The following is a 60,948-nucleotide window of genomic DNA, read 5'->3' on the forward strand; positions in this document are numbered from 1 at the left end:
GCCCACACTCCCGCAGCCTTGCTCCTCGGAAACCGCTCCACCAATCCCCGCCCACGTTCCCCTGACCCCTCTTTAAGTCCTTTATTGGGCTGAGGGGGTCCAGGACTTAAGCAGTTTCCGAGGGAAATTTCCTTTGTTTGGGGGGTGGCGGTCTGTCTGTTTCGACGAAATGTAGTATACTTTCACTGGTCTTTCGTCAACCGTCCCCTCCCCTACACACACTCATCCTCCTCCATCCTCCCCAAACCGTCCTCGAGAATGTGGGTTAAACAATTTTTAATGTACGTTAGAATGCATTTGAAAATACTTTGTACAGCGGGTCTGTGTCATATACTACGATGATATCTTTCTCATCAGACTTTTTCTTTTCCCTGCGGTTAATCATTGTCTGGATTCTTTGTAAGCTTTCTATGTATCTGTCACTAATTTTTTTTTCCCCGGTGCTGTACCATAACTGTAAATTTCCATTCATTCAAACTCTTCAGGTAATACGTCTGTTTTTGTTTGTGTGTGTGTGTGTTTGTTGTGTTTTCCCCCCTTGGAACTATTCCTCCCATTCCAATCTTAAGTGTTGCTCTCTAGGCCAACTGCACAGCTGTTGTTTGGGGATTTCCCTTCATCATCATCCTGGGAATTTTCCTTGCTTCATTTTGGGAGCCCTGTGTCCTTGGATCCCGAGTTTTGTTTTTCTCTGTCATTTGGTACAGCCAGTCCACCGGTAGCTTCCTGAGAAAGGGTGAAAAGGAGATTTTTTTGTTGAGATTTTGCAAATCTGAACATATGTTTATATGACCTCCTCACTTGACTGATGTGATCATTTGTTTGGGTATATAATTCTAGGTTGGAATTCATTTTTTCTTAGAACCGTGAATTGTCTTCTACCTTCCAATTTTACTGCTGACAATTCTAATGAAATTCTTACTTTTGTACATGACCCATATACCTTTGTGTATTACTCTATTATTATTACTATTTCTGGAAGCTTTATCTTCTATCTTTGATGTTTTGAAAATACACAATGATATGCCTTGATATGGATATTTTCATTCATTTTGGTAGACACTCACAGACCCTTTTAATTTAGAAACTTTTGCCCTTCAGTTCTGGAAAATTTCTTGCATTACTTTATTTTTCCTTTGCATTCTTCATGAGATCTCTCCCCTCTACACATCTGTGCTCTATCCTATTCTATTGCACACCCATCTTTTCCATTCTCACTTTCTCAATGTTTATTTTATTTTTGAGGGAGAGTCACAGAGTGCGAGCAGGGAAGGGGCAGAGACAGAGGGAGACACAGAATCCGAAGCAGGCTCCAGGCTCTGAGCAGTCAGCACAGAGCCCGACACGGGGCTTAACCCCACCAACCATGAGATCATGACCTGAGCCGAAGTCCAATGTTTAACTGACTGAGCCACCCAGGTGCCTCTGTTCTCACTTTCACAAATTCCTGTTATTTGTATCCTGGGATCTGTAAATAATTCTAATCCTCTCAATCGTTTTTTCTTTCACTTCTCCTTGCTCTTTTTATTGTCTGCAAATTTTCTCAACTCTATTTCTAAACTCTTCATCTTCTATTTTCCATTTTGTCTTCTAAATAATGGTGTGCTAGTAAATGTCTAACAACCAGCTCTTAGAAGGGGAGGAAAAAGCCTTGTTTGCCCATTTCCATAGTGTAAATACTTCCACCATGGCTGATTTGCAAGCTACCAAATGACATCACTGAATGCAGACTTGGAAGTGAGGCATGGTAGTGTATTAGTGTTTCTACCATATACATACCACAGACAAATAATCTCAAGAACATAGATAATATATGTAGGAGAGTAATTTGGAAGTGAGAAGTTTTTAGTACTTATTACTTTTGTTTTTAATATATTTAATTGTAGCTTTATATAATTGAACTTTTAATAATGACTGTGTTTAACAAATGGCTTGCAAAATTCCTGAAAAATCAACAATTGGTTTTTCCCAACTGGTAGGAGCCAGTTCCTGCAAACTACTGCTTCAAAGTAAAAAATCATGGTCCCTAACATAGTAAAATCAAATCAGCGTAATTTAAACACAGTTCTGATCACATTACTTCCCTAAGTGAAACTCTTTGTTGTTTCTCTGCCTACTGAAAACCTCAACAGTCAACCCTCAATTCACATTCCACCTTTCCTACTTGTCTATTAAACAAATATTGATCAGGCATCTGCTATAAGCAAGGTTTTAACCAAGAGAGTGAGGATACAAGGATGAATAATACACATTTCCTTTCTTTGAGATACTCCCAGTGTAGGAGAAGAAAAACTTACATACTATTGAATGTGATAAGTACCGTGAAACACACACACACACACACACACACACACACACCATGCACAAGTACTATAGGAATGCCTAGCAAATGACTAATTCAGCATGGGGGATCTGCCAAGGAAAAACTCAGTTTGTCTTTCCTTGTGTTTTAGGTCTACTAGTGGGTTGGGATTTTTGTTTTGTTAAGCATTATATGCTTTCTCATCACAAGCCCTAAAGGTAAAAAAAAGAGTTCATTTTGAAGACTGCTAATCTCTCTTTTTAAAAAAAATTTTTTTAAATGTTTATTTATTTTTGAGAGAGACAGAGACAGAATGTGACTGGGTTAGGGGCTGAGAGAGAGGGAGACACAGAATGTGAAGCAGGCTCCAGGCTCTGAGCTGTCAGCACAGAGCCCGACACGGGGCTCGAACTCTCCAGCCATGAGATCATGACCTGAGCTGAAGTGGGACACTTAACCGACTGAGCCACCCAGGCACCCCTCTCTCTCTCTCTCTTTTTTTTTTTTAAGTGAAAAGAGATGTCCTCAGAACAAACTGCTGGTTTATTCGGTTAAGGACAAAAATCTCAGAGTGAACCAACAAAGGATTTCTTTAAGCTATCAGTGTATGGGAAAGGTGGAAATATTAAAGTATATGCTGCTAAGTTTGTGAAGTATTTACAAATGTGAATGGAAGAAATGTCATGGAAATAATATGAAAAATAAATGGAAGTATTAGAGTATAAGGCAGTGGAAAAATATACTTCAAAGATGTAATGAGCTATAGGCTAGACAGAAATCATGTATTTCATGATTTCATAGGGTTGGTAATCATCAGAAGATCACAAAGATTTTTCTTTTTTCTTTTCTTTTCTTCAGGCCTCTAGAACCTATTATATTCAGGAGAGTATTTCAGAGCCAAGGAGTCATATGTATAATCTCCAGTTATCTTCACAAATTGGATTCCTGGACCTTGCTCACTAATAAACTTAGTCTCCTTCGAAGTATAAAATAGTTTCTTTACCATTCAGTTCACTTAACACAGCATTGGCTTTGTCCTACTTTTTACTTGTGCTTTCTGATTTGCTGCCAGATTTTCAAAAATAAGTGATTTCTAGATCTGCAAATGTATACAAACAATTTATAGTTTCTGAGAATTTTTTAAATTTAAATCTAAGTTAACAAGATTTTTCTGACCCAAAATATTTTAGGCGATGATCCTATTTCAGAAGTGAGAATAAACGATCTAGTAGAATCTTTGAATTGTGCAGGGGCACCTGGGTGGCTCAGTCGCTTGAACATTTGACTTGGGCTGAGGTCATGATTTCATAGTCTGTGAGTTCCAGCCCCGAATCAGGCTCTCTGCTGTCAGCACAGAGCTCGCTTCAGATCCCCTGTCCCCCTCTCACTCTGCCCCTCCCCCAGCTCATGCTCTCTCACTCTCTCTCCCTCTCTCTCATTCTCAAAATTAAACATTAAAAAAAATTCTTCGAATTGTGTAGAGAAATAGGCCTGAAAAGTTGAAGTGACTTTTCTAAGGCTACATAGATGTTGGCTGAGCTAGGATTAGAGGACCTAGGTATCCTGGCTCATACTTTAGTGTGTCTTTTCCTCAAAATACTTAAAATATTCACCTAGGGGCAAGCTCTGATGTCCACCAAGCAGTAGAGAAACAACTTTATGTCCATATGTTCATTCCTTTGTTGACTAGTTCAACCAAGATTTGTTGCACGCCTATTCAATAACAGGCTGTAGAGATGCACAGATGAAATAGACATTAGCTAATAGGGTAGACAAGCACATATGCACTATTGGTAACTTATTCTATCTGGGAATATTGGGGGATATTTTCATGCGCAGAGATGACATCTGAGTTAAAGTGATGAATGTGTAGAACTTTGGTGAGGGAATGGTGGGGGGAGAGGTATTCCAAGCATATTAAGAAAGTACAAAAATGTTCATGGAATAATCCTGAACCTAGTATGACCCAGAGCAGGCAGTATGGGCAGGAATAGAAAGAAATGAGGTAAGAGGGTGGGAAGATTCTTATTTGCAAGGCCTTTACCTAAGAAATTGAGGATATTGATTAACTTTGCAAAAGGCGCTATCATGGTATTGTTTCAGTCAGGAATCAGTAGCTTAGGCATTCAAAAAAGTCTTCATGGCTTTCCAAACTACTTGTTATGTGCCATATTTTCTTCTGAAATACTCCTGAATTCACAGTGTCAGGAAACATCTAGCCCAGAATAAAACAAGTTCCCCACCTTTATTTGGGAGTTTTATGGTGAACTCATTCTTTCTGTTCATGTTATATTCTGCTTTCCTTCTTCTACTCCAACACTTCAATAAAATTTCAAGATTTCTAAGTAATGAAAAGTAGCATCTTTTTTTTTTTTTTTTTTTTTTTTTTTTTTTTGGAGAGAGAGAGAGGGAGAGAGAGAGAGTAGGGTGGGAGGGGCAGTGGGAGAGGGAGAGAGAAACTTGAGCAGGCTCCATGCTCAGCACGGAGCCCATGCAGGGCTCCATCCCACAACCCGGAGATCATGATCCGGGCCAATTCGAGAGTGGCACGCTTAATCAACTGAGCCACCCAGGCGCCCCTGCAAAGTAGCTTCTAATGAGAAACAAACAAACAAAAACCTCTGCTTTAATCGAGTATATAAGCAACATAATCACAACCATTAAAATATAGTTGCTAATACAATTTTCCGGGAGCCCTTAAAGACAGAAACCCAAAACATGCCTCTTATGATGGGGATTCATGTTTAAGTGAAGAGTAAGCCCCCAGTCTAGAGAGTGAGCTCTGCCAGTGAAGAAGAGACATCACTTTTAAGTAGACCTTCAACTCATTCGCTACCCCCCTTGCCTCTTTCCCTCACCAGAGTTTGCTGGGAAGAGCTAGGAGCAATGCTGTGTTTCCTATAACTCAAGAATTTGGTTGTCATATATTTCTTCCCTGACATTTCAAGCTTCCTGGGAAAATGAAATTAGTTCTCACTAAAATATGGTAAACGCGTATGTAATTGTATTAACAACAACAACTGGGCCCCCTTGGAATAAGTGCTCAGGAAAGAGAGAGATTGAAAAGAATAGGACTACTCTCATTAACAACAGAGAAACAATGGGCACCTGGGTGGCTCAGTTGGTTTAGCATCCGACTCATGATTTCAGCTCAGGTCATGATTTTCACAGTGCAGGAGTTCGAGCCCCACGTCAGGCTCCACGCTGATTATGTAGAGCCTGCTTGGGATTCTTTCTCTCCCCCTTTGCTGCTCCTCCCCTGCACTCTCACACGTGAGCTCTCTCTCTGTCACAATAAACTTAAAAAAGAAATAACAAAGAAACAAGAAAGGATTAGAGTCAGAGACAGCAGTATGAACTCATGTTTATCAATTTAGAGATGGATAGATACAGAAATAATTATAAATTTGTATGCATATAAGTATTAATTTACATACACATATTTCCTAGTTCTGTCCACTGAGAGCCTAGAAGCAATGACACCGCACAGGCAATAAACACACTTAACACCCACATCTTGGTTTCTGTATCATTTTATCATAATGAAAGGAACCAGGGCTCCTTGGAGAAATGGCTGATCTAGAACTGGGGTAGGGAATATATAAAATGAGACACGCTTCTCATAGTACAAGAAAGTAAGGAATTGCTAAAGGCAAAAAGACACCCACAATGATAGGGTCATGTCAAAGGGACAGAGGAATCAACTAAAAGATTTCCCAATGGCCAAAGAAAGAACATTATGAATAACAAAACAAATAATGTAGTATTAGATACATCAAATATCCAAGAACTCATACTGATACAAATAAATGATTGAATAAAGAAAGAAATGAAGGAAAAGAGGAAAATCTCCTTACAAAAGAATTGGAAATAATTTACATAGATACTCCCCAAATAAGAAGGTGGAGCTTAATTCACCACCCAATCACTATCACCACACTTGAGTGTGGGCTACACTTGGGGACTTGCTTCCAGAATGCAAGGGAGCAAGGGAGACAAAGTAACTTTACAGTGGAAAAGCCTGTCAACTACTAAGTTGGTGGTGATTAAGGTTAACATTATCAATGACAGTCATGTTGATAGGATGTACCCTGGATATGATGTGATGAGAATGGTACTTCACATCTGTCATTTTCCTCCCCCAAACCCATAACCCCACTCTTAGAAGAACACCAGACAAGCCCAAACTGAGGAACAGTCTACAAAATACCTGGGACCAGAACTCTTTAAAACTGTCAAGGTCATTAAAAACAAGGGAAGTCTGAGAAAGTGTCACAGGTCACAGACCAGAGCGGACTAAGGAGATATGAGGATTAAAAGTAGTGTGGTATCCTGGATGATAGATGGAGAGATAGGTAGATAGACATAAACAGTAAACTTTTGCCCAACAGAAAATATGCATATTATTTTACAGCCATGAAACATTTAAAGTAATTGACCATTTTAGGCCTTGAAAAAAAATTCAGCAAATTCTCAAAAACAGATATTATACAGCATTTTCCCCCTTACTATACTGCAACACAGAATAAAAGATTGGTTAAAGAAATTATGGAACATTAAAAAAAAAAAAGAAAGAAAAAGAAAAATAGGCCTAACTTCTTTATTTTGTGATACACCTATCAGAATGCCCCTATCTTTTTGTACTTTCAGTATTTTTCAGGTATTTCTGCCATTTGTGAAAGAGGATTTTGAGATTCTTGCATGATGAGTGTGATACAAACTCTCCCTTTTATTTCCAATTCTAAATGTTGTGCAGTTCACTTCTTACTGGGCACTCTTCGACATCATTTGACATGTTTTGAGCTGAATTTGTAATCCCCTTCTGTTATATTAGAGAAAGGATGACACGATTTTCCTTTTGTTTATTGATCATTCAGGAACCAAAAAGGGAATCCAAGCTACATAATTTTATAGAAAAGGGACAATAGTATGAATTTAACTTTGGTATAGCACAATGAAATTTCAGTGACTTTCTTAGAATTAAAGAACTATGATAATTTTAACAATAAGCTACATCATTGTTTCTTGGTTTTTCTCAATGTCTAAATTGATTTTTTAAAAATTCCTATCCCCCACTTCTGAAATTATCTCTTTAGAGCAATGTGTCTTACAAACACTGTATATCCTAACATCCAATGATGAAGAATTTTGTTTTCAGTGATTACAGTGAAAAACTACAAATGGACTTTGTTTTTGCTTGCGAAAAATAAAATTATAATGTTGAATATGATTTTCCAAATTACACATGACCCATCCTCAATTTTCAGAGATCATGGCCAAAAATCACTGACCTAAATCAAACCTTAATTTTCTATTTGAGGAAACTAGGATCAGAGAAGTTAAATAACTTTCTCAAACTCACACTGTGAATTAATGATTAAGTCAAGTCTTGATTATAGTACAATACAATGTTCTTTCTCCTAAGATTGTTGCAAAGGGGAACTTGAGGATAAAATAGGTTTTAAAAATAGAAATAGAGCCAGAAGCGTTTCTCTCCTGTTAAGAGAATTCTCTTCAAAGAGAACTCTTCTTTCTTTCTGAAGAAAGCCCAACCAAATAAAAATTCCTTGGCCTCTGTATGTTAATTTGATCCTTATAAACTGAAAGTTAATTTAGAAACTTAATTTATCTCGATATAAAGTAAAAGTCCTAGAAGTCCTACTCCTCCAACCGTTCCTCCTCTTTGAGTGCCTGTATGATAGAAAGTGGTTACAGAATTCTGAATTCTGTTGTTGAATGCTTTTGTACTCTCAAGGAATTTCTTCCAAGCACATAGAGTACAAACTCTCCTACTAGTGACAACATATAAGCCCTTGTTCTATCAAAAACAGCTGCTAAATCATTCTGTGGCCTCGTCAGTACATCTCTTATTCAGCTCAGTCACGAAGGTGGCAACCTTCTAAAACTAGTCACATGAGTAAGTTGTCAGAATCTTCCGTGCCAAAAATTTTTGCGAGTGCTAATAAGTACAGGCAGTGTGGAATGACAATGCCTTTCAATGGATTCATAGCAAATTTCAAATGCTACAGGGTCCTAGGAAAAATCTTCCTGCAGACTGAAATTAAGAGATAGGAAGAAAAAATTAGTAGTTCGACCAGGAATAACAGCAACATTTCACCAGAAACTAGTTCCACTGAGAAGTGTAAGCAGAAGTAAAATCTTGCATAGAGTAAGGTGGGTAAAAGCATTTCTCGTGTGAGGTACGTGAAACATCTCAAAGAACACGGAATTTCTAGGCTAGGAGACAACTCTTCCACAAATAGATTCTCTCTCAACATGTACTTAACCTCTGGTATGATCTTGGCAAATTACTTTAAATTCTGGGATTCCATTTCCTTAGGTGTAGGAAGAGGCTTAAACTAGATACTAAGTTTCCTCTAGCTATAAGTGTGTCTTCATATAACTAAATTTCTAAACAGAACTGCTAAATAATATCCTTCAAACAAAAATCACATCACGGAAATAAGAACGATATTTGCAATAAAAAACTAACTAAAAATTAAGGCTCCCTTTTATCTTGTAATTTGTTCTGATTAACAGTAATTAGTAATGGTGAAAAGATGAGTTTATACTTTCAATGGAAATGCAGACTACAGTAGTATTACGGAAGTGGTTATAATACCTGGTTATACTGACCTGATTTATCAAGGACAGCTACACAGCAATGCTCTTTTTTCCTCAGAAAATAAAGAAAACATTTTGGAAACAATAAGCTCACACACAGATTAAAAGGGAACAACAGCAAGACTAATTTTTTTTTTTCCTGAGCAGAGCATGCCTAAGAGATATACAGATTGATTCTTTCATGTGTATTTCATGACTATGAAATGAAATAGTCTTCATTATTCTTATCATAGGTGTGTTTTTAGTGCTGTTGATTTTGGAGATGAGTATAGCCCAGGATATATTATTAGTGCCACTTTAACTCATTGTCTCTCATCACCAGACTTGGGAAGGTAAAAAACACATCGTGTGGTGTTTTCAAAACAAATTTGTTTAGTAACTACAACCACTTATCTTCAAACAAATTTTCAAACAGATAAAATCAGAGTAGCTGCCTGCGGGTGCAGACCCCACCATTTTGCAGCCTTGTCTTTTCCCTGGGGTAGCTTTTGAAACCCTGGGGCTTTCAACATGACAGCCTAGATACCTTTGTTGTACTGGAAAACACGTGGGGTTTTGAGTCTCCTGTAACTGGGCTCAAATCTCAGCTGACCCTCTTACAAGCTGTGGGAGGATGAGTTAATCTCTTTGAGATTGAGTTACGTGTATGTGAGGTCACCGATAGCAACTAAAATTACAGTTTATGATTGTTGTATGGATAGGACGTCCAATAAATATCAGTTCGCTTGTGCTTTTGTTTAAAATTAAACATGAAACACTGATCCCACAGTTAAACACACACACACACACACACACACACACACACACACACACACAGGGGTAATAGCTGTCTCCAGATGTAGGCCTCCCAAAAATTCAGGTTTAGATATTTCCAATTTGTCTCAGGTGTTTTTTCATCCCTCAGGTTATTAGTATCAAGTTTCTTCTTGTCCCAGGGGTTCTAACCATGGCCTACTACCATCCTTATTATATCTAGTTAACTCCAGATAAACACACACATTCAAATCAGCGGTTTGTTACAAACACTCCATAGTAGGCAGTAAATGTTCCATGGTTCCCCTGTTTTTCTTTTCTAGACAAAAGAAACAAAAGTAACTTTTGACTTTAAATTTCAAATAGAACTGTTAAAATGGTTCCTTTACACTCTTATTAGGAAGGCTATTGCTATTCTTAAGGGGAGGCCATTCCTTTTTTTAAGTCAAATTTGATTATATTTCTCTAAGAACTTATTAGCAAATATAAAGTTTTAGTCTCCTTAAAGCAAGATTAAAACAAATTTTTTTTCTGATATAGCATTTATTGGCTTGTTTCAATAGTCTCAGCACTTAGTTAAGGTGATAGGAATGGACTGAGGATAGAAAGACACTGCAATTTAAAAAGGAAAACTGAGGGGTACCTGGGTAGCTCAGTAAGTTAAGCGTCCAACTTCGGCTCAGATCATGATCTTGTAATATGTGAGTTCACGCCCCGCGTCAGGCTCTGTGCTGATAGCTGAGACCCTGGAGCCTGCTTCGGATTCTGTATCTCCCTCTCTCTCTGCCCTTCCTCTGCTCACACTCTGTGCCTGTCTTTCAAAAATAAGCGTTAAAAAAATTTTTTTAATGGAAAACTGATATCTAGGTTTTGTCGGCAAATGCATTCAATGTTGATGATTATTTATCTCAGTATTTCAGAGGTAATATTTACTGATCTTTCTTGACCTAGAAATGACATGTTCAGCATCTTGTATCTCTAAAACTCTCCAAGTTCATGGCATGATGGTCAAGAGTGAGGGCTCTGGAAACTGTCTGGGTTAGAATACTAGCTCCGTTACAAATTTTGCTGTTGTTTCCTCATCTATGAAATGGGGATAATAATTACCTACCTCAGAGAGTTGGTATAAGGATTGAATGTGTTAAAAATGTTAAAAACTTAAAATACTGGGGTGTCTGGATGGGTCAGGTGGTAGAGCAGGCAACTCTTGATCTCAGGGTTGTGAGTTTGAGACCAATGTTGTGTGTACAGATTACTTAAAAATAAAATCTTTAAAAAAAATTTAAAAAATTTTAATTGGAGCGCCTGGCTGGCTCAGTTGGTTAAGTGACCAACTCTTCTTTTTTTTAAAATTTTTTCTTTTGGTTATTTATTTTTGAGCGCGAGTGGGGAAAGGGCAGAGAGAGAAGGAGAGAGAATCTAAAGCAGGTTCCAGGCTGTGAGCTGTCAGCACAGAGACTGACCTGGGGCTCGAACTTACAAACTGTGAGATCATGACCTGAGCTGAAGTCGGCCGTTTAATGGACTGAGCCACCCAGGCACCCCAAGTGACTGATTTTGATCTCAGCTTAGGACTTGATCTCAGGGTTGGGAGTTCAAGCCCCATGTTGGACTTCATGCACTGGGCATGAAGCCCACTTAAAAAACAAACAAACAAACAAACAAAACCTTAAAATACTGCCTGTCACTGGCACCGGTAATCATTATTGTTAGTTATACTTGTGCACTGGTATCCATCCACCAAAACTCGTTGGATGAGTTCCTATTCTATGCCAGGCACAACGGTAGACATTATCTAAGTTACTAAGACAAATCACCCATCATCCCTGCACCCAAGAGGTTAACAGCAAAGTAAAAAGAAAAAGATTTGACGCTATAACATACGGGTTGCTAATAACTTGAATCAGATTCGAGGAGTCCCTAAATGGAAGTGAGCATTTCCTTCAACTACTCATAACAGTGATAAATCACAGTAGTGTTAGCAGTGCTTGTGGCTTTGTTTCCAGGAGAAATTACAGATATTTCCGTATCACATTACAGTTCTTGCAGGTATCTCAAAATATTATTTGCTGTCATCATTACTTTGAAAGTTATCAGATTGAACTGCTACTAGATCTTATTTAGTGCCTTCAGAAAGAGGCATGACAAGTTTCCAAAACAGTTGCCACCCCAAACTTAGAAATAACAACACAAAATAAGTAAGCTGGCCGCAGAAACAACCAACCGCGTGATGATTTCTAAATAGTTATGCCTATGGAACAAAATGTGACTATGCAGACTGTAAAACACAACTCATCAGTTAACTCTACCTTGTCCAAGGTAATACGATTTTTTCAGTGTTCTACATGTATTCTAGATAAAGAATACAAAAAGGGAGAATCTGTTACTCTGCCTCTTCTACTGTACATCAAAACCATGCCCATGCCTAGCCAAGAATGCTACCTAACATGGAATTCTTATGGGAAATACCCCTTAAGAACATCCCAGCTCCCTTAGCTCCATTTCTCTGTTCATCAAACACTGACGACAGCCTATGCCTTGCTCTTTTTCTTTGATCATACCTGTCCCCCACACTCCCCTGCAAAGGAAAAACCCTGTATAAATAATGGATCACTTACGGGTTATGTTTACTGCGAATAAATTGGCATTCTAGTTTTTAACTTGATATTTTGTGATTTGCCTAGTGTGATTTAACTCTCCAAACCCCGACCGAATGATGAAGCCTCATTTTCTAACCGGGCAAAGTGAAAGACAAGCAGTTTACCAACATCTAAAACCCCAATCTAAAATTGTGGGGTGGCATCAATCAGAAAAGACTTATTTCAGAAATCTAAAAAAAGAAGAAAAAAAAACCTTCTTTTTGTGGAAGGGGGGAGTTTTTCCAGAGAGCACAGAGCAGTATAAGAAATGAGAGCATTCTGAACTTTTTATCTGACTAAAAATACAGGCTGTACTTGTGTATCAGCAACAGGTACATCTTATTTCAGATGCGTTCCCGAACTGCCGTATTTTATATTAAACACACCATTTGTAGAGCTCATTTTCTTAGGTAGCAAATGCTTGGATTAAAATCAGTACTTCAGATGTTTGAATAACTGTTCCAAAGACACTAGTTTTGTAAACAGCTGGAATAACCAACCATTCCAAAGATACAGTGTTTGCAGTTGCCTTCTACGAAGGTCCCCAAGCAGCCATGTGAAAGTGTGAAAGTATTGTTATTGGAAGTATGAAATGGTTCTGTGCTTAGAGATTGGGATATTTGAAGATAATGTTTCGTTTTAACGTAATGCAAGATCACAGTATTTGAACTGGAAGAACATCTCAGACATCACCTTGTCCCAGCTGAAATTCAAATCTTGGAGAAGGTCAGCTCACCTCCAAACCGGTCTGTACGAGCAGACTAAATCGGGCCTACGCATGTCTTTTTAGCAGGACCGGCAAAACCACGGATTCCTTCGAGTTTCTGAGCGCAACACGAGCAGGTTCCCAACAAGGGTATACATACTTTTAAGAAATCCTTCAGTTTATCTCTGCCCACTCCGATGATGCCTGGCGGGGCTGAGTGGGGAGAGGGGTGGAGTGGGGGGGGGAGGATGGAGTGGGGGTGGGATCAGGTATCTACGTTTGGCTTCCGACACGTTGAGAAACCACGACTTTCTCAGCAACGATCCTGCAGCTTCAAAGCACCTACCAAAAATAGTTTTCCTCATTTCATAGGTGATTCCTGTTACATAGAAGTCGCTCCCTTTGATGGAGCCCGGTCGCGTCCGAGAGCGGCAGCCACAACCCCCTGGTTGCCCCCAGTCCTCTCAAGGGCTTTGCTGGGTGGGACTCGGCCTTGGGTGGCAAGGGGCACGTGGTGGCGAGGGGACAGGAGACGCGCGATCCACGCCCTGGGCGCCCCTCTGACGAGAAACGACCCACCCAACCCCTAGCCAGGCCCCTTCCTGTGAAGTTAGAGACTCGGTGATCTGTAATGGATCTCGGTTCGTTTAACAGGCCCCTCGCCCCCAGTTCCTCAGAGGCCCGCCTCTCTTCAGGGGTCTTGGATACCCCCCTGGGGGCGGTGACTGACGACGCTCAGAAGGCGAGAAACGGCTCCCTAAGCCGTTCGCTGGGTCCCTCTCTCCCCACAATGCACCGGGGCCAGCAGGAAGGCCGCTCCGACCCCTAATTTTCCCGCGAATTCAGTTCAAAGAGGCGGCCGGGCCCGCGATCGGCAGCGCGCACGGGCCAACCAAGCCGCGCCTCCGCGAGAAGCGCCTCCGCGTGACTGACGGGAGAATCCGCGGGCCAACGGGCTGGGCGGCCGGGCGGCGCGCGCTCCCGCCGGCCAATCGGGGCGCCGGGCGGGGGAAGTGGGCGGAGCGAGGCCAGGCTAGGGTGAGCGGCCTCCCGAGCGGAGCGGGGCTCTCAGGAGGAGACACTTTTTTTTTCCTCCCTCCTTCCCTCCTCTCCTCCTCCCTTCCCTTCCCCTCTCCTCCCTCTCTCCTCCTTCCCCCCTCGGTCCGCCGGAGCCTGCTGGGGCGAGCGGTTGGTATTGCAGGCGCTTACTCTCCGGGGCCGCCCGGCGGGTAGCTGGCGGGGGGAGGAGGCAGGAACCGCGATGGCGCCTCAGAAGCACGGCGGTGGGGGAGGGGGCGGCTCGGGGCCCAGCGCGGGGTCCGGGGGAGGCGGCTTCGGGGGTTCGGCGGCGGTGGCGGCGGCGACGGCGTCGGGCGGCAAATCCGGCGGCGGGGGCTGTGGAGGCGGCGGCAGTTACTCGGCCTCCTCCTCCTCCGCGGCGGCAGCGGCGGGGGCCGCGGTGTTACCGGTGAAGAAGCCGAAAATGGAGCACGTCCAGGCTGACCACGAGCTTTTCCTCCAGGCCTTTGAGAGTGAGTGTGTTTGAGGCTTTGAGGGCAGGAATACCCCCTCGTCCAGCATTAGGAGGCCGGGACGCTCGTGCTGGGCCCCCCTGCCTCTCTGGGACTCGACTTGATTTGGGAGTGGAGGGAGAAATTTGAGGGGGCTGTTCCCACTTCAGGGATTACGGCCAAGGGGCCCGAAGTCTAGGGCCTTCGGGGGAGGTGGAATAGGGGGTGCAGGTGAGGTTCTTGACTCCCCGAAGATTTACACAAGAGGTTGGGCAGTGTGGCCCCACGTTAAGAGCAGGTTTCTTTTAGATGAGGAGGTTACAGTTGGACGGAGGATGCAGTCAGATCCCAAGACTAGTTCTTGCTTTCTTTCATGTCTTTTTTACTCTGGAAGTACAAGGGGTTTGTAGGTTGTAGGTTTTGAGGAGCAAAATGAAGCCTGTGAAGGGATGAGTTGCAGTGAAATCGACCAAATTGTCATTTGTCTGAAATGCTTTCGCACTAACTTGGTGCTGCATGTTAACATGGCACCTTTTGGTGCTTTTAACCTTTCAAATCTATCCACCCATTTCATGGGTACATAAACTGAGTCAGGTAGTGTTTTAAGCATCGCATCTTGCGGTGACCTCGGAATGCAGCCGGTTGTACTTGTCTTAATTCCGTAACATTTTCTTATGTCAATTTCGGCTTTTATGGTCTTGTTGAAAGGGCAAAAGCTATGACATGATTTGGGAAGGCAGGCAAGGTTATCTGGAAATAAAACAATAGAATTTATTAAAAACATCATGATTGTAAATAATCTCAATTGTCCTTTAGTGAGTATTATACTCTGTTTTCCTTTTTTGCTTTTGTGTACATTTTACAATTCGGACGATCGCTAATAGCTAAATAAGAGAAACTTGAATAAACTCGGCTTTACCGCGGAATGTCTTTATTTACAATTTTACCGTGGCATATGTTAAGGCCATGGTATCAGCTGTGCTTGAAAAGACGTATTACATTGTTTAATACCCTTCTTTCATTCTCTCTGATTAGTGCCTCATGAAATTCTAATTGGAATTTAATACAAGGAATTTCAGTTTTTATTGAAACGAATATTGAACCTGCTTGAGGGAGATTCACATTTCTTTTGCTTAATCTGCTTTGAAAATTCTGGAGACGCTTTAAATTGGAAAAATGATAGAGCATTGAAGGGCAGTGATGACAATAAACAGACATGTTTGTACTCCTTCTAAAATATCATCTCTCTTTTTCGTTTATTTGCCTCTAAAATTAAACTACCTGAAGATTAAGTGGACATTTAAACAGTTCCTTCTAAATGTTAAGAGAAGACAAATCTGCCAAGAAAGTTTTAGCTGTTTTGCTTTCTGATGAGTCTACGTTGGGAGGAGCAAACTGTCATTAAGGGCTAGATTTTGTCACACAACAGCTTGATTCTTCTGTAACGTTGATCTTAATTTCAGAGAGGTTGGAATGCTTTGATGTATTTACTGATATAGTCAGTCATCTTTAGTTTGTTTTGATACTCCTTTATTAAAGGAAGTGTGAAACTAATAGATCATTAATGTAACTGGTATTATTTGTATACAGGTCCTTTTTATCTATAAAGGCAAACTGATTTTAACTAAATAGCATTAAAAAGTCTAGGAATCTCAATTAATTAAATATGTTTTGAGGTGGTATTTACATATTGGGATAATATTTACATTGAACAAAATGGATACAAACTTGAAGTATAACTAAATATTCATTGGAATTTTCAGCTACAATTTGAGTCATTTTTTTTCATTATTGACAGACTTTCTATCTGTATTAGGACATCTAGGAAACAGTTGTATTCTGTTTTGGTTTACTACAAATTTTCTAAAAGACCAGTTAAAAAATGAAAATTTCATTTTGCTATTTGTTATCAATAAGTTCTTTTGTTGAATCCCAGCTACCTCATTTCAGCTACTTTTAAAAAGTAGCTACCTTAGAAATGCAAGGCTTAAGCACAAGATTGTAGAGAACCTTAAATTTAAAATAAATGTAGAGGGGTACCTGGGTGGCTCAGGCGGTTAAACATCCAAGTCATCATCTCAAGGTTGGTGAGATCTGCGTGGGGCCCTTCATAAACAGCACAGAGTCTGCTTGGGATTCTCTCTCTGCCCCTCCCCCCTCACTCTCAAAATAAACATTAAAATAAAATAAAATAAATGTAGGTGAGTTTTGTGAATATATGCCGTAGATTGAATGTCTTTTGGTTTTATTGTGCCTACAAATTTTCTTGATGTCAAGATATTTAGTACATGATTTTCGTACAGGTGATTGATTGGTTTACATTGGTTACAACACTGGCTAGATTGGTTATTTTCTTGAGAACTTAAATAATCCTTTTGTTTCCTGTTACCTAGAACCAACACAGATCTATAGATTTCTTCGAACTCGAAATCTTATAGCTGTAAGTAATCAATACAATTAATGAATATTATTTTTTACTAAAAATTTCAGCTATTTAATTTTAATATTTTTAAAACTTTTTTTATAGCCAATATTTTTGCACAGGACTCTTACTTACATGTCTCATCGAAACTCCAGAACAAACATAAAAAGGTACATTTTATGAATTTTATTCCGAGTTGATTAAACGATGTTAAAGTTTTGTATAAAAGTACTATTTCTAATTAAAGATTAAATATGAAAACTGAGGTAAAAGAGTGATTGAATTGATTGCCAAGTGATTTTTAATAAGTACATTTTTATAAATCCCAGTTTATTACCAAAGTTTTTCTAATAGAAATGATTTAGTAGTGACGTATATGAAGTAGTTTTACTGATTCATATTTTTCCTTTGTGCTAAGAGTTTCTTTCAAGTTTGATAGAAGTTGAGGATTTAAATATTAAAGGGCTCAGGGGAACTATCTTCGATACATAAAATTAAGTTAATTTTTAAGTATTTCTTATATGTTCTAACAAAGAATTTGCTTCCATATGATAGGTTCAGAAAGTCTCATTTTATACCTTTGATGACGGTCTTTGTAAAAGAGGAAATATTTTTGAAGTCACTACATTGAATGTCCTTAAAAAACAAGAAGTCTTAATTATCTAGTCTTCAGTAGAGTCTGGAGGTGTTGATCAGAGCTTATTTTTGTTTATAACATGTGCTATTTAACTATATGTAATTATGGAATGCTAGTTTCTTATCCTGTGTGCAAGATTATTGAGCACATCAAGTGAACAGTTTTAAGTTTAAAGGAGAGATCTTGTATTAAGCATTTGGTAGTTGTTAGTTGTTAGTCTTGACTCACTAAAACCATTAAGTTATCCCAATAGACTTTGAAACCAAACTCCTTTGGAGGCTCATACTGGTTACTAAGTAAGCATCATGTTTCAATAGCAAGACTTGGTTTATCTTTGTAGATATACCTGTGTGTATTTTGAAGGATGGAAATGTTAAAACTATTTGTCTTCTGGTAATCTTTTCTGAACAGAGAGCGTGGGAGCGATTATGCACTTGTGCGCATTACATTTAATAGGTGAAGCTTGCCAAGAGCCTAAATAACTAGGAAGAAGGTGATGGATTAGGCAACAGAATTAAATTTGTCAGCTTTTTGCCTGTCTATGCAATTATTTGATCTATGACAGAGTTCAGCAGACTTTTTCTATGAAGGACCAGTTAGTAAATGTTTTAGGCTTTGTGGTCCATGAGGCAGAATTGAGGTTATTAAGTAGAATGTAGGTGGGTACTTACACAAAAAGAGAGGTAACAAATGGCTGCAAATTTTTATTGATGAGATTTAAAATATAATAACTCAGTACAGTGTTTTGTAATATGGGCCTACTAGTGAGAAATGTGAGATTCTTTTATTTTTGTGGCTTGGGAGGAGATAACATTCTCTTTAATTGGGGTTTAGAATTCTCTATCAAATCGGTCGCAAATATTTATCCATAAAAATCATTCTTAGCTCATGGGCTGTGCATAGACAGATAGTAAGCTGGATTTGGCCTATGGTCCATAGTGTGCTGACTGCTGATTTAGTCTATAAAACTAGGAGAATTTGATTAAGCAGTTAACTTTTACTCTGGTATTTTTAATATGGACGATTAATTGAGTTATCATTTAGGTTGCTGCCTGATTTTAATTTTAAAGTGATTAAGTTTTTTAGGGACACCTGGCTGACTCAGTAGAGCATGTAACTCCTGATCTTGTCGGGGGGGGGGGGTATAAGTTTGAGCCCCACGTTGGGTGTAGAGATTACTAAAAAATAAAATCTTTTAAAGATTTTTTTTTCAAAATAAGTGAGTTAATCCATAAGTAAATACAAAATATGTTTAAAATCTAACCCCATTTTCTTGTCATATTTGTTAATGGACTATTTGTCTCATCGTGGGATACGTTTCTGTTGTCAGCTAATAGGTGGAGACAGTTTTAAAAGTTTGGTAGTAGAAACTACTTTTCTTAATTTGTTGTACTTTAGGCAACAAATTTTCTTTTGGGGGGGTTCTGCAGCAGTTTACCAGCCAAGAAACATATAAATCCTAGTTTATTTTCATGCAAAAATGCATTAGGAATCACTTAATGCTTTGTTATATACCTGGCCTGTGAGAGATGTTAAAACTAAGTTTTAACAAATTATATGACCTACATGTTCAAATGAGAGCTGTTCTTTTCAGAGTAATTGGTGACTTTGGAGGGTGGTGAATTTAGCCTAGTGATTGTGGTCTTTGTTAAACATGTTTTAGGGACTCCTTTTACAAAATTGCTTTTAATACTATCCTTTTGTTCAAAATGTTTTTGGAATTCCCTTTTTACTATTGTAACAGCATAATATCCCTTGTTGGAATAAATATATCACTCCTTTTGAAGTCCTACACTCAGTTGAAATATTAATTCTGGTATGTTTGTCAAACTCACCTTGTACTTTAGTCTCCTTTCATAGAGGTATTCAAATGCTTTAGACTAACACAACACTGATACAGGGGAAATACTCGTGAGGAGACAGGCATCTTTTATTAAATTCATTTTACTAGATTTCACATAAGTTGTTTCTGAATCCTCCCAAGACAATTTCCTGGAATTTCTTGAATTTTAAAAATATTCTCCTTTTTGATGATCTTTTGATAACTATTTCCCTTGTTAAATCTGAGCTACTGTTGCAGTACCTTTCTAAAGAACAGAAGTAGAAATACTTGGTGCTTGGAGTGGGGCTGCTTTTGTATAGTTGCTTATGTGGTTTGTTTTTTTTTCCTAAGGAAGGCTGGATTGCCTTTATGATCTTACTTATTTCAAATGGTTGTTAATATTCAACTTTCCTATGCACTTGTCCTATGCATATGTCCATAATGTTGGAAGAGATGAACCTTGTGACTTCTAGTCTTAACTTTTCTTCCTACAGACAGGATTTCTTCTTAATCATTACATAAAGATAAACATATTCTTAAAAGTTTCCAGTAACTTTACAACCTTCCTCAGTAGTACGTTTCAGCATTTATACTGAAAAGTTCTTTTGTAAGTAGCCTAAAATAATCCTACATTTTTCTTCTTTCTTCTCTCTTATCTGTGGAGATTGAAAATGTATTGCCATCCTTCCTAAAATACTTCTTAACTGTGCTCATTGGATGAAACTTTAATATTGAAGTTTTCAGTAACTCTAAAGGTAAAGAGAGAAGCTTTTTTTAAAAAAAGATCTTTTGTTAATGGAGGCTATTCACCTGAATTAGATTGCATCAATTCTCTTCCTGTTGATGTTTTATTGTAATATATTTACATTAACATTTCTCTACTGATAATTTTACATTATAGTAATTGAGTACAATAGCTATTTTTGAGGAATGAGCACATTAATAATTTCTAATATCTGAATTCAAGCTTTACAAAGTAATTTATATAGAATACACTAAGCTTTTCATGTTTTAAACTTGAAGAAAATATATGAGTATAAAGAGAAGTATTCATTTCCAGTTAACATATGGGTCTAGATTTTTAGCCTCTGTCTTAGGACAGGTACAATAATAGACCACCTTAAAAACTAAGGTGAAGCTTGTTCTAGAGTCCATTCATTCTCACTTTGCTTGGGAGTGCCTGGGAGTTATTCTTCATCTGAGTTTCTGTTTTGTGGAAAAAATACCTTTTTCTCTTAAACTTGTAAAGTTTATAATTGTAAAGCTAATAATTTTATTATGATTTGATGGGTGTATCCCCTAAACTTCAACATTTTTCATGATGGTTGACACCCATCTCTTTAATATGACATATCATTTAACTTGAGCCACTGCTAATAATCTTTAAGACCGTTTTATTAACTCCAGATATATTTTATGTGATAGTGCTAGCATATACTTGTCAAGTTACTTAATAGAAATATGAATATTTCACAGTATACATGATTTGCATTTGTTTGGTTCAGTCCAGCAGATGCTTGAATAACTTCAAAATATAAGGTACCGTGCCAAGCACTATGTGACTTTCCTTGAAGAAAAGCAATCTCTACCCTTCAGGAGCTTATAGTCTAGGAGGAGAAATAAAATATTTATGCAAGTTCACATTTAGGAGACTAAATGTCAAAATAAATATAAACCAAGTGTTGTAGGTGAGGGGAAATCACTCTGGTTTGGGAATAATTACAAAATGTTTCATGGAAAAGTTAGCATTTGAGATGGGACTTGAAGGCTTGACTGCTGTAATATAACATACACTGTCTCAATATAGTATTCATTGTTACGGCTAACCATCCACAATTTATCTTATTAAAAATAATCAAAATCAGATTTCCAACTTGCCTATTATAGTGACAATAAAGTGTAATCTGTTTTTTTTTCCCCAGTGGAGAAGTGATTATTTTGTTTATCTGTCTCTTCCAGGAAAACATTTAAAGTTGATGATATGTTATCAAAAGTAGAGAAAATGAAAGGAGAGCAAGAATCTCATAGGTAAGATAACCTATCAGTTTACATTAAGTGACATACTTGAGGAAAGAGGAGAAATTATAGTGATCATTTCTCTAGTGATCACCCCAGTATTGTAAGGAGTTAGAAGGAACCTTAGGGGTCAGTTGGTCTAAACTCATGCACAAATCAGGAATTACTAATTCTATAGCATTCGTGACAGAGAACCCTTAAGCCTCATCTTCAATACTTCCAACATTGGGGACTTGCTGTTTTCTAAGGCAGTTGTATTCATTATTGTTTATCTCTGTTACCAGCTTCTTGCATTTTTACTCCAAGTTTCTATAACTTCTGCAGTTGGTATTAGTCCTGCCACCTTATGTAAGGAGGGATAGAGACTCATATTTATGGTATACTTACTACATACCAGATGCTCTGCCAGGTGCTACACATCACATTTCTTGTCAGTAATTGTCTTCAAATCTGAGAGAGGCTCTCTTTCTATCTTGACCTTCCCCATATTTACATCTTTCAGTCAGAATATTCCTAACTTTATTTTATACTTGAAATATGTTAATCACATTACAGTTTCAGAAACTTGACCCTTTGGATAGAATCTATTGTATGTTTTCAAGTGTAATACCCAGAACTAATCCCTAAATGTTCTGACTAGCCTAATATCTGCCTAAGCTAGATAGTGTGCTTCCATTTACTCTTGATATGTCAAACTAAAGAAATTCGAGTATTATTCTAAAGAGACACAGGAACTTGGGTCGTTTTTATTTATTGACTACTTTCAGGGAGAATACAGAACTAAAAATACTAGATTTTTAAAAAATGAAGCTGGTAAAATTGCCACAGTAGATTTTTTTTCTCTTGAAAAAATTTTAAGTCATATTGATTTAGATAGCATGTACACTGACTTAATGATGCTTCATTTATGATTTCTCATCTGTAGTAACTGGTGTAAAATGTCATTTTTGTAGTTGCTTATATTTTAAGTTTGGCTTTTGAATTAGGTTCTTTTGTTACTTGAATTGTAAAATCACATTTTTTATTTTATATCTTGCATTTTTGTAGGACTGAACTGTAATTTATATTTCCATATCTAGGCAGTCTTGACTTGTGAATAAGCTGTGATAGTCTATTCTAGAAGCTGAGATCCCAACTCTTTACCTAATCTCTTACTGCCCAAGGAGTGCCTTACAACATAGGACTGAGAATATTCTCAGTACATGTACACTTTTTTGCTTGAATTTCTATTCCAGATCCTTGTCTGGTCACCTACCGTAGACAGAGCTCTTGGGATCCTCAGGGTCTTTTTAATTTAAAGTATAAGCTGTAGAGTCAAACCCTGATCTCTGAGCTTCCTGCTTCTTCTGAACATTTTAATAGTTTGCTCTCCAGGTCTTTCAGGGTTTATGTGAGAAAGAATAATAAACCAAAAAGAAAACTTGACCGTTTTCTTCATCCTCCCCATCAAGGTTCCATGTTTATCACTGCTAAACCCTACTACTATCTCATTGTGATACTAGCTTTGATAAATACTACAGAGCTTCCCTTAGAATGTGTGTTGTGAGGGAGATCAGTAATACTGGTCAGTTCTCTCTGAATAATCACCCAATAATTTTGTTCCTTTTGACGCAGTGAGTTCAGTAGCTAGGGCAGTACTGTAACAGGGGTATATTTAACTCACAGAAACATCAGAGCTTGTAAGAATTTCTGTGATTCTGATAAAAACAACTTTTTTAGTCTTTAGTATCCAACTAGGACTAGTGAATTAGCCATCTGAACCCCCCTCTCCCTCCTCCCCTCTTCGTCTTTCTCTTTTTAAAAAACTTTTTTTTTATGTTTGTTTATTTTTGAGAGGGAGACAGAGTATGAGTGGGGGAGGGACAGAGACAGAGGGAGACACAATACAAAGCAGACTCCAGCCTCTGGGCTGTCAGCATAGAGCCCAACGCGGGGCTCAAACTCACAAACCATGAGATCATGACCTGAGCTAACGTCAGACGTTTAACCAACTCAGCCACCCAGGTGCCCCTCTTTCTCTCTCTTTTTTAATTACAGACCTATGTATGTTGGAGCTGACTATGCTTAATACCCAGGAAGGCACTTTAGGCCCTGGAGGTGTTGAGTTACTATGCTAAGTGCTTCAACACCCCCCACCCCAGTCTTTATGAATGTCTCAATGTCACTCACAGAGTCACTAAAATGAACTGGGAGATTGCTTCATTTTAAGTTTATTACCCTAAGGCTCTATATTATTAAATTATTTGAATGTGTTTCTCATCTAAAATTAGGCATAATCCTGGGGTGCCTGGGTGGCTCAGTGGGTTAAGCGTCCGACTCTTGGTTTCGGCTCAGGTCATGATCTCATGGTGTGTGAGTTTGGGCCCTGCATCAGGGTGTCCAAACTTTAAAAAAAATACAATAATGGGGCGCCTGGGTGGCGCAGTCGGTTAAGCGTCTGACTTCAGCCAGGTCATGATATTGCGGTCCGTGAGTTCGAGCCCCGCGTCGGGCTCTGGGCTGATGGCTCAGAGCCTGGAGCCTGTTTCCGATTCTGTGTCTCCCTCTCTCTCTGCCCCTCGCCCGTTCATGCTCTGTCTCTCTCTGTCCCAAAAATAAATAAACGTTTGAAAAAAAATTTTTTTTAAATAAATAAATAAATAATAAAAAAAAATACAATAAAATTAGGCATAATCCTATTGTTCCACTGAACGTAACACATAGGATTGTAAGAAGTTCCTTACACAGCAAAATATGTAATGCCAGCACTGTAAAACTTTGTAAAATTTGTTCAAATTCTCCTACAAGAGAACAATACGAATCTTTGTTCTTCCTTGACATTAATTAGTAGAAGTTAAAATCTTAAGTCATACGTAAAAACATATCTCTCTTCCATCTATATTTTTTATTCTGTACCATCTCAGACAGATCTTATTCAGTCTCGTTGGACCCTGGATTTGTTCAGTAGTGGTAGTCTGGGAGTCTTTCATTGGAACTCATGTTCTTTCAGCATTTCCCAAGTTACATTTCTACTCCTAAATCCCATGTATTTCATTCTCCAAAGTTCCAGAGGAATATCATGATATGAAAAATATTGTAGTCCCAGAGCCCAAAAGTTAGAACAATCAGCTGCCTGACCTATTTATGACATTTGTAATAACTCATAAACCAAACCAAATTCCCAGCATTATCTGTGCAAAATGAAGCTAGTGTTCAAGGATCTTTTATTATTTTGTATTCTAGATCTACAGTTGTCTTACCTAGTTACAGATATTGGCAAAACTTACTAGGGGAAGCAGCTGATAGAGGAAAGAAAAACATGGACACTTTATGGTTTTTACTTCTTTAACATGCCAGTCAATTCATGGCAATAGACCAGAATTGACATTTATAACCCTAAAACTCAGTAATAAGCCCTACCATCTATGAAGATTGTTTCTTTTTTTGAAGAATGACTTCTGAAAACTCCATACCAAGTAGCAAATTTTAGAAATTCATAGTGGTTGCACCTACAGTCTCAAGTTTTTCCTGCTCTTTCTCCTTGCCTTTTTTTTTTAGTGTGATAGGGTATATTTAAAATATGTCTTTTTAGAATGTCTGAAATAATTCCTTATATCCTGTCATCTTCAGCTCTAATTTTGACATTCCAGTATATTATGAGTTTTAATTTATTTTGGGTTTTGACCAAGCACTGTGGCTTATTGGAGTAAGTCTCTAGTCTTTCTTTAGTTATATATCCTGGCACGATTCCAGGAGCCTTTTGTGCTGTTAGTACTACCAGTTTCGGAATTCTGTAGTCATAACTCCTCTGACTTCTAAGTGTATATCCACTGGCTAAATGGTAGCATGAAAAGATTTCCAAATTTGAGTTGCTTCCAAAAGTGTTTCCTGGGGCCAGATGAGAAGCAAAATGTCTTTTCTCTCTTTCCCTTAATCATTATCCCTTCCTGGTCCACTGTTAGTTTTTTAAGAAATCCCCTTAAAAGATACCAGAACTAGGGGCGCCTGGGTGGCTCAGTCAGTTAAGCATCCAGCTCTTGATTTCAGCTCAGGTCATGATCTCATGGTCATGAGATCAAACCATGCTGGGTGTGGAGCCTGCTTAAGATTCTTCGTCTCCCTCTCCCCCTCCCCTGCTTGCACACCATGCTCGCTCTTTCAAAAAAAAAAAGAGAGATTCCAGAACTTGAGCTTTTACTAGGGATATTTTCAAGCCAGTGTTTTTGTAGATCAATAACATAAATTGCCTTTCATCGCTTTTTATTGTTGTTGTTACAACCTAAGCTTTTGAGTTAGTAATCTTCCTTTTTTGAGCATCTTTTGTATAATGAAGTTTGTATCTATTTTTGTCTGAGATTGTAGTTTTTTTGGTGTATCAGGTCCAAAATTCTATACTAGTCCTAGGGGATAGGATGATGAACAAAACAGATGAAGGCCCTGCCGTTATGGAGAAAAAAGGCATAATTATATAATAATTACAATTAAAAAAATAATTGCTAGGAAAGAAAAAGATAGGGAAACTGGATGGAGTAGGAGAACCAGTTCTTGTTTGAGATGTTGGATTTGGGAATAGTGATGATCAGGGAGGCCTTCCTTTAAAAAATGAGCTGAGATATAAGAAAGGTGAATATAGGAATAAAATGGGGAGAGAGGGTGAAGAGATGGGTGATTCTAAATAAAGAGAATATTATATATATGTCATTTGAGGCCAGAGTAGCTAACTAGAAAGAATAAGGAGTGTGGTATTAGATAAAGCTAGAGCATATGGCCAGGGCCAGATAATGCAGAGGCTTGAAGGCTATTTGAGGATGTTGGTCTTTATCCCAAGAAACCCATAAATTACTTTAAATAGATGTATTGAATTAATGTCATTTCCCCACCCTTCTCCTTTTTAGCTTAGCTGCATTTTTAAAACTTCAGCCTGCTTCTTTAACTCAGTTGTACATCTTTTTCACCATTAATAAGATCTTAGGTGTTTCTCCCCTTTCTGTTTTCTTTAAACAATCTTGTATTGACTATAAATTTTGAGGTTGTTTTCAAATCAGCATGTTTTCATGTTCAAGTTTTAGTTGTTCCTCTTTCAGAACATAAGCCATGGATTTCTTTTTACTTACCTATTCCTAAAGGTGTCTTATCGGTTGCTACTGAGCATATCTGATTCTTAAAATCTAAGTGTTTAAGAACAATTTTAAGGTGTTTCTCCTTTTATAATCTTTGGGTTTACAATAATTCCTTTATGTTTTGTCTACTGTACTTCTGAAAGGAGATTTATTTATTTGTAATGGACTCCCTCACCTCATTCAACTCTATCTTCTCATTACAAAGTGTTCCCATCTGTATCTAAACCTCAGAAGATATGCTAGATTCCAGAATAATGGGCTTGATGTAGTCATCAGTTCCTCAATTTTATACATCATAGCATTAAATATATAAAAAATTATACGTTAAATACGTTAAGTGTCTACTTCTAACAGAAATAGCTTATCCTGTTTTGAGGTAATATAGCTATAACTCTAGAATTGAAGCCTTACGTCTACCACTGTCAGATTAATGTGTACAAATTAGAGGCACTAATCTTGGTCTCTTTCCACCATAAAAACTTTGGTCCTTCAGTGAGATCTGGCTATTAGTTTTTTTGAGAGGGCACATTCTTAAAATTTGAGTTTTCTACATGAACGTCATCTCAAAATGTTAATCCCTTATGAATTTAAATTTATTTAAACTCATTCCGTAGACAGCTTTAGAATTGTTAGATGTTTATGCTTGGAATCTTACCTCAAAATTTCAAATTCCTGATATAGTTTGCTGTTGCCCCATAGCTTGCTTCCTCAGAAGATACAGATAGGGAGGGTGCCTGGGTGGCTCAGTTGGTTGAGCATCTGACTTCAGGTTAGGTCATGATCTTGTGGTCCATGAGTTCGAGCCCTGCTTGGGGCTCTGTGCTGACAGCTCAGAGCCTGCTTCAGATCTGTGTCTCTGTCTCTCTCTGCCCCTTCTCTGCTTGCTCTCGCTCTCTCTCAAAAATAAATGTTAAGGAAAAAAAAAAACAGCTAGGGAACACATCACAAAGATGAACCGGTGTCTTGTCTTGATTAAGTTAGGATCATGTGCAGCCTGGAACCAAATAGGCCTGACCAGTCCTACATGTTTCTTTGCTTTCCATTCTTAACTATTAAGATGTGGATATAGTAGCCACAAGAGAGGGAAGAGGGTAGGGGCGCTTGCGTGGCTCAGTCGGTTAAGGGTCTGACTCTTGCTTTCGGCTAAGGTCATGATCTCATGATTAGGGAGTTCGAGCCCCATGTTGGGCTCTGCTGACAGCATGGAACCTGCTTGGGATTCTCTCTCTCCCCTTCTCTTTGCCCATCACCCTCTCATGTGTGCGCTCTCACAATAAATAAACATGAAAAAAATTTAAAAAGAGGGGGAATAGAGTATCAGGAAGGGAAAGAAAATTGCCCTTTTTCCTTGAATGAAGCCAGCTATGGAAGAGGGCAACTAGGCCTCATTGTTACATTTTATTCCAGGTATATATTAGAGTTTTTACTTTTAGAAGGGGGAGGTACAGGGGAAATTATGCATAGCAAATCACATTCCCAAAGTTATTTTTTAAGTTGGTTAATTGAAACTTGGTGTTCTTTTTCTTTTTTTTAACGTTTGTTTATCTAAAATGTCTATATTTTATTTTTGAGGCGGGGTGGGGGGGGTAGTGAGAGAGAGGGAGAGAGAATCCTAAGCAGGCTCAGTGCTGTTATCGCAAAGCCTAACACATGGTTCAAACCCACAAACTGTTGAGATGATGACCTGAGCCGAAATCAAGAGTCAGATGCTTAACAGACTGAGCCACCCAGGCACCCCTGGAATTCTTTTTCTTAAAGAAACAATGTTATGGGACACCTGGGTGGCTCAGTCGGTTACCACCAGGCGACTTCAGCTCAGGTCACGATCTCACGGTCTGTGGGTTCAAGCTCTGGGTCAGGCTCTGTGCTGGCAGTTCGGAGCTTGGAGCCTGCTTCTGATTCTGTGTCTCCCTCTCTCTCTGCCCCTCCCCTGCTTGCTCTCTGTCTCTCTCTCTCTCTCAAAAATAATAAACATTAAAAAAATTTTTTTTTTTAAGAAACAATGTTAGGCTGATAGCTGAATGTGTGCTTCGTATCTTATTTAACTCACAGTGTACCGTTTGTTATTTTTTATGTTTCGTTAAAAATTTTTGATATTTATTTTTGAGAGAGAGCAAGTGGGGGAGGGGCAGAAAGAGAGGGAGACATAGAATCCAAATCTGTGAATATAGAGTCCAATGCAGGGTTTGAGCCTATGAACCGTGATATCATCTGAGCCACAGTCGGATGCTGAACTGACTGAGCCACCCAGGTGCCCCTAGGGTGTACCATTTATTTAAAAACAAATTTTTTTTTTTTTTTTAGCATTTATTTATTTTTTGAGAGACAGAGAGAGACAGGGCATGAGTGGGAGAAGGGCAGAGAGACAGGGTCACAGATTCTGAGGCAGGCTCCAGGCTTTGAGCTGTCAGCACAGAGCCCGATGTGGAGTTTGAACTCCCCGAGCCGCAAGATCATGGCCTTAGGTAAAGTCGGATCCTTAACTGACTGAGGCACTCAGGCGCCCCCCCTAACAATGTACCATTTAAAACCGTCTCAATCTGTCTGTGGTAAGGGACCTTTTTGTTTGTCTTTAATTTTCAGTCTTTCATAGATAGATACCTTTGTAAATACACTTACAGATCACAAGCTTAGATGTTATGGCAATGTTAGATTTCTGTAAAAGTTTTTAAGTTTCCTCTGTTTCTTGTTGTGGAATGAAAACAAGTTTCCCCTGTGACCTCAGTTTGCAGAACACATTTTGGATAACACAAATTTAAAATATTTTCTGGGGTAGATCAATGTCAGATGTTTCTGGCATTTCAGAATTGGAATTTAGAATCACATATTCTATAAAACAATGTAAATAATACTATAAGCAGAGCACTGAAGTATAATGGTCATGATCCCTGGCCTTAAAAATCTGTTACTCTAGGGGCACCTGACTGACTCAGTTGGTAGAGCATGCGACTCCTGATCATGGGGTTGTGAGTTCAAGCCTCATGTTTGGCATCGAGTTTTAGTTTAAAAAAAAACCCTATTACTCTAGGAGGACATCGCTATTCTTAATGAAAAGCATTGCTAGGTGGTAGGGACACTGATGTAATAAAAAGATTGTGTGTGAAACAACAATGACAAAAAAGTGGGAAATAAAAGTACTTGGGATTAAGCTCTGATAATTAAGCTCTGGGATGGTTGGGGGTGGGACCATTGTATAAGAGGATGAGTACTTTGATGGATACTTTATTATTTTATACAAGCCTCACAGTTTTGAGAGAGCTCATTTCCTCATTTTACAGATATTAGGTCACAGCTCATAACTGAGCCAGAATTTAAACTTGGATTTTTCTGTCTCTGTTTTACCATTGTATCTAATTTTCCTCTGTAGGGCTTTAGTGGAGATAAAAAGAAATGGGAGCCATATTCTAGACAGCAATTAGACAAAAGATTTGGCGGTTGGGGCTCATTGGAAAATTTGGAGAAAGGAATGATACATACAGAATGGTGTTTTAAGAGAATTAACCTGGCCTTGAGATGTAGGTTTAACTCAAACAACGAAGAATAGGATAGATGGGTTGTAATGGATTATCTTCTAACATGTGGAAATTATAGAATAATCCTCTTTGTCTTTCAGTTATGCTTTGGAGTTTCGGTAATTCTGCTTTGTAAGGTGACATTTATGAAACTGTTTTTTTTTTTATAGGAAAGTGCTTGTTTTCTTCTAGTAAAATGACATGTAGATTTTGTAGATGGCAGATACACTTTTTTTTTTTTTTTAATTTTTTTTTTTCAACGTTTATTTATTTTTGGGACAGAGAGAGACAGAGCATGAACGGGGGAGGGGCAGAGAGAGAGGGAGACACAGAATCGGAAACAGGCTCCAGGCTCTGAGCCATCAGCCCAGAACCTGACACGGCGCTCGAACTCACAGACCGCGAGATCGTGACCTGGCTGAAGTCGGACGCTTAACCGACTGCACCACCCAGGCGCCCCACAGATACACTTTTTAAAATCAGCTTTGGATATAACTACCATTCAATAAAATACACCCACCTTAAGAGTATAGAGTTTTGACAAATGTACACACTTGCATAACCATAACCACAACCAAGATAGAACATTTCTATCATCTTGAAAAATCCCTTTGGGCCTCTTTCAAGTTTGTCTCCTTAATGTACTTTTTGGGTGGGGATGTGAGTTATATGTAGTTAGATTCGGTCTTTTTGGTGTATAGTTCTGAGTGTTGACAACTACATGCAGTCAGGTAGCAACCACCACAATCATGATAAAGATTCCTAAAAATTCCCTCATGATCCTTTTATAGTCAGCCCTCTTCTTCCCCACCCCTTCTTTTAAAATCTGATGCATGTCAGAAAGTAATATACATTATTTACCTGTTTTCAAGGATCCTATTCTATCCCATTTATATTTTGTTGATGCTTAAGTTATAGTTGTTATTGTTAGTTTTCCCCTTATATTTATGCTTTCTAACTCTGCTTGGACCCTTACATTTCTACTCTTTCATAATCATTTTGTCCTCTATTGGTATCCTAGCATACTTAGTACTCTTCTAGAAATGCCTTTTGAGACCACTCACCCTGTAGTTTTTTTAGCATACAGTTTCATGGCTTACCTCAGTAAGAAGATAGAGACATTCTCACATTTTCTGTTGAAGGATCACTCTCCTCTTACTTCTCTAAGAAAGAGAGGAATCCTGGGCACAGTTACACAGCTAATCTCTTTATAGTATGACCTCATTTTCAATCATTACTTGTTCCTTAAAACTCTTTTGCCTCAATGTCTTTACATAACTCTTCCCTGATTATAAGAATGACTAGATTGTCACCATCATTAAAAAAAAAACATACAACCATACCCTTTATTGATCCTTATTGTCTTTTACACTAGTAAATTTTTTGATTAAGGAATCAATATTCCTTCCCTTCCCCAACATCTGTTCTCTAGAATCTGGTATCTGTCAGTATCACACTACAAAAACCATATTCTAGAAAGTTATGAATGGCTCCTGGTCAACTAATAGATTGCTCTCTTTTTCAGTTTAAAGGTACTACAAAAGCCTATGGATGTTTCTTTTTATTCTGTCTCATCTTCATAGTTTTTCCATGTCAGTTGATGATTCTCAAAACAAAAGGATCAGTATAGTTTATGTTTCCTTTTCCATTGCTTCTAAAACAAACAGTGAAAATGACATGTTGAAACAATAAATTACAAATCTATAACAGATCTGTAATTGTATATTTCACCCCTAATGGAAGAAGAAAATGATGGTTCTGCATCATTTGTTAGGAGATTGAATTTCCCCAGCTTGAAAATATTCAAGCATTTTTGTATGGATTCAGCTACCCTTATCAAAATTTTCTTTTTAAGGCCTGGGAAGAGAAATGTGTTCACATTTTATAGGTAGATGGTACTAAATTACAGTAACGTATTTGCTGATCTGTTTCTTTTCTGCCTTATTCCTGTGGTATTTTTTTTTTAATTTATTTTTTAATTTACATCCAAATTAGCATATAGTGCAACAATGATTTCAGGAGTAGATTCCTTAATGTCTCCTACTCAGTTAGCTCCTTGCCCCTCCAGCAACCCTCTGTTTGTTCTCTGTATTTAAGAGTCTCTTATGTTTTGTCCCCCTCCCTGTTTTTGTATTAATTTTGCTTCCTTTAGTATTTTTGTATGGTGTATTTTTATGTTTTGTTTTTCATAGGCTTGTGTGAAGTTGTGGGCTTGCATAGAATTAAGAGTAAGAAGGTCAAATATTATTTGTAGATTACCTGAAGTAACTAATTTGATTTCAATCTTAATTTTTAAAGTTTAGGCTATTTTTATTATAGAGTGTTAAAGTGATAAATTTTTTTTTTTGTTTTTTTAGCTTGTCAGCTCATCTACAGCTTACATTTACTGGTTTCTTCCACAAAAATGGTATGTACTTGAAAGTAAATGTATTGGCATTCTAACATCAAAACACCTTTGTGAATGTAAAAAATTATTTCGCGTGTATGTATCAATTTCTAAAATTAGGGGTGCCTGAGTGGGTCAGTCAGTTAAGCATCCAACTTGGGCTCAGGTCATGATTGTACAGTTCATGGTTTCGAGCCCCACGTCGAGCTCTGTGCTGACAGCTTGGAGCCTCGAGCCTGCTTCGGATTCTGTGTCTCCCTCTCTTTCTGCCCCACCCCCTTCTCTCTCTCCAAAAATAAATAAACACTAAAAAATATTTATAAAATTATATTTAATGGAAAAGATGTCGATTCTGATAATTCAGTTTCTCTTTAGTTGATTTTTCCAACAATTCGGTTACTGCTTTATGTGGTCAATGATGGGATGTGGAAGATATAACTTGTCACTCTTTAAACTTTTAAAGTAGTGGTTCTTAAATTTTAGTGTTTGTAGAAATATTTTGACAGTTTGTTTAAAATATGTATACCTGGACCTCCAAAGACTCAGATCTAGTAGGATATAGCTTTGGTATACCAACGTTTGGTAAAACTTAAGAGTCTGCATTTTAATAAAGCACCGAGGTAATTGAGAAGTTGGTTGTCTCAGGAATAAATTTTATGAAACTGGCTTAAGAGCTTTTTTAGGTGGACCTTATACATAAGATCTTGTTCATAGCCTGGTTTCCTTATTGCTTTCCTGCTATTGATTTAAGTTTTTTTTTTTTTTTTTAATTTAAAAAAAAAATTTTTTTTTTTTCAACGTTTATTTATTTTTGGGACAGAGAGAGACAGAGCATGAACGGGGGAGGGGCAGAGAGAGAGGGAGACGCAGAATCGGAAACAGGCTCCAGGCTCTGAGCCATCAGCCCAGAGCCCGACGCGGGGCTCGAACTCACGGACCGCGAGATCATGACCTGGCTGAAGTCGGACGCTTAACCGACTGCGCCACCCAGGCGCCCCTTGATTCAAGTTTTAAGTAGATTTTGAAATTGTTAAAATTATTTAGTGTTGTGTGTGATCATTCTTGAAGGTCAGTGTTAGCTGCATCTGGCTTATGTAGAAATAGATGGAATTCCACCTCTTCACTCTAAATGGTACTTTTTAGGGCACTAACTATTGCTATAAAAAAAAGGCTATATAATATTGTCTTACCCATCTCAGAGCCATCATCTTTCCAGAGATCATAACTAGAAAATGGGAAAATCTTTTCATATAATTAAGTTTCTTAGATTTTGTTATTTCTTACTTCCAATGTATTTTGAACTTTAACTGTCTTAGAATCTGGAATAGGTGAAGCGTCTCCTGAGTAGAACCCTTTCTGCATAAACATTTTTAGTTGATGTTATTGCATCCTCAATTTTATTTTTTTTTATTTGTTCTTGAGAAAGAGAGTGCGCACGAGCAGGGGAGGTGCAGAGAGAGAGAGCGTGACAGAGGATCCGAAGTGGGCTGAGCACTGACAGCAGACAGCCCTATGTGGGGCTTGAACTCATGAATTGTGAGATCATGACCTGAACTGAAGTCAGATACTCAACCAACTGAGCCACCCAGGCATCCCACATTATAATTTTTAAAAAATACAGTAATAAAACAACAGAAGCAACCACTGCTACCAGTGGAATATATCAATATGTTAGGTATTTTACAAAGAGAAGTATATTGTCTTAAATGTCACTTCATTAAAAGAAGTTAAAGTATGCTAGGTAGAGTTTCATTTGGTTTCAAAATGGATAAAATGCCACTTGGCTTATCCATCTTTAATTATCATGTAATGGAATAAAATCTTTACAAGAAACATGTCAAGTTGGTAATCCTTGGTATTGTTTAATAAGAAACAAAGTTTAATAATAATATATTAGAACACTTTGAAACCCTTATCAGGTTTTTTTACATGAGAAGTTTGAAATCTGGTCAGATCTGTATTAGCAGCTACTGTAACTTTAATTCTAGCTTTACCTTAGATCTGGTCCATTTTTTTTATATATAAGTAAACTGAGTAGCATTTTTATGTTTTTTCCTAAATTACTTATAATCATCTTGTAGAGTCCTTTTTTCTACTCATTCATTTTATTGGTTTTCTGTGGTACTTTTAAGGTACTCTGGGGGGCACCTGGGTGACGCGGTTGAGCCTCTGACTTTTGATGTCAGCTCAGGTCATGATCCAAGTGTTGTGGGATCAGGCTCCGTATTGGGCTCCACACTGAGCATGGAGCCTGCTTAAGATTCTTTCTCTCCCTCTGTCCATCTCCCCTGCTCACATTCTCTCTAAAATAAAAAATTGAAAAGAAAAGTAGTAATACAGTACATGGATCATAATACTTCAGAAGCTTATAGTTTGAATTTTATAGTTTCGTTAGCCCTTTGTTCCCAGGGATGTACATAAAACATGTAAAGTTATTCATAACTGAAATTGGTGATGGATATTAATTGAATATTTACTAATTAAAGTTACTTGATTAATATTTAAGTTGAATTAATTTTACTTAGCTGAAATTAACTGGATAGTAGTCTGATTAAACTTTTTTCCTGTCTACATAACAAAGATATGTAAAGTTCAAAATTGCTCAAACTCAAAGTTTTAATTTTTTCTTGATGTTACTGAAGTAAATAAGAAAGTAAACTCTGTTGATACTTTTGTTTCCAGAAAATAATTTGCCACTTTTTGAAAATTAGTGAAAGTTGGGAAGAAGCAGCTATATTGCCTCTCTTGTCTAATTAAGCTATATTTATACTTTTTTTTTTTAAGAAACCAAGACAGAAAAGCAACATTAAGATTCCTAAAATGTGATTATTTTTCCTTTTGTTTTTTATTTTTTATTTATTTATTTTTTCCTTTTGTTTTTAAATGAAGACTTTTGTTAGCTATTACTACTTGAAACTGGTTAGAATGAATATACAAAGATATTAGGGTGCTATTTTCATAGTTAGTATTGTTTGGAGAGTGTTTTTTGTTACTGCATTTTAAACATTGGATTTTTTTTTTCTGCTGTATTAAAGTTTTTTATCCTGGATATAACTTTCAAAGATACTAATTCAAACGTATTTTATGTACACCCCTACATAAGAAGAATGTTTTCAAGTAAAAAAAAGAGTTATCCAAAATCTCAGAACAAAAATTAAGTTTTTTTATGTCTTGTGGATTCATCTATTATGGTAGTTCTTAAATTTTTTTTTTTCAACGTTTTTATTTATTTTTGGGACAGAGAGAGACAGAGCATGAACGGGGGAGGGGCAGAGAGAGAGGGTGACACAGACTCGGAAACAGGCTCCAGGCTCCGAGCCATCAGCCCAGAGCCTGACGCGGGGCTCGAACTCACGGACCGTGAGATCGTGACCTGGCTGAAGTCGGACGCTTAACCGACTGCGCCACCCAGGCGCCCCTATTATGGTAGTTCTATATATATTATTGAAACAATGATAAATGATTAGTTTGAACTATTAATAATGCCTTTAGGATCGAAGACAAGTATGTTATAGAAAAGTACTCTTAGAACCGCAATTTGCAAAAGCCTTTGTTAATTAATTGATACAGGGAATATATATAAAATACAGGATTTTAAATTAAAATCCTTAAGATTTGTAAACCCAGGTAGTAAATAATATCCTAGTTTTTGCTATCCTGTGTAGGCTTTAGAGAAATTCTGGGAAAAAGATAAAAAACTAGCTATTTTTCTTGTGAAATTATATTATAGTTGTTTAGGTAACTTTTACACTGTTAAATGTTTTAGAAATCCCTTTGGTCACAAGGCCTGGTCAAATCAAAGAACTTTTCTGGTTTAACATCGCTGTGTATTCAAAATGAACATATATAATAATAACTAGTTCATTTTAAGTGTATCTTTAAGTAATTTTTGTAATAGATTTTGGGAGAAGGAAAAAACCTTTTAATGTTAATTTTGTGTGTGGTTGTCTCTCCTGAATATTTCATTCGTGTTTTCTGCCATGAAGCTTTAACTGTATTTGTCAAAAAATATTTTTGACTAACAGTGTATTATATTCTCATTACTGTAAATGTTAAATCTTTATAGCCAAATAAATTTTACTTATCTTTATAGCCAAATAAGTAAATATTTTTAGTATTAAAGTAATTGAGCATCTTACTTGAATCAAAAGAAAATCACAGTATTGTAGGAAGGTAATTATAATTGTATTGTGAAAGGTTTATTTAAATGATTATGAAGGCTTTGAAAGAGTTTGCTGCAAATTTGAAAATGATTTTGGGGGAAAAATGAGTAAACTTCTGAGAAGTATTCATTATAGGAAGTCTTTTGTTGGAAATTACTTAGGAAAATGAGTTGGAAAGTCTTTTGTTGGAAATTACTTAGAAAAATATAAATATCAAAAAAATACATTTTAAAGTATTGATTTTCTGTTTAGATAAGCCATCACAAAACTCAGAAAATGAACAAAATTCTGTTACCCTGGAAGTCCTGCTTGTGAAAGTTTGCCACAAAAAAAGAAAGGTAACATGTAAAATGATACTGGTAGATTATGTGGAATAATTTTTGTAATTGAATATGTTCGTGCATATGTATTGTGCTTTTTAAACCTTGAAAGCTTTTAAATATGTCGATGCTGAATTATAAAACTCATAGCCTCTTTTGCCAACCTTGCAGACTCATGTTTTTTTCTGGACTGGCTGTAGATGTCTGCATAAAACTTTCTTCTATAGGAGTTTGACACTGAAGGAAAGAAACTATCTTTTAGCATCTTAGGACATAAATTCAGTTGCTGCTCTACCACTTCAGTCTCTTAGCTAATTTTTTTTTTAGCTATTTGAACCAATTGAAATTTAAGTAAGGGCTGAGAGAGTTACCTCTTGTAACACTACTCTCAGGAAAGAAATTTTGTTGCCAGTATTATCAGCCATTGCTGATAATTTTTATTTGTTGCTTCACATTTTTATTTGTAAGATTAAATCATTTCATCATAGAAACACATGTTACGATGGTTAAATTACCTTGGCAACCCACTAAAGCCAACAGTTATACTTCTGGTAGCTTCAAGAGCTAGGGTATTTTAAGAGTAGGAATGACCTGTATAGAGGTTCCTGTTGCTGATGTTCTTCCAAAATCATGGTAAGGCGATACAGGGCTTGAACACTAGTAGAGCACTTGTATGGAGTGCACTAAGGTGATAGACAGTGCAATCCTGGTATGCATGATAAACAGTGATGTGAAAATTCTTCAAGATATGTTATATTCAGGCAAAAAAAAAAAAAAGTGAATACAACTATAGTGGCCGTTTTTGTGTTTCAAAAAAATAATAGATGTAAACATTTGCTTAGAAGGATATACACAACCAACTGCTAATGTTATCTTTGGAGTGTAGGACCTGGGGAAGTGGGGCGGACTTAAATATTTCTCATTTTATACTCTTTTGTAGAGTAGAATTTTTTTTTTAGGTAATAAGAATATGTTCTATTTTCAAAAAGAAGCTGCTAACTTGCTATAAAGGTCTTCCACATCTTCTCAGTTTTCAATTATTTTTTTTCAGTATAACTCCACTTATATAATTATACACTTGATCTCAGCCAAAAGGCCGAGAAGCGATTCCACTTATATAATTATAGAACATTACTCATAAGATGATTAATATTGCTTTTATTAAGCAGCATTTAAACATACGGATTTACTATTTCATAAAGTTGACAGTGGTGTTATTATAATTTTCTCATTTCTAATGGTCCCATCAATTATTTTGTTAAAGTAGAAGATTTAAGGGAAAAGATTATTAATTTATATGAGCTTAACATTTTAAGCATGGTTTTAATTCCATATTTCTAAGGTAAAAGTATTTCAGATGACCACCAGCTAAATATTGGATATACTGTATCATTATCTTTATCACATTGGATTGGAGAAATCCTCAGTTGTGTTAAGATTTGGTATATGGTTATTCCAAATTTTTTTTTTGTTTCATCACAATTTTCAGAACTATGGTTAGAATTTCAGCATGCCATTTGGTAATGATGTTTCCTATATCTGTGATTAGAAGTTTTATTATAACTCATATAATTGCATATGGATAAATAAGTATAATTTCATAATCTTTGCCTTTGCAGGATGTAAGTTGTCCAATAAGGCAAGTTCCTACAGGTAAAAAGCAGGTGCCTTTGAATCCTGATCTCAATCAAACAAAACCTGGAAATTTCCCGTCCCTTGCAGTTTCCAGTAATGAATTTGAACCTAGTAACAGCCATATGGTGAAGTCTTACTCATTGCTATTTAGAGTGACTCGTCCGGGAAGAAGAGAGTTTAATGGAATGATTAATGGAGAAACCAATGAAAATATTGGTAATTTTTGTTATAATAATTTTAATTTATTTTAAACTTTACTTTTCCAAGAAAGAAGTAGAAGTAAATTGCATGCATTCTAAAGGCATGGCCTTTATCTGCAAATCTTTTACAGTCTGATAAGATCATTAATCTTATGGTAGCTTGCCCTGGATCTTAAACTGTTGGCTATTGTGCTGTACTAGGTATTTAATCTGTAAAGTTTTCATTGTTCCATGACGAAACGTATTTCATGTAGTAAAAAAAATTATATTAAACAGTGGATAGAGAAGACTGGTATTTCAAATTAGTCTCTCAGCAAACAGAATTTCATCCCCCCCCCCCAGAATTTTATTGTGAAAAATTTCATACATACACAGCCATTGAAAGAGTTTATGTAGTGAACATCTAACTACCCACCGCTTAGATTCTGTAATTAAGATTTTACTGTATTTGCTTATCACATATCTATTCCTCTGTCTTCCCAACAGTTCTGAATCCACCTTTGAGGGAATCATTCAACCAAAATATAGGTGCTGAGGATACAAAGATTAAAACATCCAGTTCTGTCTTCCAAAAGGTCACAAAAACTGACCTAAGAGTACAGAGATATAAATAATTGTAGCAAAATGATGAGTGGTATAATAGAGGTACATGTGAAGTTTAGTGGAGAAGCACCTTGGGAGAAATAATCTTTGAGTCTTGAAGTATCCTTTGAAGTTCTTGAAAAATAATGATAAATGAGGATTTTTTTTCTCCTTGCCTAGTAAGGACATACACATATGGTAAAACATAAAATTGAAGAGTGTAAATCTGGATATTGTATCACAACTTAATTGTAATTTATACGTAATTTGGGATAAGGGACCATATACCATAAATATGACATTTTTGTTTGAATATGTGATTCATGAGAAATGTTTGTGAAATACAGATGTCAATGAAGAACTTCCAGCTAGAAGAAAACGAAATCGTGAAGATGGGGAAAAGACATTTGTTGCACAAATGACAGTATTTGATAAAAACAGGTAATGTTGATGGACAAGTGAGGTTCCCATAATGTTCTGGAATGTTTTTATTCTCAAGCATAATATAGTGTGATATTTCTTTGCCAAATTTCTCTTTATTCTTAAAAATGAAAAAATGTGTAAATACTGAATTTTTCTCTTTGTCACATAGCAAGCAATAAACACAGACGAGTTGTTACTGGAATGGCTCAGTTAAGATTGTGTATTAGGCATGTATTTTCTGAGTGTCCCTTTGTCAGACACTGTTCTAGGTTAGTGAAAAGGCAAAAGAAAAAAAAAGAAAGAAAAAATCTCTCCCTTCATGGAGCTTAACTTCTAGTGGAGAAAACAGACACCACTGCCCCCAAAATTCTATCAACTAATGTCACTTAGTGATAAGTGTTAAGTGGTTGTTTTATAGAGAAAGCCTCTAGGAGAAGGTAATATTTGAACAGAAATCTGAATTAAGTGGGCCATGTGCGCATCTTGACACTATGTATTTCCTGTAGAGATAAGGAAGAGATCTGTGTGTCATCATGTAGCTCTATGTGCATTTGGCACAGGGTAGCAAAGACGACCTGGATTTGTCATCATCTCTGCAGTTTTCATTGGGGAGGGAAGCATCTTAGTGCCAGTGAAAGAAGATCTAGGAAACAAAGGCAGCATTTTTTTTAATGTTTTTATTTTATTTTTATTATTTTGAGAGAGACTGAGCAGGGGCAGGGCAGAGAGAGAGAGAGAGAGGGAGACACAGAATCTGAAGCAGGTTCCCAGTTTTGAGCTGTCAGCACAGAGCTCAACAAGGGGCTTGAACTCCCAGACCATGAGATCGTGACCTGAGCCCAAGTCGGACGCTTAACCGACTGAGCCACCAGTAGCATTCTTTTTTGACCCAGTTGGAGAATGGAACCTGTAATGTGCCATGAGTTCTTGTTTCAGGCTGCTTGCTAGTGGTTAACACAGTTCACTAATAGTCAGGTATAGGAGAAAGAGCCAAGGACAGCAACTAGTACATTCTCCCTACTCTTTAAAAAGTACTAGATTGTTGCTTTATGTAATCACTTGTTAGCCACCAGGTAAAGAAAGTCACGAGGCCTTTAATAGAAAAGTAAAGATGGTTAGGAAAAATGCCATAAGTTCTGGTTACTGTATTAGAATAAATCACTTAACATCACTATTAGAATATATCACTTAATATTAAAACAATATAGTGTCTTTGTGAAGTTTAACTTACGAGTTAAAGATTTATTTTTTAATGTTTATTTTTGAGAGAGTGCAGGGGAGAGGCAGGGAGAGAGGGAGACAGAGGATCTGAAGCTAGCTCTGCGCTGACAGTAGAGAGCCTGATGTGGGGCTTGAACTCACAAACTATGAGATCACCTGAGCCAAAGTCGGATGTTTAACCCACTGAGCCTGCCCGGCACCCCGTGAGTTAGAGATTTAAATGGAAAACAACAGAAACAAATGTTCTAGGAGATAGTAGTTATGTCTGTGGGAGAAGCAAGTAGGATGCAGCACACTGGGCTTTGTAGGTGTTGGTCAGTGTTCTATTTTAGGCAGCACGGGGGGTGTGTGTGTGTGCGTGCGTGCCTTTTAAAATTCTTTCTACCTTATATATGTATTAACACATTCCTTTTACTTATGAAATACTGCCTTTTTTTTAAAGTTTATTTATTTTTTTTTTTTACTTTTTTTTTTTTTTTAACATTTATTTATTTTTGGGACAGAGAGAGACAGAGCATGAACGGGGGAGGGGCAGAGAGAGAGGGAGACACAGAATCGGAAGCAGGCTCCAGGCTCCGAGCCATCAGCCCAGAGCCCGACGCGGGGCTCGAACTCACAGACCGCGAGATCGTGACCTGAGCCGAAGTCGGACGCTTAACCGACTGAGCCACCCAGGCGCCCCTAAAGTTTATTTTTAAGAGAGAGAGTGCACGTGTGAGCAAGTGAAGGGCCGAGAGAGAGGGGCACAGAGTATCAGAAGTGGGCTCTGCGCTGACAGCAGAGCAGAGCCTGATGTGGGGCTCGAATTCACAAACTATAAGATCATGACCTGAGCCAAAAGTCAGATGCTCAACCGATTGAGGCACCCCTGAAATACTGCTTTCTGTTTAATAAATAAAAGTACCAAGAAGAAAACACAGAATTTTCCCCCCACTTATATTGAAAATTTTCTTTCTTTCTTTCTTTTTTTTTTTGTAATGATTTTATTTTTGAGTAATCTCTACACCCTATGTGGGACTTGAACTCGTGACCTCGAGATCAAGCATTGCATGTTCTTCCCTACTGAGCTAGCCAGGCGCCCCATTATGAAAATTTCTGAACTGTGAAAAAGTTGAACAATAAATATCATTAATACCCACATAACCCTTCACTGTTAACATCAATTGTTAACGTTTTACCTTTGCTTTATTTGTGAATGTGTATTTTATTCTTGTGCTTAACCGTTTGAAAGTTAGTTTGTGACACTCTACTTTCATTCCTCACTCCTAAAGTATGTATGCATCTCCTGGAAACAAGGACGGTTCCTTCATAACCACAATACACCTGTCATACTCAGGAATTTTAATACTCTTCCCAGCTGACCACAATAATGCCCCCCTCATAGCTATTCCCCCTCTCCCACCCCGCCCCCAGTCAAGGGTTGTGATCTTTGAGCTAGTTGTTAATTGCCATATCTATTCAGTCTCCTTCAGTTTGGGATAGTTCTTCAACCCTTTTTCTTTTTTCTGTTCTTTCTGCCTTTGCTACACTTTCTACTGTTAATTATAATTCGTATTACGTTGTTGTACATTGAAGTATAGGTGACACATGATACTCCTTTCGGGGATACAACTAGTAATTCCAACATAGTGATTTGACAATTCCGTACATTTTGCAGGGTTTGCAATAAGTGTAGTCACCGTCTGTCACCATAGAAGGTTATTATGGTGTTACTATATTCCCTATGTCGTACTTCTCATCCCTGTGACTTATTTATTTTATAACTGGAAGTTTGTACCTCCTACTCTCCTTCACTTCTTTTTTTTTTTTTTTTTTTAAGTTTGTTTATTTATTTATTTTGAGAGAGAGCACACATGTGTGTGCAAGTGGAAGAAGGGCAGAGAAAAAGAATCCCAGGCAGGCTCAGCACAGAGCCCAATGCAGGGCTCAGTCTCACTCGCCATGAGATCTTGACCTGAGCTGAAATCAAGAGTTGGACGCTTAACTGACTGATCCACCCAGGAGTCCTGCTTTCACCTATTTTGTTTATCCCCCACACCCCTCCCCTCTGGCAACCACTAGTTTGTTTTCTGTTTATGCACCTGTGTCCTTTCTCTTTTTGTTGTTTATCTGTGATACTTTTTAAAGTACAGGCCTGTAGTTTTGCAAAACGTCTCTCGGTTTGGACTTTTGTGATATGTCCTTATAATTAGATTCAGGTTAAACATTTTGGGCAGGAACATTGAATGGTGATGTGTTCTTTGTGTATATCACAGGCACAGGTAAAATTAGGTTTGGTCACTTGGTTAAGGTGGTGTTCATAGCATTTCTCTAATGTAATAGTACCTTTTCCTTTAATTAATAATAGTAATCTTGGGGCATCTGGGTGGCTCAGTCAGTTAAGCGTCTGACTTTGGCTCAGGTCATGATCTCACAGTTTATGAGTTCAAGTCCCACATCGGGCTCTGTGCTGACAGCTCAGAGCCTGGAGCCTGCTTCAGATTCTGTGTCCCCCCGCCCCTCCCCCACGTGTGTGTGTGTGTGTGCACGCGCGTGCGCATGCATGTGCACGCACGTGCGCATGCATGTGCACGCGCGTGGGCATGCATGTGCACGCCTCAAAAAATAAACATTAAAAAAAATTTTAAATAGGTAATTTCTGTGGTAATATGTGAAACTGGGTAAATGTCCATTTTCTCCCCAACAACCCAACAGTTTAGCATCCATTGATGATTCTTTCTTGAAAAAATTATTCTTTAAAAAAGAAATTTTTTTTTTCATTTTGCTTGTTGTAGAGAGAGAGCGTGAGCAGGGGAGAAGACAAAGGGAGAGAGAGAGAATCCCAAGCAGGTTCCATGCTCAGAGTGGAGCCCAGTGGCAGGGCTTGATCCTGTGACTCTGGTGTCATGACCCAAGCTGACATTAAGAGTTGATGCTTAACCACCTGAGCCACCCAGGCATGCCTGAAAAAATTATTCTTAGGACAGTTGCCAACTTTTAACATTCTATTATTTCTTTCATGTTTATTGGCATTTTTTAAATGACATAGAAGAGCATTCTTCCCCTCAACTTATTTTTTTAATCAGTATGTTTTCTTAATCAGTAACAAATACCATTTTTAGTACGTCTGTTTTAATCTAGCCATTGGTCATTCATTTTATTGTCCAAATTGTCCCAAATTTAGTCAGGAGGAGGCCCTCCCAACAGGGTCCTATATGTCTTTTTTACTTTTATTTATTTTTTTGTTAGTTTTTCCTTATTTTTTGAATAGTAAGATATTTCAGGCTTACATTTTCCCTCTCTACTTCTGCTCTGGAATTGGCCACCTCAAAGAGTTTTGATCCCTTTTAGTGGAGGAAAAGTACTTTACACACCAAGATGTGAGGAGTTAGATGTATAAAAATTCTTCTTATAATCTCAGAGAAGTTAAAGTCTCCTTAAAGAATGACTACAGTTCAAAAGCCATAGAGAAAAAGTATGAAATAGTGAGCAAAATTAAAAACTTACTCTGATAACAAAGAGGTTGTCACAAGCTAAGTCAAAAATGACAAGAGGAAAGTAATTTCAACTCATACTATAGAGTATGGCTGTTTCACAGCACAATAGAAGAATGAGCAAAGGATAAAGATGTTTACAAAACAATATATGTGGTTCTTAAACATTTAAAAGATAAGACATCTGAATATAAAAGTACACTGAGATGTCATTTTTTCACTTACCAGTTTGGCAGAGATCAAAAAACTGATAAAGCACTGTTGATGAGGCTGTGGGAAAAAAGGGCCTCCTCATGCATTACAGGTAGGAGAGTAAATTGGATTGTAGCTATCAAATGTGCAACTATAAAATAGGATATTTTGTAGCCATGTAAACGCATGAGGGAAGCTTCGTTTCAGTTTAGAAGTATGTGAATGTATTACCTATTCAAATAAAAATAGTTTTGTAAAATACTAAGTTAAATAGCTTTGCTGATGTACTGTCAAAGAATAAATACAAGGAGCATAGCATAAAGACAAAAACTGTTAAGTCTCAAAATCATTTGGTGTTAAGATCAGACTTAGACTACCTGGGTTCAATTGCTAGCTCTATTTCCTGTGTCATCTTAAGGCAAGCTACTTAATCTTTCGGTGCCTCAGTTTCCTCTTCTGAAAAGCAGAGTAATCTACTTTATGGAGTTGGGAAGGTTAAATGAAACGTTAAGTCTTTAAAATAGTGCCTGGCACATAGTAAGCACTCAATAAATGTTAGCTGTTATCATCTAACAGAATTTTCCCAAGACTGACGAATAGAAGCCAGATTGTTGCTGTATACAATGAATTATTGAGCATGGTTGAAGAATGGTGTTTAGGGTAGTAGTGTTACCAGTGATTAAGGTATGGAAAAAAAATATAAACTTTACATACACACACATACATGTACACACACATTAAAACTACACTGTGAATATGGGCATTAATTATTTGTTTCAGTTGGTATTTCATTCATCCATTCATGAAATGTTTATTGAGCACCTATATGTGCCAGGTGCCCCCAGGATCGTGTAGTTATCAGAGTCATAATCATCAAGTTTATTGGTCATGATGAATGAAAGTGAAGAATTCTAGTTCAAGTATTTTCAATAGTTAGAAATAACAGAGGCATAATTCTTAGTGGTTCCCTAAGGCAAGTATTGTAACACTGTTGTTATCCTATTTTTTTTAAAAGTATAAAGCTTACACTTATGCTTTATACTTAATGTTTAAAATTTACCAAGTTTTGAGACTTGAGACATGTATTATACTTTAAATGTTTAAATTTATATCTGAGTAGCTACAATAATGAAATAATTCTCTAGTAATAATAGTTATTAGTGCAAATCATTAAAATTGCTTTTGTCAGGAGTGGAGAGTAGGTATATTTCAAAAGCTTGTTGGGTATGTAAGCTAGTTTATAAATTTAATAAATGCTTTTTAGTATAAATCTAAAGATGTAGATTTGTGTACTTACAGTAATACACAGGTTACTTTAAAGTGTATGTGTTTGTCTAACAGGCGCTTACAGCTTTTAGATGGGGAATATGAAGTAGCCATGCAGGAAATGGAAGAATGTCCAATAAGCAAGAAAAGAGCAACATGGGAGACTATTCTTGATGGGAAGGTATGGAATACTTAGAAGGTGGAGCACGTTATAGTTACGAACTCCCATTGTTTTAATCGATGTGTTCTTTCCCAAATGCAAATTCTTGTTGGAAGTAACAAGTTCTTTGTTTTTATACCTTAAAATACACAAAGTAAAAGTTACCTAGTCAGAGTATTAAAGGAAGGCACTGTCCTTGGGGCCAGACGGCCAGGTTCAAATCTCCATTCCAAACTGTGTGGCGTTCTGGCAAATTATTTAATCTTTTGTGTCTCAGTTCTCTCATCTGTAAAATGAGGCATAGAATTGATATTTAATGAAATAATGAAATATGCTTACCACTGTGCCTGGCATAAAATAAGTGCTCAATAAATGTTAACTATTTTAAATCCCATTCATAGTAACAGCAGGCAACATATGATGACCAATTTATCAAGAACTTAGATGAACCATACTTAAAGTAACTTTTCTAAGAGACTAAAAAGAATGAATAACATTTCTTGGGTAGGCAGACTCAACAAAATAATGATGTCGTTTGTTTTTAAATATGTTAGGTCAGTGTGCTATCATGAGCAAAATCCCAGCAGTTTTTTAAGCCTGAAAATTAGTCTCAAGTTAAAATAAAACAATTTATAATAATACTAAGGAAAACTGTGGAAGTTGTCTGAGAACGTTTACTTAATAAATAGTAGAACATAGTATAAAGGTAAAAAAAAAAACAACCCAAATTGTATGGTATAATAAACAGGAATAGAAGTGCTGATTACTGAAGTATAGTTTTAAAAGTTTCATGTACATTTGGACTTTAATCTGTGACAAAATTAGTATTAAATCTGTGTGGGAAAGATGGACTGTTCATTAAATTGTGACAAAACTGGTCTCTAACCATTTAGAAATAAACACAGACCTAATAAATTCCAGAAGTCTCATAAATGAAATGTAAAAACTAACACTACATAACTGCAGAAAAAAATGGTAAATATTAATATAATCTTAGTGTGAAGAAAGCCATTGTATTCATGATGCAAAAGCTAGAAAGCATAAAATAACTAAAGGTGGCTCATTTCTAAAACTGCAAAAATCTAAAGTTTAAGACAACGATAGGCTGGGGAAAATGTAATATACAAAAAGCTAGTATTAAGAATGTGTAATTTTATAAATCAACCAGAAAAAAGATAAGCTATCTAATTAGAAAAATGGGTAAAGAACAATCAGGCAATTCTTAGGGCAGCAAATATAGATGGCTAGCAAGCTTTTAAAAAGATATTCAACCTTATTAGCATTCAAAGACACATAAAATCAGAGATCTTATTTTAACTACTGGTTTGACAGTTAAAAAGATTGACAGTTTCTAGTTGGAGGTGTGAGGACACATATTCTCAAATAATGCTTTAATGTAAGAGTAAGTTGGGACACCCTTACTGGAGGGCAGACTGGCAATATGGATGGCATTTTAGATTGTGTACGTAGGCATTAGCAATTAAGTCCAGTTACTCAATTTTGTCACAAGGTGTAGTAACTGGTTAACTGATAAGTTGTAGGTAACCGGTCCTGGCAAAATTTTTAAATAATGAGAAATTGGAAGTACCTTAAATCTACAAAGGTAGACATAAAAAGAACAATACTTTCATAGGATTTCCATGGTATTTAATTTTTACTTACTAGTATACATATTCCTACTTTTTCTAAAATTAATAGTGGTTACCTCTAGGTGACGGAATTTTAAATTTTTATTTTTTTATGCTTATCTACAGTATTTGAATTTCATGCAAGTGTTCATTATGTTTTAAGATTCTTGTTTAAAGTTCTTATTCACAAGAAAATAAGAATTATATATATATGAGTTGATGGTTTTTCCCAAGAAATTAAAGCAATATGAAATGAGCATCCTTCTAAAATTGGAACATTTAGATTTGGTTCTAACTTTTAAAAGTGTTGTGGTATTCTTTTAATGTCCCATAATTTACTACACCAATGCTATTTTAATGGGTAATTCAGTTATCTTAATTTGTTTTTACATTTTCACAAATGTTGTGGTAAATATACTAGTACATGTATCTTTATGCGTTGTAAGTATATTTACAAGATAAATACCTAGATACAGACTTAACTGTTTTAAAACTAGTTTATAAAAGCACACTTACTTCATTCCTGTCTAAAATTACAGTTTTAAGAGGACTGTTTGTAATAAAGATGTAGGAGGTTAGGCTTGTATGGCAGTAAAATATACAGGAGCCCACTGAAGGTTTCTATGGAATAAAATGAAAGTAGTCTTTCAGAAGATTATTTGGTCTCCTACATATGAATTGAGAGGTAAAAAGTAGAGGCAGGAGAGCAGGTGAGATACTGTAGTAAAAAGGTAATAAGGATCTATACTTGGTGATTATGTAAGAGAAAAAGAAAAATATGGTCAAATGTAATTCTAAAGTTTTTAGCTTAGGATCACTAGTAGAATGACAATGCTGGGAACAAAAATAATTATGCCTGGGAAGGAGAGAAAATAGATTCACATCTAAACATATTTTTGGTTCAAGGTGACATTGATGTCATCCAAGCAGTAGCGTCTCCGCAGTTGGAGATATATGGGGTTAGACCTCAAGCACAAAGAATTGAGGATCAGTTTGGGATCATCAGCCTAACAGGCAGATCCTTGACGATAGGTGAGAGATTAGGGCAGATGGCTAAATGTTAGCTGGGAATTAAGGGAGACCAGAAGGGTCGTTTTATAAATGATTTGAGGTTGAGGAGGAAGGCCCAAACCCCGGGTCCCAAAACCCAAACAGGAGAAACAAGGACAGCTATCATTGAAGCTGAAGAAGTCCAGGAAAATTTACAAATTGCCATAATCGTTCAGTTTACAAAAAGAAAGTAGTTGGTCATCTAACAGAGGTTGCAAACTGGCAGGCTTTGGTTATCACGGGTTTTTTTTGTTGCCTTTAAAGCCATATTCCATTGATTGCCAACATGTAAAAATAGGAAGATTTCCCACGCAAACTTGGATTTCTGACTTTTGAAAAAAATCTGAAAATGTGATGGTACTGGGCTTCTGTTTGCACATCGCAACAGTTCATCTGTTGCTGTTAAGTGGCTCTTTGTACACAACCTGAGCACTCCAGTACTACAGTCTGTACAGCGCCACGGATTTGCTTTATCTGCCTGGCCATCTCTGTAGGCATTTAGATGTTTTCAAATCCACGTTAATTTATCATAATAAATATTGGGAGGCTTTTTTTCTCCCCTATGATTTCTTTCATTATATGGAATCTTCACTCTTCTCCTATGCTTTGTTTTTTAGAGGCTGCCTCCATTTGAAACATTTTCTCAGGGACCTACATTGCAGTTCACTCTTCGTTGGACAGGAGAGACCAATGATAAATCTACAGCTCCTATTGCCAAGCCTCTTGCCACTAGAAATTCAGAGAGTCTTCATCAAGAAAACAAGCCTGGTTCAGTTAAACCTACTCAGACTATAGGTAAGAAAACATTGCTGTCAAAATAACACTTTGCATAGGTGACTGGCTGGCTCAGTCAGAAGAGTATGCAACTCTGGCTTGTGAATTTGAGCCCCAAGTTGGATGTAGAGATTACCAAAAATAAATAAACTGTAAAAAATTACAAAATAATGCTTTACAGAGTTAGGACTTGGCTTCGGATTAATTTGTTTGCCTTTTGTGCTAATAATTATTCTTTTAGAAATCTCAGTTCTTTATGTTTTCTGCCAGATATGTCTGAGAATTTTGTGGCTCTTGTTTTTAACGTTAAAAGTCTGATGGAACATATAGTATATATATATGCCATGTGTTACGGAATGCCTCCAGATGAGGTCTAGAGATAGCCTCATGTCTATTTAGAACACGTTTTTCCAGTAAATACATTTCTCAGAAGCTCATGAGAAAAACAATTAGTTTTTCTAACTTTTTAGATTTTGGAACTACAGCTATATTAAGGGTTTTGGAACTGTATGCTTTTTATAATTCATGTAAAGATTTGTATATGTTACAGAACTGAATTCAGTATTTCAGAGTGTTTTCACAGTTCTAGGTGTGGATCATCATAACTTGAATTTTATCAGGTTAAATTTATTTATTTATTTATTTGTAATGTTTATTTATTTTTGAGAGAGCACAAGCAGGGAAGGGGCAGAGAGAGAGAGAGAGAGAGAGAGAGAGAGAGAACACAGAATCTGAAGCAGGCTCCAGGCTCTTGAGCTGTCAGCACAGAGCCTGATGTGGGGCTCAGCCTCTTGAACGGTGAGATCATGACCTGAGCTGAAGTCAGAGGCTTATTAACTGAATGAACCACTCAAGGTGCCCCTTTACCAGGTTAAATTTTGCAGTCAATTTTTAGAGGAAAAACACTTCTAAATTTTTTTTTTTTCAACGTTTATTTATTTTTGGGACAGAGAGAGACAGAGCACGAACGGGGGAGGGGCAGAGAGAGAGGGAGACACAGAATCGGAAACAGGCTCCAGGCTCTGAGCCATCAGCCCAGAGCCTGACGCGGGGCTCGAACTCACGGACCGCGAGATCGTGACCTGGCTGAAGTCGGACGCTTAACCGACTGCACCACCCAGGCGCCCTGAAAAACACTTCTAAATGAAGTTAATTCTGCTGAGTTAAGGCCCAGGTGCAGTGTTCTGTCATCTTGTACCTGCCTGATAGGAACACTGTCCTTGATTGAGAGCATCTATGTGTTTTTGTCTAAGTCTGTTTAAAGAAGACAGAAGGTGTAGGACAGTTGTCTTTGACATTGACCCCTCATGTCCATTTATGGTGTGCAGGTTACTGTTAGAGTCCAAGAGATGTAAGAAGTGGCCTGTGTCAGGGCAAAGATTTCCCAAGTAAATTGTGGTCTGGGTACTTCTGAAAATATTCTGTGGCCAGTCTGCTAGGTAAAGAGTTTCAAAGAAACTGAGAAAAAAAGTTTCATACAAAATTGTACATATGAAATTGTTCTGTCAGGGAAAGTAAAAACATTTTAAGTCTATAAAGAAATAGAACAAAATTATTGATGGCCATTATCTTTTGGATTTGCAATGAAATTAATACAATCATTTTTAATTTAATTTTTGTTAAACTAACACTTAGTGGAAGTCTGCTCACTGCTGTGCATTGAAAATACAAAGACCAGTCAGAACCACACTCTGACCTTCAGAGTGCTTAAAATACTGTAGTGACTACATATAATTATTTGGGGTACTTTTATAATGGTTTAGAATATAAGAGGTGGTTTTTAAAGGGGAAAAAATGGCTCCTGCCAGTAAAGACCTAACTGATTAGGGGTGCTGGTTAAGGAGATTGTTCCTATAATCATCACATGAGGATGAGAACAAAAAGCGTTTTAAGTACCATAAGTAAAATTCTTTGAAACCTTTCATGTTTAATTATTTTCACAAGATGCATTATTTCACTTTTTATAAGCAGGTATTTGCATTAAATATAAAAGTATGTATTTTCAGCTGTTAAAGAATCATTGAATACGGACCTACAAACAAGAAAAGAAAAAGATACTTCAAACGAAAACCGACAAAAATTAAGAATATTTTATCAGGTAAACATCTGGCCCTTCATTTTTAAGTAATCATGAAACACCTTCGTTTTGCACATCACGTCTGAAATATTTTGCATATTTAAATGAAAGAATGTCTCTAATTTGATTTTCTTTTTAAGTCGTTTTAACTATTTTTAAAGGGGATGATGAAACAATATCTTGAGATGTTTAAGTTGGAGATTTGCTGTTTTTTGTTATTTTCAAGTTCCTTTATAACAACAACACGAGACAACAAACCGAAGCAAGAGACGACCTACATTGCCCATGGTGTACTCTGAATTGCCGCAAACTTTATAGCTTACTCAAGCATCTTAAACTCTGCCACAGCAGATTTATCTTCAATTATGTTGTAAGTAACTTTTTTAATGTTTGTTTATTTATTTTATTTTTTTTTCAACGTTTATTTATTTTTGGGACAGAGAGAGACAGAGCATGAACGGGGGAGGGGCAGAGAGAGAGGGAGACACAGAATTGGAAACAGGCTCCAGGCTCTGAGCCATCAGCCCAGAGCCTGACGCGGGGCTCGAACTCACGGACCGTGAGATCGTGACCTAGCTAAAGTCGGATGCTTAACCGACTGCGCCACCCAGGCGCCCCAATGTTTGTTTGTTTTTGAGAGTGAGGGTGAGCAAGGGAGGGGTGGAGAGAGAGGAGGCCGAGGATCCAAAATGGGCTCTGTGCTGACAGCAGAGAGCCAGATGTAGGGCTCGAACTCAGCGAAGCGTGAGGTCATGACCTGAGCTGAAGTCAGACGCCTAACTAACTGACCGAGCCACCTAGGCACCCCCTTTTTTTTTTTCCTACCAGTAATATATAAGACAGTCTGACTTTAAAAAATTGTGCTTTTTTTGGAGTACACTTAGCATGTTGAGCACCAAGTAATGTATAGAATTGTTGAATCACTTTTGTACACCTGAAACTAATATAACACTGTACGTTAATTGTATTGAAATTAAAACATGATAAAATAAATTTCCCTTCTGCAAAAAATACCAAAATCTTTGCATTTGATGGATTGCTTAATGCATGAATTACAGTGATTTGGTTTGTATATATTTGCATATTGCACCTATATTGACACACATAATCCTCACACCAGCTCTTTGAATTAAGTGGTAATTTCTTTATTCTTGCTCAAACAAGAAATAATTTGTACAAAATTACCAAGCCAGTGAATGTCACAGCCAGGATTTTAACACAGATCTTCTTGAGTCCAGATCTTCTGACTTCCCTTTCATCATGCTGGTATGTGTAGTTTATTTTAGTTTCCAAAACATTAAGAACCCACTAGTACTTTTTAAAATAAATTGGCATGTTAGGTGTTCAGGGTAGGGATAATTAATATTTCCTTATTATAAGCATCTTGCCATTTTTCTTACAGTATCATCCAAAAGGTGCTAGGATAGATGTTTCTATCAACGAGTGTTATGATGGCTCCTATGCAGGAAATCCTCAGGATATTCATCGCCAACCTGGATTTGCTTTTAGCCGAAATGGACCAGTAAAAAGAACGCCTATCACACACATTCTTGTGTGCAGGTAGGTAAAAAGGTCATACAACAAAAGTTTATCCTCTGACTTTTATTGATGATGGTGGAAGAACAAAGGAGAGCCAGACAAAGCTACTATTTAGGTGGGAGTCATTATTTCAGATTGTTAGCTAAGTCTCTGGGGTGGTATACTGCTTTATAACCCTCCCCAGGTCCCACAGTGATTTTCTTACTTCCTCCTTAGAACTTTTTCCTGTGTTTTAAATGTTAATATCACGACTGCTCTAGTGGTTCGAGAGATTAAGGAATTTTTCCAGTGGAAGTTACTATGTGCATACCTAGATAGGAAACAAGGAACATACTCTATTTGAGAGATGTGGAATAGAAAGAATCCCTGTCACTCAGTGTTCCATCAACATCTCTTTCCATTAGACCAAAACGAACAAAAGCAAGCATGTCTGAATTTCTTGAATCTGAAGATGGAGAAGTGGAACAGCAGCGAACGTACAGTAGTGGACACAACCGTCTGTATTTCCATAGTGATACTTGTTTACCTCTCCGTCCACAAGAAATGGAAGTAGACAGTGAAGATGAAAAGGATCCTGAATGGCTAAGAGAAAAAACCATTACAGTAAGTATTACTAGTATCACTGTTGACTGTGACTTTAGAATCTTACGGATTTGTGTTTAAAAACTATTGTTTAATATGATTTAAAATCTTGACTTAATGTACAGGAGCTCTTTCTAAATGAAGGAATTTGATGGGGCGCCTGGGTGGCTCAGTCGGTTAAGCGGCTGACTTCAGCTCAGGTCATGATCTCGCAGTCCGTGAGTTCGAGCCCCGCGTTGGGCTCTGTGCTGACAGCTCAGAGCCTGGATCCTGTTTCAGATTCTGTGTCTCCCTCTCTCTGATGCTCCCCCATTCATACTCTGTCTCTCTCTGTCTAAAAAATAAATAAACGTTAAAAAAAAAAATTAATAAAAAATAAGTAAATAAATGAAGGAATTTGGGAATCTGCAATTTTTTTATTATATTTTATTTAAATAAATTTTTTTAATGTTTGTTTTTGAGAGAGGGAGAGGGAGGGAGACTGTGAATGAGGGAAGGGCAGAGAGAGAGGGAGACACAGAATCGGAAGCAGTCTCCAGGTATGAGCTGTCAGCACAGAGCCCAATGTGGGACTCAACCTCTTGAACCATGAGATCATGACCTGAGCCACTCAGGTGCCCCCACAGGTTTTTTTTTTTTTATTAAGATTTTCTTTTTTTATTTTAGAGAGCACGTATGAGTGGGGGAGAGGGGCAGAGAATCTTACACAGGCTCCACACTCAGCACGGAGCGAGACATGGGGCTTCATCCCACAACCCTGGGATCATGACCCGAGTCAAAATCAAGAGTTGGATGTTCAACCAACCGAGCCATCCAGGCACCCCTAAAGATTTGATTGGATTTGATATTATTTACTGGAAGTTTATTTATTTATTTATAGAGAGAGAGTGTGAGCAGGAGAAGGGCAGAGAGAGAGAGAATCCTAAGAGAGAGAGAGAGAGAGAGAGAGAGAATCCTAAACAGGCTCCACAGTGTCAGCACAGAGCCCAATGGGGCTCAATCTCACGAACTGTAAGCTGAAATCAAGAGTTGAATGCTTAACCAACTGAGCCACCCAAGCACTCCAAAGATTTTAAGTAATCTCTACACCTGACTTGGGGCTCGAACTCACAACCCTGAGATCAAGAGTCTCATGTTCCACCGACAGAGCCAGCCGGGTGCCCCTCCACAATTTTTTTGTAATTGTGTTATTTAAACAGTTATCAACTGGGGTGCCTGGGTGACTCAGTTGGTTAAGCGTCCCACTCAGTTTCAGCTCAGGTCATGATCTCACAGTTCATGAGTTCGAACCCTATGTCAGGCTTCACACAGCATGCTTGGGATTCTCTTTTTTTCTCTTTCTCTCTCTCAAAATAAATCAACTTTAAAATAAAAAAAATTTTTTTCCCGTTTTTTGTTGGTTTTTAAAAAAATTTTTTTAAATTTACATCCAAATTAGCATATAGTGCAACAATGATTTCAGGAGTAGATTCCTTAATGCCCCTTACCCATTTAGCCCATTTCCCCTCCCACAACCTGTCCAGCAACCCTCTGTTTGTTCTCTATATTTACGAGTCTCTTCTGTTTTGTTCCCCTCCCTGTTTTTATATTATTTTTACCTCCCTTGTGTTCATCTGTTCTGTGTCGTAAAGTCCTCATGAGTGAAGTCATATGATTTTTGTCTTTCTCTAATTTCGCTTAGCATAATACCCTCTAGTTCCATCCACATAGTTACGAATGGCATAAAAAATTCTTTCATAAATAAAAATGAAACAGTTACTAACTAAAGAAAATACAGGTTTTCTTGTGATTTTGTATTGTGTTTTCATTTTTTAATAGGTAACTTTCGTAACTTAGGGTTTCCCTTTTAAAATTACTACTTAAAATAAAAGCTGTTTGATGTTCCCACTTTGATGTGTAAGTAAATTGTGGTATTAGTTACAAAAGTTCAGTTTTTTACATTCTCACAATTTTTTCTTAGAAATACCAATTCTGTTTATTGTGCACTTAATAGATATTTTTTCTTTCCTTTTTTAGCAAATTGAGGAATTTTCTGATGTTAATGAAGGAGAGAAGGAGGTGATGAAACTATGGAATCTCCATGTCATGAAACATGGGTAGGGTATTCCTAAATTTAAATATTCCATTTCCTTTTTGCTCTTCTTGCTACTTCACATTCTATAAATCTGTGTTTGAATCTTATTTAAAATTCCGTTAGCTTTGACATAATGTGCCCTAATCTTACTCTAATCCAAACTATTATAACTGCATAAGGAAAAAGGGATTTATGTAAGGAAGGTGTAACCTCTAACGACATTTTGTATCTTTAATATGTCTTTTTAATGACCCAATTTTCATTTCTTTTATTGCCAAGGATTAAAAAGATAACGTCCTGTGCTGTATGTGTGGAAATCCTGAAAATTACTTATCACAGTTACTACCATAATTTTTAAAATTGCTTAATTATGAAGAATAAGATATAAGTAGCTTTTCTGATTTCTTACTACCGTTCCATAGAAGTCAGGGTAGAACAGTACTTCTTGTGCCTTTATGGCTAAAAGCGTGTTCCACGACATTGCTTTTCCTACAGTTCTGTCTCCTTCCCTGTGGGAACTGTTTGCCCGTCAGTACACGTTTTTTTTCTCCTCTGACTCCATTATTAGATCCTCATTTAAGGGTTTCTTCTATAGTACAAGCAGCCAAGGTTTTTTCATTTGTAATGAAATAAATGGGAAGGAGCACTTTTGTTTCTTTACTCCTGGGAGTGAAGAGGAATTGGTGCAGAAGTTCTGTCTAGCCCAGATGTCTAGGGTGCATGAGCCATAGCCTTTTTTTTTTATATGGTCTTGAGCTAAGAATAGTCTTCACATTTTAAGTGGGTTGAAAGAAAAAAAAAGAGGAAGACAACGGATCGCAAAGCCTAAAATGTTTCTCTGTCCTTTCATAGAAAATGTTTGCCTGGTCCGTGGTCTAGTCATTAAAACTCCATTGTGAGTAAAGTATGTATGTGGAAGCTTAGTGTCTATTTTTTCTTTTGTCTTGATATGCCAGTTTCAAGATAGAATTTTAGTCGTATTACTATATTGAGTTCCATTTTCATTCCTTGATCCAAATCTGCTAGAATAACAACTATTGGCGTTCGTGATTTACCAACATTATAAAGTGGCAGGTAGCTGGGTAAACTTTGGATTTTACGATATCTGCAGGCAGACTTTACAGACCTTGTTGAGCTCACAGTTTCAGTGGGTAACTGAGCAGCCATTCTCTTGTTTGGTTTAATTTTATTTTTTCAAATTCTATTCATTGTGGGTGCACCCTGCATGCTTTCTACTAACACAACCACACTGTACCACATTTGTTGTGACATCTTCGAATCTTTTTTTTTTTTTTTTTTAATGTTGGTTTATTTTTGAGAGAGAGTGAGACAGAGTGCTTCCTGGGGAGGGGCAGAGAGAGAGGGAGGGAGGCACAAAATCCAAAGCAGGCTCTAGGCTCTGAGCTGTCAGCACACAGCCCAACGCAGGGCTTGAACCTACGAACCGCGAGATCATAACCTGAGCCAAAGTCGGATGCCGAACCCAGGCGCCCCTCAAATCTTTTTTTAACGTGGCTTTTTTTTCTGTTGTATTGAGAAATAATTGACATATATCACTTTATAAGGCGTATCATATGATGGTTTGATTTACATATATTGTGAAGTGATTACCAGAATAGTTTAGCTAAAATCCCTGTTCTCATACAGATATAATAAAAAGAATAAAGAAAAAAATTTTCTCCTTGTGTTGAGAACTCTTAGTACTCTTTTGACAACTTTCCTATATATCATACAACAGTGTTAGCTATTGTCATCATGTTGTGCATTATATCCCTAGTTCTTATGTATCTTACAACTGAAAGTTTGTACCTTTGGAATACCTTCCTCCAATCCCCCCTTCCCCCCACCTTCTGCCTTTGGTGCCTGTAAGTTTGATCTTTTTTTAAAATGAGTTTTGTTTTTATTTTTTTTAAGTACTCTCTCCCAGTATGGTGCTCAAACTCACAACCCCGAGATCAAGAGTCGTATGCTCTACCAACAGAGCCAGCCAGATGCCCCTGTTTTTTTTGGATTCCACATATAAATGAGATCATACAGTATTTGTCCTTCTTTCTGACTTCTTTTACTTAGCAGAATGCTTACAAGGTCCATCCATATTGTCACAAATGTGACATCTTTGTTTCTTTAAAGGTTTCCCATGAACTGAAAATGCAGAGAAATGCTGCTTCTGAAATAGCAAAGTGTGTCAAGGTCAAGGGAGAGACTAAAGGGGATAGCTCACTTGTTTGTAGAGAGTTCATGAAGGTGGTGCTGGCAAGAGAAAATGCTTTATATACTCTTAATACTGTTGTGTGCAATTTCATTAGGACAGACAGAAATGATTTCTATTTAAGCTCTGGTTAAATTAAATCTCTTAAAAATTTTAAAACCATAAGCCCATTCAGGTCACTGAATCTCAGCTTCATTGTAGTTTTACTGATTGTTAAATCATCACTTACTGGAGTATCGTCATAGTTATGTTGCATTTGACAAAAATGCTTTGTATTACTATTGATGTTTGTGTTATTTTTATTAAATAGGTTTATTGCTGACAATCAAATGAATCATGCCTGTATGCTGTTTGTAGAAAACTATGGACAGAAAATAATTAAGAAGAATTTATGTCGAAACTTCATGCTTCATCTAGTCAGCATGCATGACTTTAATCTTATTAGCATAATGTCAATAGATAAAGCTGTTACCAAGCTCCGTGAAATGCAGCAAAAATTAGAAAAAGGAGAATCTGCTTCCCCTGCAAATGAAGAAATCACTGAAGAACAAAATGGGACAGCAAATGGATTTAGTGAAATTAACTCAAAAGAGAAAGCTTTGGAAGCAGATGGTGTCTCAGGGGTTTCAAAACAGAGCAAAAAACAAAAACTCTGAAAAGAAAAGGCCTAACCCCATGTTACGGACAAACACTGAAATTGTCATTCTAGAGAATTCAGCCTCTAGGAAGGGTTTTGTTTTTGTTTGTAATCATAGGTTTCAAACAGGCACTGTTAGATGAAGTAAATGATTTCAACAAGGGTATTTGTATCAGGGTTCTACTTCACTTCATTATGCAGCATTACATGTATATCAGTTTTATTGATGTCATTAAAACACTCTCTAGTTTGAGCATGGAAAGCAATACTTCAAAGAAAGTATTTTTAACTTTAACAATTGTCTTATGAAATATATTGAATTGATAAGCTAGAAATTATTTCCTATATTTAAATTACAATGTTTTTTGCATTTGTGACTGGCTGTTTTTCTACTTTGTAATTGTGAAACCTTTTCTTGGGGAGGGAAAATTGGAGTGTGATTCCCTTTTTTAAAAATTGGAGATTTCTTGAAATTATGTTGCATTATTATTTGCAATCAAACCTTGATCCTTGATTTTGAAATCATTTATCAATTTGGAATGAGATTACAATGAGATATTTTATCTAAGTTCATTTTACAATTTTAAAATAGCACTTCTTCATCTTATGCCTGTTTGAGGAAATGTTAATTTTTCATATAGTTGACAGTGAAATGTCATATTGGCTTACAAGGTTACTGACCATTTGTTTTTATGTGGATAATTTTATTGCATTGCTCACCCAGTATATTTTTTTAAACTTGAACATTTGCTGTTTGGTTTTTTTTTTTTTTTTTTCCCAACATGGTAATCACATTGAAAATTCAGCTGTCCGCATCTTTTCATTATAAACTAAGGGAAGAATGAGTTTGGGATTTTTAAGATGCCACTTTTGAGGAAGGAAATGTTCTATAAAAATGAACCAGAAGATGTTATAACTTGTTTTTTTCTTTGCGAGGATGTCTTTGTAATGTATTTCATGATTAGAATATCCAATACAGATAAGCTGACTTGAATTGTGAGCAGTTTTACCCTGTGAGATAGGTGTTTTATGCACATATTTGCAGTTGGATTTTCTCCAACAGAAAGTGGTTTCACTACTGGCACATTAACAAGCACCAATAGATTTTTATTCCAACTCCAAGCACTGTGGTTGAGTAACATCACCTCAATTTTTTATTATCCTTAAAGATAATTGCATTTTCATATTCTTTATTTATAAAGGATCAATGCTGCTGTAAATACAGGTATTTTTAATTTTTTAATTTCATTCCACCACCATCAGATGCAGTTCCCTATTTTGTTTAATGAAGGGATATATAAGCTTTCTAATGGTGTCTTCAGAAATTTATAAAATGTAAATACTGATTTGATTGGTCTTTTAAGATGTGTTTAACTGTGAGGCTATTTAACTAATAGTGTGGATGTGATTTGTCATCCAGTATTAAGTTCTTAGTCATTGATTTTTGTGTTAAAAAAATAGGAAAGAGGGAAACTGCAGCTTTCATTACAGACTCCTTGATTGGTAAACTCTACATGAGGAGTTACAGTCAACTCTGATCATGCCTCTGGATAGTGAATCTCGAGCATTTCTCTCGGGCTTTAATTTGCTAAAGCTGTGCACATATGTAAAAAAAAAAAATAGATTATTTTAGGGGAGATGTAGGTGTAGAATTATTGCTTATGTCATTTCTTAAGCAGTTATGCTCTTAATGCTTAAAAGAAGGCTAGCATTGTTTGCACAAAAAGTCGGTGATTCCCTCCCCCAAATAGTAATGAAATTACTTCTGTTGAGTAAACTTTTTATGTCATCTTATAATAAAAGCTGAAAAAATCCCTTTGTTTCTATTTATAAAAAAATGCTTTTCTATATGTACCCTTGATAAGAGATTTTGAAGAAATCATGTAAGATGATAAAGCATTTGAATGGTACAGTAGATGTAAAAAAAAAAATTCAGTTTAAAAGAACGTTTGTTTTTACATTAAATGTTTATTTGAAATCAAATGATTTTGTACATAAAGTTCAATAATATAAAAGCTGTATTCTGTTTTGGTTTTGGTTTTGGTTTTATTATGCATTGTTAATGCGTATACTAAAATATTCTTTTGGCTATGATAGTAAGGATCCAGAAAAGGTACACCCACTGGTCAGAACTAGAAATTAAGAAAAAAAATTAACGTAAAATCCTGCTTTCAGTTCCAGTGACGTCAAATGCAACTAGTATGTTACTTATGGTAATTTTGGTAATAGTCTAAAAATATTTTTACAGTTCAATGGCAATGTTAACCTAGTAGCTTATCCATCTCTGTGGTTTTTTCTTTCTTTTTAATGAAAA

The 60,948-nt window shown here is 37.0% G+C and overlaps 1 protein-coding gene across 2 annotated transcripts; it reads left to right on the plus strand.

Moving 5' to 3' along the window:
* Positions 1-14,037: 14,037 nt before the first annotated feature.
* On the plus strand, positions 14,038-60,660 carry SUZ12 (SUZ12 polycomb repressive complex 2 subunit). 2 transcript variants are annotated; one of them, XM_043583652.1, is made up of 16 exons: positions 14,038-14,556; positions 16,929-16,975; positions 17,063-17,127; positions 21,376-21,444; positions 32,401-32,450; positions 36,845-36,930; positions 38,532-38,763; positions 39,677-39,770; positions 45,980-46,085; positions 49,360-49,537; positions 51,523-51,614; positions 51,820-51,963; positions 52,996-53,153; positions 53,537-53,735; positions 55,731-55,810; positions 58,308-60,660. In XM_043583652.1, exons 1-16 carry the CDS (start codon positions 14,286-14,288, stop codon positions 58,651-58,653), a joined length of 2,217 nt encoding a protein of 738 aa, XP_043439587.1. In that variant the 5' UTR covers positions 14,038-14,285; the 3' UTR covers positions 58,654-60,660. The 2 variants fall into 2 exon arrangements, with proteins under 2 accessions (XP_043439587.1, XP_043439588.1); XM_043583653.1 differs by lacking the exon at positions 21,376-21,444 and having other exon boundaries at positions 14,039-14,556.
* Positions 60,661-60,948: the final 288 nt, after the last annotated feature.

Source organism: Prionailurus bengalensis, chromosome E1 (assembly GCF_016509475.1).
Source record: "Prionailurus bengalensis isolate Pbe53 chromosome E1, Fcat_Pben_1.1_paternal_pri, whole genome shotgun sequence".
Taxonomy (NCBI): domain Eukaryota; kingdom Metazoa; phylum Chordata; class Mammalia; order Carnivora; family Felidae; genus Prionailurus; species Prionailurus bengalensis.

What these genes read in the sequence shown, in the direction of transcription:
- SUZ12 (XM_043583652.1), top strand. Translation starts at nt 14,286, where the DNA reads ATGGCGCCTCAGAAGCACGGCGGTGGGGGAGGGGGCGGCTCGGGGCCC. An exon ending in GATTTATCTTCAATTATGTT is followed by an intron (nt 51,964 to 52,995) that starts GTAAGTAACTTT and finishes TTTTTCTTACAG; the next exon opens with TATCATCCAAAAGGTGCTAG. An exon ending in TAAGAGAAAAAACCATTACA is followed by an intron (nt 53,736 to 55,730) that starts GTAAGTATTACT and finishes TTCCTTTTTTAG; the next exon opens with CAAATTGAGGAATTTTCTGA.